The sequence below is a fragment of the Triticum urartu genome, chromosome 2 (genome assembly GCF_003073215.2).
Source record: "Triticum urartu cultivar G1812 chromosome 2, Tu2.1, whole genome shotgun sequence".
In the NCBI taxonomy this organism is placed as follows: domain Eukaryota; kingdom Viridiplantae; phylum Streptophyta; class Magnoliopsida; order Poales; family Poaceae; genus Triticum; species Triticum urartu.
The window spans coordinates 44,157,803-44,229,891 of NC_053023.1; the positions used below are offsets into that span (position 1 = coordinate 44,157,803).

Here is a 72,089-nt window from a genome sequence, read left to right on the forward strand (position 1 = left end):
AGGCTTCGCTGCTAGCCACCGCCGCACTGACTACAGAGGTGGATACCCTAAAACAGGGACTAGAGCGGTCCGAGCAAGAGCTCGGCCGTGCCAAGCAGCAGCTCGAGGAGAAAGAAGGTAAGAAATACCTTATAAAAAGGTGCCTATAGAGAGGCGTGATTGCAAAAAATAATAGGATTGTACTGCTTATAGTAGGGGCCAAGACTGAGGTGGCGACCCTCAAGCAGGCGCTGTCCGAGGCCGAAAAGAAAACGGCCGCGGAGCGCACCGAGCGAGAGAAACTTGGGTCTCAGGTCGGCGAGGTGCAGCAAGAGCTTCAGGCTCTCATGAAGAAACATGAGAGTTTGGAGCTTGAGTCAAAGACCCAAGCGTCCGAGCTCGCTATGGCCCTTGAGACTGCCAAGTCTGCCAAGGCCGAAGCCCAAAAGGCTCTCCAAGAGTTGGAGGATATGAAGAAGATAGCAGCGGGTAAGGCATTCTTTATGCAAAGTAGAAACATAAAAGTAAACTACTTGTTACTTACCCGAATCCGGAGTTCTCCAGGGGCCTTCGCAGATCTTCCCCGCAGCGTGTCCGATGCCGCCGCATTCTACCGAGCTGAAGAGGGCAGCTCGACGGAGAAGGTATTCTGGTCTCAGTATGCTGAGGCCGGACACCCTGTGCCCTTGAGCGCCCAGCTGAAACAGCTGGTCGAACTCCACAAGGCGGCCGAACAGGCCATGAAGGGCTTCATAGTTCGGCTGTGGCCCGGAGAGGCCTTGCCTGGGAGCTACTTCAGGCTGGTGCGTCGGCTGGTGGAGGCCTGTCCAAGGCTCAAGGTCATCAAGCGCTCCGCCTGCATCGAAGGTGCCCGTAGGGCCCTTGCCCGTGTAAAGGTGCATTGGGGTAAGCTGGACGGTGAGAAGCTTGTGACGGACGGGCCGCCGCCGGGGAAGGAGCATCGCAAGCCGGAGAACTACTATAAGGATGTTCTTGCAGGTGCCCGCCTTGTGGCAGATGAGTGCACCAAGGATGTAATTTTTGAATGAATTCGCTCGTATTTATCCTGTGCGCTGAAAACTTGTTCATATGCACTAAGCAATGCTTACTGAATTTAAAATATTATTTTCTGTGCGGCCCTTTATCAAAAATTGAGAGATGGCCAGTCGTCGGCTTCTGCCCCCATGCCACTAGTGCTGGGGTGTTCGGTGATAAACCTGGGCGCTCTTTTTCCCATGGTTGGGTCCTTCGAGGGAGGCACTCAGCACGACGAACCAGGCAATCGGACTATAATGCTTGAACACTCTCACTTAGCCATAGAACTTTATAATTTTAAATTTCGGCGAAGCCCCTAGTTCGGAAGACCGAGTTCAGGGCACTATCCACGCCTTGGCTGGGGTTATCCAGCTCCTCGCTCGAAGCGGCATAAGCCTTTAGGGACTCGAAAAACCTCTCGAACAGCGACCGGTCTCTCGCCTCATCATGACAGTCAGTTTTAGCTTTCTCCAGTGAGGTGCTTAACCCAGCTCAACTGGGGCACAATCGCAGTGGTTCTCCTAGTGCTACCTTAGCCGATATAGCGGAACGTAAGGCACCAAAACATAGGAGCTGGGCAAACCCAACTATTGACCCAAATCATGATTCGAAGCCGATGCATATAGTGCTATAAGTTTGGGGTGCCGCACTTGTGAAAGTGTACGGACTTCTCACACCATATTAAAGGGTACTGAAGCCCCTGGCGTACTTGCCGTACCATAATGTACGGGTGCAACATGTCATTAATGAACAAATATATGAAAAGAGTAATGCAAAAAATAGACAAAAAGCTAGGCATTGTTTATGGAGAGGCTATTTATCAAAGCCGAACGATACAGATGGTGCGGTAAGCAAAAGATATTGGACTATTCAGTATGTCCTGACCAGGGGCAGGCCGCGGAATTATATATAAAGTAGGTATATCGCTCGTAACAGAGACCACCTGGGAGTTCCATAATGCGGCATGGCTTGTCTGCCTTCTTGGATCTTGCATCGTTTGTGCGGCAATCTAATTGCCGAACAGGTCATCCGAAGTATGGAGTCCTGAAAGTAAGAAAAAATTAAAAAATAGAATCCGGCAGCCCTTGATACGTTTTAAGCCGTATTTTTGGCGTGCCGTTATTTTGCCCCTTCCCCTGTGCCCATGGTATTTCAAGGGCGTAGTTATGTACGCGAGGTACTAGTTTCGCTAGGTCGCGAAAGCTGGGGTTGGGGCCGCATTGCTATGCTTGCTCGGAGTGTGCCAGGCGGTCCTGCTGTAGGTTACTCCGGGCGCGCTTGGCAGTGTCTGGCTTTTTAATGGCCAGACTGGAGAATTGCCGAAGAAGGCTACTTTGTACCTCTGCTGCGAGAGCTGCCGTATGCTCCTCCGTACGGAGGGAGTGTTTGGTGTTTCCGTTGACCGTGATTACTCCTCGAGGGCCTGGCATTTTGAGTTTGAGATATGCGTAGTGCGGCACCGCATTGAATTTTGCGAATGCGGTTCGTCCAAGCAGGGCGTGATAGCCACTGCGAAACGGGATTATATCGAAGATTAACTCTTCGCTCCGGAAATTATCCGGGGATCCGAAGACCACGTCAAGTGTTACTGAGCCTGTACAGTTGGCTTCTACACCTGGTATGACGCCTTTAAAGGTCGTTCTTGTGGGTTTGATCCTTGAGGGGTCTATGCCCATTTTCCGCACTGTGTCCTGATAAAGCAGGTTCAGGCTACTGCCGCCGTCCATGAGGACTCTTCTGAGGTGAAATCCGTCGATGATTGGGTCAAGAACCAATGCGGCGAAGCCGCCATGACGGATGCTAGTGGGATGGTCCCTCCGATCAAAAGTGATCGGGAAGGAGGACCATGGGTTGAACTTTGGGGCGACTGGCTCCATCGCGTATACGTCCCGTAGCGCACGCTTCCGCTCCCGCTTGGGAATGTGGGTTGCGTATATCATGTTCACCGTCCGCACTTGTGGGGGAAAGCCCTTCTGTCCATTGTTGTTCGGCGGCTTGGGCTCCTCGTCGTCGCTGTGCAGCCCCTTGTCTTTGTTTTCGGCTCTTAACTTGCCTGCCTGCTTGAACACCCAACAATCCCTGTTAGTGTGATTGGCTAGCTTTTCGGGGGTGCCATGTATCTGGCACAAGCGATCCAGTATTCGGTCCAAACTGGACGGGCCCTGAGTATTCTTTTTAAATGGCTTTTTCCGTTGACCGGATTTATAGCCTCTGAATCCGGCATTGACTGTCGTGTCTTCATTGCTGTCGCTGTTAACGCGGCGTTTTTGTTTGTTCCGACGTGTCCTGCCACTTTTGTCCTTGGTATCCGAATTACCAGGGTTCTTTGATAAGTTGTTACTGCGAGCTAGCCAGTTGTCTTCACCCGCGCAAAAGCGGGTCATGAGTGTCGTGAGGGCTGCCATGGATTTCGGCTTTTCCTATCCCAGGTGCCGGGCAAGCCACTCATCGCGGATGTTATGCTTGAAGGCTGCTAGGGCCTCTGCGTCCGGACAGTCAACTATCTGGTTTTTCTTTGTTAGGAACCGTGTCCAGAATTGTCTGGCTGATTCTTCTGGCTGCTGAATTATGTGGCTTAAGTCGTCGGCATCCGGCGGTCGTACATAAGTGCCCTGGAAGTTGTCGAGGAATGCAGCTTCTAGTTCCTCCCAAGAACTGATTGAGTCTGCTGGCAAGCTGTTAAGCCAATGCCGGTCCTTTAAGTTTGAGCGGGAGGTACTTGATGGCATGTAGATCATCGCCGCGCGCCATGTGGATGTGAAGGAGATAATCCTCAATCCATACCGCCGGGTCTGTGGTGCCATCGTATGATTCGATGTTTATGGGTTTGAAACCCTCTGGGATTTTATGCTCCATTACTTCATTCGTGAAGCATAGCGGGTGTGCGGCGCCTCTGTACTGGGCTATATCACGACGTAGCTCGGAAGAGCTATGTCTGTTGTGTTCGGCCCGGCCGGATTTGTTGTATCCGGAGTGAAGATCATCGTCATGTGCCGTAGGGCGCCTGCGCGATCCGTAGATCGATCTTGTTTGTCTTGCCTTGTCCTCCAGTACGTCTCGCAGGTCTGGCACATTTTCCCGTGCCTTAGTTGAGTGGCGTCGGGGCATGGCTTGGGTGGAGGGTCGAGAGACCTCTCTGTCGCGGCCGCGAGGTGGCCGGTCTGCCATGTCATGTGCTGGTGATGTAGGTGCTTCCTCCTCTGATCGGGGTAGCGGCCTGCACTTTGGGTAACTCTTGGAGGGGCGTTCGAGTTCATACTCTTCGGCCGCAAGGACTTCAGTCCATCTTTAAGCTAGCAAATCTTGGGCAGCTGAAAGTGCAACTATCCCTAGGTGGTTTTGGTAATTCATAACAACATATAGCTCATTGAGCTAATGCTATTCCAAGATGACTATTTCAGGAAAGCGCAATGATTGGCATGGCATGGATGTGAAAGTGGAACCCTCAAAATGCTAAGGACAAAGGATTGGCTCAAGCTCAAAAGCTCAAGACTCTTCATTTTATATTTTAGTGATCCAAGATCACATCGAGTCTTTAGGAAAAGCCAATACTATCAAGGAGGGATGAGGTGTTGCTTAATGAGCCTCTTGCTTCATGTGCTTAGTGATATGCTCCAAAAACCCTCAACTACTTTCCCATATCCACATATGACCTAAACCCTAAGCCAAACTCGGTCCTACCGATTCTTTCTATCCGGCGCCACCGAGTTTCACTTGTCATAAGCCACTGCCAAACCCTAGCAATTCGGTTCTACCGATAGGGATCTCGGTCTCACCGAGATGGGATTGCAAACTCTCTGTTTCCCTTTCGTAACTTTTCGGTCTCACCGGAAGAGCGAATCGGTCCCACCGAGATTGCAATGTAAACTCTTTGTTTCCCTTTTGTAACTTTTCGGTCTCACCGAAAGAGCAAATCGGTCCCACCGAGTTTGCCTGACCAACTCTCTGGTTAGCTTATTACCAAACTCGGTCTCACCGAGTTTGTGTAATCGGTCTCACCGAGATTACGTTATGCCCAAACCCTAACCATATCGGTCCTACCGAGTTGCATGTCAGTCCCACCGAAAATCTCTAACGGTCACTAGGTTTACCTTTTCAGTCCGACCGAGTTTGTTGATTCGGTCCCACCGAGATTGGAAAACTGTGTGTAACGGTTGGATTTTGTGTGGAGGCTATATATACCCCTCCACCTCCTCTTCATTCATGGAGAGAGCCATCAGAACACATACACAATTCCAACTCATATGTTCTGAGAGAGAACCACCTACTCATGTGTTGAGACCAAGATATTCCATTCCTACCATATGAATCTTGATCTCTAGCCTTCCCCAAGTTGCTTTCCACTCAAACCTTCTTTCCACCAGATCCAAATCCTATGAGAGAGAGAGTTGAGTGTTGGGGAGACTATCATTTGAAGCACAAGAGCAAGGAGTTCATTACCTACACACCATTTGTTACTTCTTGGAGAGTGGTGTCTCCTAGATTGGCTAGGTGTTACTTGGGAGCCTCCGACAAGATTGTGGAGTTGAACCAAGGAGTTTGTAAGGGCAAGGAGATCGCCTACTTCATGAATATCTACCGCTAGTGAGGCAAGTCCTTCGTGGGCGATGGCCATGGTGGGATAGACAAGGTTGCTTCTTCGTGGACCCTTCGTGGGTGGAGCCCTTCGTGGACTCGCGCGACCGTTACCCTTTGTGGGTTGAAGTCTCCATCAACGTGGATGTAGGATAGCACCACCTATCCAAACCACGGGAAAAACATCCGTGTCTCCAATTGCGTTTGAATTCTCCAAACCCTTCCCTTTACATTCTTGCAAGTTGCATGCTTTACTTTCCGCTGCCAATATACTCTTTGCATGCTTGCTTGAATTGTGTGATGATTGCTTGACTTGTCCTACAATAGCTAAAATCTGGCAAGAACTAAAATTGGGAAAAGGTTAAGTTTTTATTTGGTCAAGTAGTCTAATCACCCCCCCTCTAGACATACTTTCGATCCTACAAGTGGTATCAGAGCTTTGGTCTCCATTTGCTTTGATCTCCATAGCTTTTGGTGGTCATAGCCTTGGTTTCACAACCTAGGAGAGTATGGCGTCTAGCGAGGGAAATTATTACCGTAGAGGTCCTTACTTTGATGGTACTAATTTTGCTAGTTGGAAGCATAAAATGAAAATGCATATTCTTGGACATAACCCCGCCGTTTGGGCTATTGTGTGTGTTGGTTTGCAAGGTGACTTCTTTGATGGGAAAGAACCATACCGTGAAGCTACCGCGGATGAGTTGAAGATGTTGCAATACAATGCTCAAGCTTGTGATATTCTCTTCAACGGATTGTGCCCCGAAGAATTCAACAAAATCAACCGTCTTGAGAATGCAAAGGAAATTTGGGACACTTTGATTGATATGCACGAAGGTACCGACTCCGTCAAGGAATCCAAGTTGGATGTGCTTAAAAGTCAACTTGACAAGTTCAAAATGAAGGATGGTGAAGGTGTTGCTGAAATGTACTCTAGGCTTGCTCTCATCACAAATGAGATTGCCGGCTTAGGAAGTGAAGAGATGACCGCTAGATTCATCATCAAGAAGATCCTAAGAGCCTTGGATGGAAAATATGATACCGTGTGCACATTGATCCAAATGATGCCCAATTACAAAGATCTCAAGCCAACGAAGGTTATTGGAAGAATTGTTGCTCATGAGATGTCACTTAAGGATAAAGAGGAACTTCACAACAAATCAAGTGGTGCCTACAAAGCCTCATGTGAAGCCCCTACATCATCAAGTGAGAAACAAAACTTCAATGAAGAATTGAGCTTAATGGTGAAGAACTTCAACAAGTTCTACAAGAGTAGAAGCAAAGATAGAAGCTTCAAGTCAAGGTCCTACAATGACAAAAGATCTTCTAGTCGAGAGCGAAACTGCTACAGTTGTGGAAGACCCGGACACTATTCCAATGAGTGTATGGCTCTCTACAAGAGAAGAGAAGATTCTCCAAAAAGAAGAAGCAAAGAATCACCACCAAGAGAGAGAAGGAGTAGAGATGATCGTTATGAACGAAGATACTCACGGAGAAGCAAGGATTCAGAAAGGAAGGAAAAATCATCAAGGAGCTACACAAAACGAAGACATCAAGCTCATGTTGGTGAATGGGTATCCGGCTCCGACTCCGACAGCCACTCCGAGAGAAGTTATCACTCCGACTCCGAAGATACTCAAGATGAAGGTGTTGCCGGTCTAGCACTTGTGTCAACCAACTCCTACGACATATTTGACTCACCAAATGAAGGAATTGGAAGATGCTTCATGGCCAAAGGTCCTAAGGTAACACACCCCGAGTATGTTGATCTCAATAGTGATGAAGATGACTTGTTAGGTGATGATTTGCTTGTTGACAACTCTAGTGATGAATACTATGATGAAACGTCAATTAATCATGCTAATCAAGATAAAACGAATGACAATTATAAGGAGAAGATTGAGGTTCTAACTAAAGAACTAAACACTCTTAAGTTAGCTCATGAAACTATCTTCGAAGATCATCAAGAACTTTTAAGAGCTCATGAGAAATTACGCTTTGAAAAGCTCAATCTTGAGCAAGAGCATGAGTTCTTAAAAGCAATCAATGATGATCTCCACAAGAAAAGTTCTTCTTACATTGCCAAGCGTTTACTCTTATCCACTTACATGCCTCAAGTAACGTCTAGTAACAAGAACAAGAAAGATTCTTCCTCTAGCAGTAACAATGATCATGCTAAATCCAATATTGTTGCTTCTAGTAGTTCTCTTGATTCCACTAATGATTCTCTTAGCCAAGTTACACTTGAGCTAGAAAATAGCTTATTGAAGGGAATTATAGAGAAAGGAGTGTACAAAAGCCTTGCCGGGAGTAAGCAATTCGAGGAAATTGTGCGCAAGCAAGGAATGCACAGGAAGAATCAAGGTGTTGGTTTTGAACGAAAGTTCAATGCCAATGGAGTTGAGTGGGAAGAAGATCAATACCCCAAGACAAAGTTTGTTCCTCAACAAGAGAAGTATGATACTTCTTTCAAGGGGACACAAGCTCAAGATGATCTTCCACCACAAGACTACAAGCAAAAAGGCAAGGACAAGCTTCAAGAGGAAATTGATGCATTTGAAGAAGCTCCTAAGACCTTAGTCAAGTGGATTCCCAAGACTACTTCAAGTTCCACTTCATCAAGTACGACTACAACTCCAAGGATTCCCATCAAGATGGTGTGGATCCAAAAGAAGAAGAACTAGAGAGTTCTTGAGGGTGACTCTGCCAACATACTTCACTCTTATCATTTTGGCAAGAACAAGTGCAATCAACTTCCACATCTTGCACTAGTTCAAGGATTCACAAACCCTCTTGTTGGTAAGACAAGGGACAAGGTAACCTAAAAGTTTTCATGGACATCATCTTGTGTGTGCATCACTCTATGTCTATGGATATCCTTGTTTGTTCCTTGTGGGACTAACCCATGTAGGTAGAAAGTGCAATTCACTCAAATGGATAGCTCCAAGTGATCTACATCAACATTGAGCATCCACATATTCAACATCTACATGAAGTCATCATCGACAAAACCCGAGGTTAGTTCATCCCTCTAAGGGGGGATATCACATCTAGGGGGAGCTTTACTCTAAGACTTGAGCTAAAGAAACTCTAAAGATGTGAACACAACAATGCTTTATGTAAAAGTGGTAACCCCACTTGAGCTTAAACGATGAGTATGACCTATGATCAAGTGTTCTCACTTGACTCCTAAGTCAATATACTCATATATAGATGACCTTGTCATCGCAAATTGCTTGATAGATGCTAGAATTGGTTGTGCATGCCTTGTCACATATTTCATTTGCCATCTTATTGTGTGAGCATGCTGGTTGCATATTTTACTCATTCGAGGACATCCACTTGTTGTTTTGATTGTTTGGTTTTATTTCCTTTTGCCAAGTGGATGGACAAGAATGCCTAAGAACCTCCTCTAGCTATCTATGCTTTTCTCGTCTCAAACTCTATTCATGCTACATCACAAAATTTGATCAAGTCAGATTCGAACCACTCTGTGTGAGGAGCGCTCGGAGTCCCCGATTCGTCATAGACTTAAACTTCCAAAACCTCTTTATGATTCTCGGTCTGACCGATACCCTACTTTCGGTCCTACCGAGATCATTAAGTTGATCTAGGTTTTCGATCTCAGTGCAACCGATTTGAACCATTCGGTCACACCGAGTTGCAACAACTGTATACAGTTTTGCATCTCGGTGCCACCGAGTTGTTGCACTCGGTCACACCGACAGGGTCGGGCTATATATAGTCACGGGCAAAAATTTGGAAATTTCTCTGAACCCCTTCGCCCGCGCGATAGCCTGCTCTGCCAACTTGGTCTCCGGATCGTCTCCTCGCCGCCAGCCGCCTCCAGTCACTGGTCTCCGTCACCGTCAACAGAAATTCAACCCCGCCGTTGCCGCCGTAGCGAGTCTCCGCCGAACTAGGGTATGGACTCGATCTTTGTGCTATTCCCCAATCCGATTCTTAGCACATTGTGATCATCATGATTCTTGCCACGTTTGTTAAACTTCTATCCAGTCAATGAACTCGTAGATTAGGTTTAGTTCGAAAATTTTAGGGTTAGGTTTCCGCCGAAACCATCTCGGACCCACCGATTTGAACAACTCGGTCCCACCGATTTGGCTTATGCCATTGCACAAGTGAGACTCGGTCTGACCGAGAATTACTTATCGGTGTGACCGATTTTGGAACTCTGTGAAACCCTAGCAGTCTCGGTGCCACCGAACTGTGACTCGGTCTGACCGAGTTCACTAGTTTAGGTGCCAAAACTGCTTCGGTGTCACCGAGTTTAGAAATCGGTAGATCCGAGATGCTTTCAGTGGGAAACTAAAACTAAGTTTTTGAATTATTCTTTTGTAAAAATCTCTGCATTTTGTGATGCTCATCCACTCTATCTCATCTATAACCTATTCACAGGGTCAGCAGTCAGAGTTTGCATCATGTCAGACCAAAGTGATAGCCAGAACTTGTCAGAGCAGCAAGTGCAGATGAGTGAGGGCACTAGTCCCTCAAGTTCCTAAGATGATGGCAGCAGGAGCACCCCTAGCAATCTGCCTAAAGCTGCCACAAGACAGAGAAAGAGGAGAACCTCAGACTCAGAAGATGAGGATTATGTGGCAGAAGAGAAAGCAACTTCCAAGAGAGTTGAGCTAGCATAGGGCATAAAACCAGGGATGAAGATCAAAAGGCCAGAAGGCAGGCAGCCTATGTCAAAGGCCAGGGCTTCAACTGAGAAGCCCACTCCCATTGAGCCAGTTGCTGCTGAAGGCAAGAAGAGGAAAGAAAGGGTGAAGAAAACTGTAGCCAGAGTGCTTGGCAAGGCTTCCATCATGAAAGATGAGGAGGAAGAAGAAGAGGTAGCTGCACCAGCACCTAAGGCACCCAAGCTGATGGGTGATGCCATAAGAACAGGGGCAGCTGCTTCCAAGGCCAAGCCAGCTCCAAAGCCAAAGCCAAAGAGGAACACAAGAAGCATCCCAGCTACTGAGAAGAACAAGGCCCCAGTGCCTGAAGCTGCAGAAGAAGAAGAAGAGAATGTTCTTAGAAAGATCAAGCCTGAGTGTCGACTTAGCACTATGCATTTTCTAGGAACTTTTTGGTAACTTGTTGCCAAAGGGGGAGAAAATGTATAGATCATAGGCTTCGAGAGAGAGTGTTGCTTTTATTCTCTCTTGTTTTATTTGGTGGTTTTTCGAACTTTGTTTGCTTTTGTGTGAGATACTATGTCATTCTTATTGTTTGCTTAATATTATCATCTTATCTATCTTATGTGATCATTCACTATTCTTGGTGATGAGTGCATGTATTTCATTCTTATCATTTTAAGCACTCCACCAAGATGTATGTGACATGGAAGAGTAACCCATGACTCTAACTCTTTGTGCATTTGCAGTCCAAAGCAAATTTTAAATATGCACAAATTTAGGGGGAGCTCTTACTTGTCACATACTTCTCAAAGCGACGATATATTTCATGCTTATTATCATTTGTCGAAGCTTTGATCTATATGTTGTCATCAATTACCAAAAAGGGGGAGATTGAAAGTGCAACTATCCCTAGGTGGTTTTGGTAATTCATAACAACATATAGCTCATTGAGCTAATGCTATTCCAAGATGACTATTTCAGGAAAGCTCAATGATTGGCATGACATGGATGTGAAAGTGGAACCCTAAAAATGCTAAGGACAAAGGATTGGCTCAAGCTCAAAAGCTCAAGACTCTTCATTTTATATTTTAGTGATCCAAGATCACATCGAGTCTTTAGGAAAAGCCAATACTATCAAGGAGGGATGAGGTGTTGCTTAATGAGCCTCTTGCTTCATGTGCTTAGTGATATGCTCCAAAACCCTCAACTACTTTCCCATATCCACATATGACCTAAACCCTAAGCCAAACTCGGTCCTACCGATTCTTTCTATCCGGCGCCACCGAGTTTCACTTGTCATAAGCCACTGCCAAACCCTAGCAATTCGGTTCTACCGATAGGGATCTTGGTCTCACCGAGATGGGATTGCAAACTCTCTGTTTCCCTTTCGTAACTTTTCGGTCTCACCGGAAGAGCGAATCGGTCCCACCGAGATTGCAATGTAAACTCTTTGTTTCCCTTTTGTAACTTTTTGGTCTCACCGAAAGAGCAAATCGGTCCCACCGAGTTTGTGTAATCGGTCTCACCGAGATTAAGTTATGCCCAAACCCTAACCATATCGGTCCTACCGATTTGCATGTCAGTCCCACCGAAAATCTCTAACGGTCACTAGGTTTACCTTTTCGGTCCGACCGAGTTTGTTGATTCGGTCCCACCGAGATTGGAAAACTGTGTGTAACGGTTGGATTTTGTGTGGAGGCTATATATACCCCTCCACCTCCTCTTCATTCGTGGAGAGAGCCATCAGAACACATACACAATTCCAACTCATATGTTCTGAGAGAGAACCACCTACTCATGTGTTGAGACCAAGATATTCCATTCCTACCATATGAATCTTGATCTCTAGCCTTCCCCAAGTTTCTTTCCACTCAAACCTTCTTTCCACCAGATCCAAATCCTATGAGAGAGAGTTGAGTGTTGGGGAGACTATCATTTGAAGCACAAGAGCAAGGAGTTCATTACCTACACACCATTTGTTACTTCTTGGAGAGTGGTGTCTCCTACATTGGCTAGGTGTTACTTGGGAGCCTCCGACAAGATTGTGGAGTTGAACCAAGGAGTTTGTAAGGGCAAGGAGATCGCCTACTTCGTGAAGATCTACCGCTAGTGAGGCAAGTCCTTCGTGGGCGATGGCCATGGTGGGATAGACAAGGTTGCTTCTTCGTGGACCCTTCGTGGGTGGAGCCCTCCATGGACTCGCACAACCATTACCCTTCGTGGGTGGAGCCCTCCGTGGACTCGCACGACCGTTACCCTTCGTGGGTTGAAGTCTCCATCAACGTGGATGTAGGATAGCACCACCTATCCGAACCACGGGAAAAACATCCGTGTCTCCAATTGCGTTTGAATTCTCCAAACCCTTCCCTTTACATTCTTGCAAGTTGCATGCTTTACTTTCCGCTGCCAATATACTCTTTGCATGCTTGCTTGAATTGTGTGATGATTGCTTGACTTGTCCTACAATAGCTAAAATCTGCCAAGAACTAAAATTGAGAAAAGGTTAAGTTTTTATTTGGTCAAGTAGTCTAATCACCCCCCCTCTAGACATACTTTCGATCCTACAGCAGCTCTAAGCTGCTGCTGCTTTTTCTTGAGGCTGCTTGTCGTGGCTAAAAGCCTGCGTCTAAAACGCTCTTGTTCGGCGGGGTCTGATGGTATGACGAATTCGTCGTCATCGAGGCTTGCCTCGTCTTCGGAGGGAGGCATATAGTTATCATCCTCAACCTCTTGGTCTGCCGCTCTCTCATGAGGGCTGGCTTCTCCATCTTCCTGTGCCGAATCTTGCTGAGGTGGGTGTTCTTCGGTGCTGTCCGGGGTAGTATTATCTCCCGTGCCGGAATCACCGTTTTTGCTTTGGCAGGATTTAGAGCGGCGCCGCTGACGCCGACGCTTTGGCTGTTTCTTGGGGGTGTCCTCCCCCACTATTCCATCGCCATCTCCATCTTTTGGAGTATCCACCATATATATGTCATATGACGAGGTGGCCTTCCAGCGCCCTACAGGCGCTGGTTCCTGTTCGTCTCCTACATCGTCGTCCACACTGTCGATGTCTTCGGAGCCGAAGTCAAGCATGTCGGTTAAATCGTCGACAGTGGCTACAAAGTGGGTGGTGGGTGGGTTTTGAATTTCTTCATCGTCCGCATCCCATCCTCGCTGACCGTAATCCGGCCAGGGCTCTCCTGATAAAGAGAGAGACTTAAGAGAATTCAGGATGACGCCAAAAGGCGAGTGCTGAAAGATGTCTGCGGCGGTGAACTCCATTATCGGTGCCCAATCGGATTCGATTGGCAGGGGCGCGGGGGGTTCGGAGTCCGGGGAGGAGTCCGGATCCTCGGAGTCACGGATCATGCAGAGTGCGGGGCTAGCGTTCGGCTCGATCACCTTTAAGATCGCAGCCCCCGAGGTGGTGTCCAACCGCTCGTCCTCAATTGGCGCAATAGGTTCCGAGTTAGAGGTCGAAACCGATGCGTGTGCGGCCTCCAGGACACTACCCGGAGGCAGAGCTAGATCACGCCCCTCGAGATAGTGCGACGCGCTTGGCCGTGGCTCGAACCCGTTGAAGATCAAGTCTCCACGGATGTCAGCCGTGTAGTTTAAGCTTCCAAACCTGACTTGATGGCCAGCGGCGTAGCTTTCGATCTGCTCCAAGTGGCCAAGAGAATTGGCCCGCAGAGCGAAGCCGCCGAAGACGAAGATCTGTCCGGGGAGAAAAGTCTCACCCTGGACCGCATCGTTGTTGATGATCAAAGGAGCCATCGGACCTAACGGCGACGACACAGAGGAACTCTCAATGAAAGCACCAATGTCGGTGTCAAAACCGGCGGATCTCGGGTAGGGGGTCCCGAACTGTGCGTCTAGGCCGGATGGTAATAGGAGGCAGGGAACACAATGTTTTACCCAGGTTCGGGCCCTCTTGATGGAGGTAAAACCCTACATCCTGCTTGATTAATATTGATGATATGGGTAGTACAAGAGTGGATCTACCACGAGATCGAGGAGGCTAAACCCTAGAAGCTAGCCTATGGTATGATTGTTGTCTATGGAGTTGATGAAGTTGTCCTACGGACTAAAACCCTCCGGTTTATATAGACACCGGATAGGGTTAGGGTTACATAGAGTCGGTTACAATGGTAGGAGATCTTGAATATCCGCATCGCCAAGCTTGCCTTCCATGCCAAGGAAAGTCCCATACGGACACGGGACGAAGTCTTCAATCTTGTATCTTCATAGTCCAGGAGTCCGGCTGAAGGTATAGTCCGGCTACCCGAACACCCCCTAATCCAGGACTCCCTCACTCCCACTCACTTCTTTCGAGAGAAACTCCTTCTCTAGAAAGTTTCAGAATTTAGCAACAAAAGTCTTGCCTTCGGATCTGTGATAGAAGGTGTATCCAATAGTTTCCTTTGGATATCCTATGAAGACACATTTTTCCGATTTGGGTTCGAGCTTATCAGGTTGAAGCTTTTTCACATAAGCATCGCGGCCCCAAACTTTCAGAAACGACAACTTTGGTTTCTTGCCAAACCACAGTTCATAAGGCATCGTCTCAACGGATTTTGATGGTGCCCTATTTAACGTGAATGTGGCTGTCTCTAGAGCATAACCCCAAAACGATAGCGGTAAATCAGTAAGATACATCATAGATCGCACCATATCAAGTAAAGTATGATTACAACGTTCGTACACACCATTACGCTGTGGTGTTCCGGGTGGCGTGAGTTGCAAAACTATTCCGCATTGTTTCAAATGTACACCAAACTCGTAACTCAAATATTCTCCTCCACGATCAGATCGTAGGAATTTTATTTTCTTGTTACGATGATTTTCAACTTCACTCTGAAATTCTTTGAAGTTTTCAAATGTTTTAGACTTATGTTTCATTAAGTAGATATACCCATATCTGCTTAAGTCATCTGTGAAAGTGAGAAAATAACGATATCCGCCACGAGCCTCAACATTCATCGGACCACATACATCTGTATGTATGATTTCCAACAAATCTGTTGCTCTCTCCATAGTACCGGAGAATGGTGTTTTTGTCATCTTACCCATAAGGCACGGTTCGCAAGTACCAAGTGATTCATAATCAAGTGGTTCCAAAAGTCCATCAGTATGGAGTTTCTTCATGCGCTTTATACCGATATGACCTAAACGGCAGTGCCACAAATAAGTTGCACTATCATTATCAACTCTACATCTTTTGGCTTCAACATTATGAATATGTGTGTCACTACTATCGAGATTTAATAAGAATAGACCATTCTTCATGGGTGCATGACCATAAAAGATATTACTCATATAAATAGAACAACCATTATTCTCCGATTTAAATGAATAACATTCTCGCATCAAACAAGATCCAGATATAATGTTCATGCTCAACGCTGGCACCAAATAACAATTATTTAGGTCTAATACTAATCCTGAAGGTAGATGTAGAGGTAGCGTGCCGACCGCGATCACATCGACTTCGGAACCATTCCCACGCGCATCATCACCTCGTCCTTAGCCAATCTTCACTTAATCCGTAGTCCCTGTTTCGAGTTGCAAATGTTAGCAATAGAACCAGTATCAAATACCCAGGTGCTACTACGAGCATTAGTAAGGTACACATCAATAACATGTATATTGCATATACCTTTGTTCACGTTGCCATCCTTCTTATCCGCCAAATACTTGGGGCAGTTCCGCTTCCAGTGACCAGTCTGCTTGCAGTAGAAGCACTCAGTTTCAGGCTTAGGTCCAGATTTTGGTTTCTTCTCTTGAGCAACAACTTGCTTGCTGTTCTTTTTGAAGTTCCCCTTCTTCTTCCCTTTGCCCTTTTTCTTGAAACTAGTGGTCTTGTTGACCATCAACACTTGATGTTCCTTCTTGATTTCTACCTCCGCAGCTTTTAGCATTACGAAGAGCTCGGGAATAGTCTTATTCATCCCTTGCATATTATAGTTCATCACAAAGCTCTTGTAGCTAGGTGGCAGTGATTGGAGAATTCTGTCAATGACGCAATCATCTGGAAGATTAACTCCCAATTGAATCAAGTGATTATTATACCCAGACATTTTGAGTATATGCTCACTGACAGAACTGTTCTCCTCCATCTTGCAGCTATAGAACTTATTGGAGACTTCATATCTCTCAATCCGGGCATTTGCTTGAAATATTAACTTCAACTCCTGGAACATCTCATATGCTCCATGACGTTCAAAACGTCGTTGAAGTCCCGATTCTAAGCTGTAAAGCATGGCACACTCAACTATCGAGTAGTCATCAGCTTTGCTCTGCCAGACATTCATAACATCTGGTGTTGCTCCAGCAGCAGGTCTGGCACCCAGCGGTGCTTCCAGGACATAATTCTTCTGTGCAGCAATGAGGATAATCCTCAAGTTACCGACCCAGTCCGTGTAATTGCTACCATCATCTTTCAACTTTGCTTTCTCAAGGAACACATTAAAATTCAATGGAACAACAGCACGGGCCATCTATCTACAATCAAACATAAACAAGCAAGATACTATCAGGTACTAAGTTCATGATAAATTTAAGTTCAATTAATCATATTACTAAAGAACTCCCACTTAGATAGACATCCCTCTAATCCTCTAAGTGATTACGTGATCCAAATCTACTAAACCATGTCCAATCATCACGTGAGAAGGAGTAGTTTCATTGGTGAACATCACTATGTTGATCATATCTACTATATGATTCACGCTCGACCTTTTGGTCTCCGTGTTCCGAGGCCATATCTGTATATGCTTGGCTCGTCAAGTATAACCTGAGTATTCTGCGTGTGCAACTGTTTTGCACCCGTTGTGTTTGAACGTAGAGCCTATCACACCCGATCATCATGTGGTGTCTCAGCACGAAGAACTTTCACAATGGTGCATACTCAGGGAGAACACTTCTTGATAATTAGTGAGAGATCATCTTAAGCTACCGTCAAACAAAGCAAGATAAGATGCATAAAAAATAAACATCACATGCAATCAATATAATGATATGATATGGCCATCATCATCTTGTGCTTGTGATCTCCATCTTCAAAGCACCGTCATGATCACCATTGTCACCGGCGCGACACCTTGATCATCATCGTAGCATCGTTGTCGTCTTGCCAATCTTATGCTTCCACGACTATCGCTACCGCTTAGTGATAAAGTAAAGCATTACAGCGCAATTGCATTGCATACAATAAAGCGACAACCATATGGCTCCTGCCAGTTGCCGATAACTCGGTTACAAAACATGATCATCTCATACAATAAATTTAGCATCATGTCTTGACCATATCACATCACAACATGCCCTGCAAAAACAAGTTAGACGTCTTCTACTTTGTTGTTGCAAGTTTTACGTGGCTTCTATGGGCTTAAGCAAGAACCAATCTTACCTACGCATCAAAACCACAACGATAGTTTGTCAAGTTGGTGATGTTTTAACCTTCGCAAGGACCGGGCGTAGCCACACTCGGTTCAACTAAAGTTGGAGAAACTGACACCCGCCATCCACCTGTGTGCAAAGCACGTCTGTAGAACCAGTCTCGCGTAAGCGTACGCGTAATGTCGGTCCGGGCCGCTTCATCCAACAATACCACCGAACCAAAGTATGACATGCTGGTAAGCAGTATGACTTATATCGCCCACAACTCACTTTTGTTCTACTCGTGCATATAACATCAACACATGAAACCTAGGCTCGGATGCCACTGTTGGGGAATGTAGTAATTTAAAAAAAATTCCTACGCACACGCAAGATCATGGTGATGCATAGCAATGAGAGGGGAGAGTGTGATCTACGTACCCTCGTAGACCGACAGCGGAAGCGTTATGACAATGCGGTTGATGTAGTCGTACGTCTTCACGGCCCGACCGATCAAGCACCGAAACTATGGCACCTCCAAGTTTTAGCACACGTTCAGCTCGATGACGATCCCCGGACTCCGAACTAGCAAAGTGTCGGGGAAGAGTTCCGTCAGCACGACGGCGTGGTGACGATCTTGATGTTCTACCATCGCAGGGCTTCGCCTAAGTACCGCTACAATATTATCGAGGAGTATGGTGGAAGGGGGCACCGCACACGGCTAAGAAAACGATCACGTGGATCGACTTGTGTGTCTAGGGGTGCCCCCTGCCCCTGTATATAAAGGAGCAAGGGGAGGAGGCCGGCCGGCCCTAGGGCGCGCCAAGGAGGAGGAGTCCTCCTCCTAGTAGGAGTAGGACTCCCCTCTTTCCTACTCCTACTAGGAGGGGGAAAGGAAGGGGGAGAGGGAGAAGGAAAGGGGGGCGCCGCCCCCCCTCTCCTAGTCCAATTCAGACCAGAGGGGGAGGGGGCACGCGGCCCACCCTGGCCGCCCCTCTCTCTCTCCACTAGGGCCCATAAGGCCCATTACTTCTCCGGGGGGTTCCGGTAACCCTCCGGCACTCCGGTTTTCTTCGAAATCATCCGGAACACTTCCGGTGTCCGAATATAGCCGTCCAATATATCAATGTTTATGTCTCGACCATTTCGAGACTCCTCGTCATGTCCGTGATCACATCCGGGACCCCTAACTAACTTCGGTACATCAAAACTCATAAACTCATAATATAACTGTCATCGAAACCTTAAGCGTGCGGACCCTACGGGTTCGAGAACAATGTAGACATGACCGAGACATGTCTCCGGTCAATAACCAATAGCGGAACCTGGATGCTCATATTGGCTCCCACATATTCTACGAAGATCTTTATCGGTCAGACCGCATAACAAGATACGTTGTTCCCTTTGTCATCGGTATGTTACTTGCCCAAGATTCGATCGTCGGTATCTCAATACCCAGTTCAATCTCGTTACCGGCAAGTCTCTTTACTCGTTTCGTAATACATCATCTCGCAGCTAACTCATTAGTTGCAATGCTTGCAAGGCTTATGTGATGTGCATTACCGAGAGGGCCCAAAGATACCTCTCTGACAATCGGAGTGACAAATCCTAATCTCGAAATACGCCAACCCAACATTTACCTTTGGAGACACCTGTAGAGCTCCTTTATAATCACCCAGTTACGTTGTGACGTTTGGTAGCACACAAAGTGTTCCTCCGGCAAACGGGAGTTGCATAATCTCATAGTCATAGGAACATATATAAGTCATGAAGAAAGCAATGCAACATACTAAACGATCGGGTGCTAAGCTAATGGAATGGGTCATGTCAATCACATCATTATCCTAATAATGTGATCCCGTTAATCAAATGACAACACATGTCTATGGTTAGGAAACATAACCATCTTTGATTAACGAGCTAGTCAAGTAGAGGCATACTAGTGACGTTTTAGTTTGTCTATCTATTCAGACAAGTATTATGTTTCTGGATAATACAATTCTAGCATGAATAATAAACATTTATCATGACATAAGGAAATAAAATAATAACATTATTATTGCCTCTAGGGCATATTTCCTTCAGTAGAAGCACTCAGTTTCAGGCTTAGGTCCAGACTTTGGTTTTTCACTTGAGCAACAACTTGCTTGCCGTTCTTCTTGAAGTTCCCCTTTCTTCCCTTTGTCCCTTTACTTGAAACTAGTGGTTTTGTTTACCATCAACACTTGATGCTTTTCTTGATTTCTACCTTCGTTGATTTCAGCATCACGAAGAGCTTGGAACCGTTTCCGTTATCCCTTGCATATTATAGTTCATCACGAAGTTCTACTAACTTGGTGATGGTGACTAGAGAATTATGTCAATCACTATTTTATCTGGAATATTAACTCCCACTTGATTCAAGCGATTGTAGTACCCTGACAATCTGAGCACATGCTCACTGCTTGAGCTATTATCCTCCATCTTTTAGCTATAGAACTTGTTGGAGACTTCATATCTCTCAACTCGGGTATTTGCTTGAAATATTAACTTCAACTCCTAGAACATCTCATATGGTCCATGACGTTCAAAACGTCTTTGAAGTCCCGATTCTAAGACGTTTAAGCATGGTGCACTAAATTATCAAGTAGTCGTCATATTGAGCTAGCCAAATGTTCATAACATCTGCTTCTGCTCTTGCGATAGGTTTGTCACCTAGCGGTGCATCAAAGACATAATTCTTCTGTGCAGCAATGAGGATAAACCTCAGATCACGGATCCAATCCGCATCATTGCTACTAACATCTTTCAACTTAGTTTTCTCTAGGAACATATCAAAAATAAAAACAGGGGAGCTAAATGCGAGCTATTGATCTACAACATAGATATGCTAATACTACCAGGACTAAGTTCATGATAAATTAAAGTTCAATTAATCATATTACTTAAGAACTCCCACTTAGATAGACATCCCTCTAATCCTCTAAGTGATCACGTGATCCAAATCAACTAAACCATGTCTGATCATCACGTGAGATGGAGTAGTTTCAATGGTGAACATCACTATGTTGATCATATCTACTATATGATTAACGCTCGACCTTTCGGTCTCTGTGTTCCGAGGCCATATCTGTTATATGCTAGGCTCGTCAAGTTTAACCTGAGTATTCCGCGTGTGCAACTGTTTTGCACCCATTGTATTTGAACGTAGAGCCTATCACACCTGATCATCACGTGGTGTCTCAGCACGAAGAACTTTCGCAACGGTGCATACTCAGGGAGAACACTTATACTTTGATAATTTTAGTGAGGGATAATATTATAATGCTATCGTCAATCAAATCAAGATAAGATGCATAAAAGATAAACATCACATGCAATCAATATAAGTGATATGATATGGCCATCATCATCTTGTACTTGTGATCTCCATCTCTGAAGTACCATCATGATCACCATCGTCACCGGCGTGACACCTTGATCTCCATCGTAGCATCGTTGTCGTCTCGCCAATCTTATGCTTCCATGACTATCGCTGCCGCTTAGTGATAAAGTAAAGCATTACAGCGCGATTGCATTGCATACAATAAAGCAACAACCATATGGCTCCTGCCAGTTGCCGATAACTCGGTTACAAAACATGATCATCTCATACAATAAAATTTAGCATCATGTCTTGACCATATCACATCACAACATGCCCTGCAAAAACAAGTTAGACGTCCTCTACTTTGTTGTTGCAAGTTTTACGTGGCTGCTACGGGGTTAGCAAGAACCGTTCTTACCTACGCATCAAAACCACAACGATAGTTTGTCAAGTTGGTGCTGTTTTAACCTTCGCAAGGACCGGGCGTAGCCACACTCGGTTCAACTAAAGTTGGAGAAACTGACACCCGCCAGCCACCTGTGTGCAAAGCACGTTGGTAGAACCAGTCTCGCGTAAGCGTACGCGTAATGTCGGTCCGGGCCGCTTCATCCAACAATACTGCCGAACCAAAGTATGACATGCTGGTAAGCAGTATGACTTATATCGCCCACAACTCACTTGTTTTCTACTCGTGCATAACATCAACGCATAAAACCTAGGCTCAGATGCCACTGTTGGGGAACGTAGTAATTTCAAAATTTTCCTACGCACACGCAAGATCATGGTGATGCATAGTAACGAGAGAGTAGAGTGTTGTCTACGTACCCTCGTAGACCGAAAGCGGAAGCGTTAGCACAACGCGGTTGATGTAGTCGTACGTCTTCATGGCCCGACGGATCAAGCACCGAAACTACGGCACCTCCGAGTTCTAGCACACGTTCAGCTCGATGACAATCCCCGGACTCCGATCCAGCAGAATGTCGGGGAAGAGTTCCGTCAGCACGACGGAGTGGTGACGATCTTGATGTTCTACTGTCGCAGGGCTTCGCCTAAGCACCGCTACAATATTATCAAGGATTATGGTGGAAGGGGGCACCGCACACGGCTAAGAGATCAATGATCAATTGTTGTGTATTTGGGGTGCCCCCCTGCACCCGTATATAAAGGAGCAAGAGAGGAGGAGGCCGGCCCTAGGAGGGGGCGTGCCAAGTGTGGAGTCCTACTAGGACTCCCTAGTCCTAGTAGGATTCCACCTCCCATATGGAATAGGAAAAGAGGAAGGGAAAAGGAGAAGGAAGGAAGGGGGCGCCTGTTGGAAATATGCCCTAGAGGCAATAATAAAAGCATTATTATTATATTTCCTTGTTCATGATAATTGTCTTTATTCATTCTATAATTGTGTTATCCGGAAATCGTAATACATGTGTGAATAATAGACACCAACATGTCCCTAGTAAGCCTCTAGTTGACTAGCTCGTTGATCAACAGATAGTCATGGTTTCCTGACTATGGACATTGGATGTCATTGATAACGAGATCACATCATTAGGAGAATGATGTGATGGACAAGACCCAATCCTAAACATAGCACAAGATCGTATAGTTCGTTTGCTAGAGTTTTCCAATGTCAAGTATCCTTTCCTTAGACCATGAGATCGTGTAACTCCCGGATACCGTAGGAGTGCTTTGGGTGTACCAAACGTCACAACGTAACTGTGTGACTATAAAGGTATACTACGGGTATCTCCGAAAGTGTTTGTTGGGTTGACACGGATCAAGACTGGGATTTGTCACTCCGTATGACGGAGAGGTATCACTGGGCCCACTCGGTAATGCATCATCATTATGAGCTCAAAGTGACCAAGTGTCTGGTCACGGGATCATGCATTACGGTACGAGTAAAGTGACTTGCCGGTAACGAGATTGAACAAGGTATTGGGATACCGACGATCGAATCTTGGGCAAGTAACATACCGATTGACAAGGGGAATTGTATACGGGGTTGCTTGAATCCTCGACATCGTGGTTCATCCGATGAGATCATCGAGGAGCATGTGGGAGCCAACATGGGTATCCAGATCCCGCTGTTGGTTATTGACCGGAGAGCAATCTCGGTCATGTCTACATGTCTCCCGAACCCGTAGGGTCTACACACTTAAGGTTCGGTGACGCTAGGGTTGTAGGGATATGTATATGTAGTAACCCGAATGTTTTTCGGAGTCCCGGATGAGATCCCGGACGTCACGAGGAGTTCCGGAATGGTCCGGAGGTAAAGAATTATATATAGGAAGTGCTATTTGGGCTATCGGGACACGTTTCGGGGTCACCGATATTGTACCGGGACCACCGGAAGGGTCCCGGGGGTCCACCGGGTGGGGCCACCTATCCCGGGGGGCCCCATGGGCTGAAGTGGGAAGGGACCCAGCCCAAAGTGGGCTGGGGCGCCACTTCCCCTAGGGCCCATGCGCCTAGGGTGGGGGAAACCCTAAAGGGGGGCGCCCCCTTGCTTGGGGGGCAAGCCCCCACCCCTTGGCCGCCGCCCCCCCTAGGAGATTGCATCTCCTAGGACCGGCGCCCCCCCTAGGCCCCCTATATATAGTGGGGGGGATGGAGGACCTCAGACCTACGCCTTTGGTGCCTCCCTCTCCCTCTCCAACACCTCCTCCTCCTCCATAGAGCTTGGCGAAGCCCTGCCGGAGTACTGCAGCTCCATCACCACTACGCCGTCGTGCTGCTGCTGGAGCCATCTTCCTCAACCTCTCCTTCCCCCTTGCTGGATCAAGAAGAAGGAGACGTCATGCTGACTGTACCGTGTGTTGAACGCGGAGGTGCCGTCCGTTCGGCGCTAGGATCTCCGGTGATTTGGATCACGTCGAGTACGACTCCCTCATCCCCGTTCTTTGAACGCTTCCGCGCGCGATCTACAAAGGTATGTAGATGCATCCGATCACTCGTTGCTAGATGAACTCATAGATGGATCTTGGTGAAACCATAGGAAATTTTTTGTTTTCTGCAACGTTCCCCAACAGTGGTATCAGAGCTAGGTCTATGCGTAGTTCTCTTTGCACGAGTAGAACACAATTTGTTGTGGGCGTAGATGTTGTCAACTTTCTTTCCGCTACTAGTCTTATTTTTCTTCAGCGGTATTGTGGGATGAAGCGGCCCGGACCAACCTTACACGTACGCTTACGTGAGACCGGTTCCACCGACTAACATGCACTAGTTGCATAAGGTGGCTGGCGGGTGTCTGTCTCTCCCACTTTAGTTGGAGCGGATTCGATGAAAAGGGTCCTTATGAAGGGTAAATAGAAGTTGACAAATCACGTTGTGGCTTTCACATAGGTAAGAAAACGTTCTTGCTAGAACCCTATTCCAGCCACGTAAAACTTGCAACAACAATTAGAGGACGTCTAACTTGTTTTTGCAGCAAGTGTTCTGTGATGTGATATGGCCAAAGTTGTGATGAATGATGAATGATATATATGTGATGTATGAGATCATGTTCTTGTAATAGGAATCACGACTTGCATGTCGATGAGTATGACAACCGGCAGGAGTCATAGGAGTTGTCTTTATTTTTTGTATGACCTGCGTGTCATTGAGAAACGCCATGTAAATTACTTTACTTTATTGCTAAACGTGTTAGCCATAGTAGTAGAAGTAATAGTTGGCGAGCAACTTCATGGAGACACGATGATAGAGATCATGATGATGGAGATCATGGTGTCATGCCGGTGACAAGATGATCATGGAGCCCCAAGATGGAGATCAAAGGAGCTATGTGATATTGGCCATATCATGTCACTATTATTATTTGATTGCATGTGATGTTTATCATGTTTTGTACATCTTGTTTACTTAGAATGACGGTAGTAAATAAGATGATCCCTCATAATAATTTCAAGAAAGTGTTCCCCCTAACTGTGCACCGTTGCGACAGTTCGTTGTTTCGAAGCACCACGTGATGATCGGGTGTGATAGATTCCAACGTTCACATACAACGGGTGTAAGACAGATTTACACATGCAAACACTTAGGTTGACTTGACGAGCCTAGCATGTACAGACATGGCCTCGGAACACAGAAGACCGAAAGGTCGAGCATGAGTCATATAGAAGATACGATCAACATGAAGATGTTCACCGACGTTGACTAGTTCGTCTCACGTGATGATCGGACACGGCTTAGTTAACTCGGATCATGTTATACTTAGATGACTGGAGGGATGTCTATCTGAGTGGGAGTTCATTGAATAATTTGATTAGATGAACTTAATTATCATGAACTTAGTCTAAAATCTTTACAATATGTCTTGTAGATCAAATGGCCAACGTTGTTCTCAACTTCAACGCGTTCCTAGAGAAAACCAAGCTGAAAGACGATGGCAGCAACTATACGGACGGGGTCCGGAACCTGAGGATCATCCTCATAGCTGCCAAGAAAGATTATGTCCTACAAGCACCGCTAGGTGACGCACCCGTCCCATAGAACCAAGACGTTATGAACGCTTGGCAGACACGTGCTGATGATTACTCCCTCGTTCAGTGCGGCATGCTTTACAGCTTAGAGCCGGGGCTCCAAAAGCGTTTTGAGCGACACGGAGCATATGAGATGTTTGAAGAGCTGAAAATGGTTTTCCAAGCTCATGCCCGGGTTGAGAGATATGAAGTCTCCGACAAGTTTTTCAGCTGTAAGATGGAGGAAAATAGTTCTGTCAGTGAGCACATACTCACAATGTCTAGGTTACATAACCGCTTGACTCAGCTGGGAGTTAATCTCCCGGATGACGCAGTCATTGACAGAATCCTTCAGTCGCTTCCACCAAGCTACAAGAGCTTTGTGATGAACTTCAATATGCAGGGGATGGAAAAGACCATTCCTGAATTATTTGCAATGCTGAAATCAGCAGAGGTAGAAGTCAAAAAGGAACATCAAGTGTTGATGGTGAATAAAACCACTAAGTTCAAGAAAGGCAAGGGTAAGAAGAACTTCAAGAAGGACGGCAAGGGAGTTGCCGCGCCCGGTAAGCAAGCTACCGGGAAGAAGCCAAAGAATGGACCCAAGCCCGAGACTGGGTGTTTTTATTGCAAGGGAAGTGGTCACTGGAAGCGGAACTGCCCCAAATACTTAGCGGACAAGAAGGCCGGCATCACGAAAGGTATATGTGATATACATGTAATTGATGTGTACCTTACCAGTACTCGTAGTAGCTCCTGGGTATTTGATACCGGTGCGGTTGCTCACATTTGTAACTCAAAGCAGGAGCTGCGGAATAAGCGGAGACTGGCGAAGGACGAGGTGACGATGCGCGTCGGGAATGGTTCCAAGGTCGATGTGATCGCCGTTGGCACGTTACCTCTACATTTACCTACGGGATTAGTTTTAAACCATAATAATTGTCATTTAGTGCCAGCTTTGAGCATGAACATTGTATCAGGATCTCGTTTAATTCGAGATGGCTACTCATTTAAATCCGAGAATAATGGTTGTTCTATTTATATGAGAGATATGTTTTATGGTCATGCTCCGATGGTGAATGGTTTATTCTTAATGAATCTCGAGCGTAATGCTACACATATTCATAGTGTGAGTACCAAAAGATGTAAGGTTGATAATGATAGTCCCACATACTTGTGGCACTGCCGCCTTGGTCACATAGGTGTCAAACGCATGAAGAAGCTCCATGCAGATGGACTTTTAGAGTCTCTTGATTATGAATCATTTGACACGTGCGAACCATGCCTCATGGGTAAAATGACCAAGACTCCGTTCTCAGGAACAATGGAGCGAGCAACCAACTTATTGGAAATCATACATACTGATGTGTGCGGTCCAATGAGCGTTGAGGCTCGCGGTGGCTATCGTTATGTCCTCACCCTCACTGATGACTTGAGTAGATATGGGTATGTGTACTTAATGAAACACAAGTCTGAAACCTTTGAAAAGTTCAAGGAATTTCAGAGTGAGGTTGAGAATCAACGTGACAGAAAAATCAAGTTTTTGCGATCAGATCGTGGAGGAGAATACTTGAGTCACGAATTTGGCACACACTTAAGAAAATGTGGAATAGTTTCACAACTCACGCCGCCTGGAACACCTCAGCGTAATGGTGTGTCCGAACGTCGTAATCGCACTCTATTAGATATGGTGCGATCTATGATGTCTCTTACCGATTTACCGCTATCTTTTTGGGGCTATGCTTTAGAGACTGCCGCATTCACTTTAAATAGGGCTCCGTCGAAATCCGTTGAGACGACACCGTATGAATTATGGTTTGGGAAGAAACCTAAGCTGTCGTTTCTAAAAGTTTGGGGATGCGATGCTTATGTCAAGAAACTTCAACCTGAAAAGCTCGAACCCAAGTCGGAAAAATGCGTCTTCATAGGATACCCTAAAGAAACTATTGGGTATACCTTCTACCTCAGATCCGAAGGCAAGATCTTTGTTGCCAAGAATGTTCCTTTCTAGAGAAAGAGTTTCTCTCGAAAGAAGTAAGTGGGAGGAAAGTAGAACTTGATGAAGTATTACCTCTTGAACCGGAAAATGGCGCAACTCAAGAAAATGTTCCTGAGGTGCCTGCACCGACTAGAGAGGAAGTTAATGATGATGATCATGAAACTTCAGATCAAGTTGCTACTGAACTTCGAAGGTCCACAAGGACACGTTCCGCACCAGAGTGGTACGGCAACCCTGTCTTGGAAATCATGTTGTTAGACAACGGTGAACCTTCGAACTATGAAGAAGCGATGGCGGGCCCGGATTCCGACAAATGGCTAGAAGCCATGAAATCCGAGATAGGATCCATGTATGAAAACGAAGTATGGACTTTGACTGACTTGCCCGATGATCGGCGAGCCATAGAAAATAAATGGATCTTTAAGAAGAAGACAGACGCGGATGGTAATGTGACCATCTATAAAGCTCGGCTTGTCGCTAAGGGTTATCGACAAGTTCAAGGGGTTGACTACGATGAGACCTTCTCACCGGTAGCGAAGCTAAAGTCCGTCCGAATCATGTTAGCAATTGCCGCATTCTATGATTATGAGATATGGCAAATGGACGTCAAAACGGCATTCCTTAATGGTTTCCTTAAGGAAGAATTGTATATGATGCATCCAGAAGGTTTTGTCGATCCTAAGAATGCTGACAAGGTGTGCAAGCTCCAACGCTCGATTTATGGGCTGGTACAAGCATCTCGGAGTTGGAACATTCGCTTTGATGAGATGATCATAGCGTTTGGGTTTACGCAGACTTATGGAGAAGCCTGCGTTTACAAGAAAGTGAGTGGGAGCTCTGTAGCATTTCTCATATTATATGTAGATGACATACTTTTGATGGGAAATGATATAGAACTCTTGGACAGCATTAAGGCCTACTTGAATAAGAGTTTTTCAATGAAGGACCTTGGAGAAGCTGCATATATATTAGGCATCAAGATCTATAGAGATAGATCAAGACGCCTCATAGGTCTTTCACAAAGCACATACCTTGATAAGATATTGAAGAAGTTCAATATGGATCAGTCTAAGAAGGGGTTCTTGCCTGTGTTACAAGGTGTGAAATTGAGCTCAGCTCAATGTCCGACCACGACAGAAGATATAGAAGAGATGAGTGTCATCCCCTATGCCTCAGCCATAGGTTCTATTATGTATGCCATGCTGTGTACCAGACCTGATGTAAACCTTGCCGTAAGTTTGGTAGGAAGGTACCAAAGTAATCCCGGCAAGGAACACTGGACAGCGGTCAAGAATATCCTGAAGTACCTAAAAAGGACTAAGGAAATGTTTCTCGTTTATGGAGGTGACGAAGAGCTCATCGTAAAGGGTTACGTCGACGCTAGCTTTGACACAGATCTGGATGACTCTAAGTCACAAACCGGATACGTGTATATTTTGAATGGTGGGGCAGTAAGCTGGTGCAGTTGCAAGCAGAGCGTCGTGGCGGGATCTACATGTGAAGCGGAGTACATGGCAGCCTCGGAGGCAGCGCATGAAGCAATTTGGGTGAAGGAGTTCATCACCGACCTAGGAGTCATACCCAATGCGTCGGGGCCAATCAAACTCTTCTGTGACAACACTGGAGCTATTGCACTTGCCAAGGAGCCCAGGTTTCACAAGAAGACCAGGCACATCAAGCGTCGCTTCAACTCCATTCATGAAAATGTTCAAGATGGAGACAGAGATATTTGTAAAGTACATATAGACCTGAATGTAGCAGATCCGTTGACTAAACCTCTCCCTAGAGCAAAACATGATCAACACCAGAATTCCATGGGTGTTCGATTCATCACAATGTAACTAGATTATTGACTCTAGTGCAAGTGGGAGACTGTTGGAAATATGCCCTAGAGGCAATAATAAAAGCATTATTATTATATTTCCTTGTTCATGATAATTGTCTTTATTCATGCTATAATTGTGTTATCCGAAAATCGTAATACATGTGTGAATAATAGACACCAACATGTCCCTAGTAAGCCTCTAGTTGACTAGCTCGTTGATCAACAGATAGTCATGGTTTCCTGACTATGGACATTGGATGTCATTGATAACGAGATCACATCATTAGGAGAATGATGTGATGGACAAGACCCAATCCTAAACATAGCACAAGATCGTATAGTTCGTTTGCTAGAGTTTTCCAATGTCAAGTATCCTTTCCTTAGACCATGAGATCGTGTAACTCCCGGATACCGTAGGAGTGCTTTGGGTGTACCAAACGTCACAACGTAACTGGGTGACTATAAAGGTATACTACGGGTATCTCCGAAAGTGTTTGTTGGGTTGACACGGATCAAGACTGGGATTTGTCACTCCGTATGACGGAGAGGTATCACTGGGCCCACTCGGTAATGTATCATCATTATGAGCTCAAAGTGAGCAAGTGTCTGGTCATGGGATCATGCATTACGGTACGAGTAAAGTGACTTGCCGGTAACGAGATTGAACAAGGTATTGGGATACCGACGACCGAATCTCGGGCAAGTAACATACCGATTGACAAAGGGAATTGTATACGGGGTTGCTTGAATCCTCGACATCGTGGTTCATCCGATGAGATCATCGAGGAGCATGTGGGAGCCAACATGGGTATCCAGATCCCGCTGTTGGTTATTGACCGGAGAGCAATCTCGGTCATGTCTACATGTCTCCCGAACCCGTAGGGTCTACACACTTAAGGTTCGGTGACGCTAGGGTTGTAGGGATATGTATATGCAGTAACCCGAATGTTGTTCGGAGTCCCGGATGAGATCCCGGACGTCACGAGGAGTTCCGGAATGGTCCGAGGTAAAGAATTATATATAGGAAGTGCTATTTCGGCTATCGGGACAAGTTTCGGGGTCACCGGTATTGTACCGGGACCACCGGAAGGGTCCCGGGGGTCCACCGGGTGGGGCCACCTATCCCGGGGGCCCCATGAGCTGAAGTGGGAAGGGATCCAGCCCAAAGTGGGTTGGGGCGCCACTTCCCCTAGGGCCCATGCGCCTAGGGTGGGGGAAACCCTAAAGGGGGGCGCCCCCTTGCTTGGGGGGCAAGCCCCCACCCCTTGGCCGCCGCCCCCCTAGGAGATTGCATCTCCTAGGGCCGGCGCCCCCCCTAGGCCCCCTATATATAGTGGGGGGGATGGAGGACCTCAGACCTACGCCTTTGGTGCCTCCCTCTCCCTCTCCAACACCTCCTCCTCCTCCATAGAGCTTGGCGAAGCCCTGCCGGAGTACTGCAGCTCCATCACCACTACGCCATCGTGCTGCTGCTGGAGCCATCTTCCTCAACCTCTCCTTCCCCCTTGCTGGATCAAGAAGAAGGAGACGTCACGCTGACTGTACGTGTGTTGAACGCGGAGGTGTCGTCCGTTCGGCGCTAGGATCTCCGGTGATTTGGATCAAGTCGAGTACGACTCCCTCATCCCCGTTCTTTGAACGCTTCCGCGCGCGATCTACAAAGGTATGTAGATGCATCCGATCACTCATTGCTAGATGAACTCATAGATGGATCTTGGTGAAACCGTAGGAAATTTTTTGTTTTCTGCAACGTTCCCCAACAACGCCCCCCTTCCCTAGTCCAATTCGGATCAGACCAAGGGGAGGGGTGCGGCCACCCTTGAGGCCCTTTTCCTTCTTTCCTGTATGGCCCAATAAGGCCCAATACGTATTCTCGTAACTCTCCGGTACTCCGAAAAATACCCGAATCACTCGGAACCTTTCCGATGTCCGAATATAGTCGTCCAATATATCGATCTTTACGTCTCGACCATTTCGAGACTCCTCGTCATGTCCCCGATCTCATCTAGGACTCCGAACTCCGTCGGTACATCAAAAACTCATAAACTCATAATATAACTGTCATCGAAACCTTAAGCGTGCGGACCCTACGGGTTCGAGAACAATGTAGACACGATCGAGACACGTCTCCGGTCAATAACCAGCAGCGGAACCTAGATATTCATATTGGCTCCCACATATTCTACGAAGATCTTTATCGGTCAGACCGCATAACAACATACGTTGTTCCCTTTGTCATCGGTATGTTACTTGCCCGAGATTCGATCGTCGGTATCTCAATACCTAGTTCAATCTCGTTACCGGCAAGTCTCTTTACTCGTTCCGTAATACATCATCCTGCAACTAACTCATTTGTTGCAATGCTTGCAAGGCTTAAGTGATGTGCATTACCGAGAGGGCCCAGAGATACCTCTCCGACAATCGGAGTGACAAATCCTAATCTCGAAATACGCCGACCCAACAAGTACCTTCGGAGACACCTGTAGAGCACCTTTATAATCACCCAGTTACGTTGTGACGTTTGGTGGCACACAAAGTGTTCCTCCGGTAAACGGGAGTTACATAATCTCATAGTCATAGGAACATGTATAAGTCATGAAGAAAGCAGTAGCAACAAACTAAACGATCAAGTGCTATGCTAACGGAATGGGTCAAGTCAATCACATCATTCTCCTAATGATGTGATCCCGTTAATCAAATCACAACTCATGTCTATGGTTAGGAAACATAACCATCTTTGATCAACGAGCTAGTCAAGTAGAGGCATACTAGTGACACTCTGTTTGTCTATGTATTCACACATGTATTATGTTTCCGGTTAATACAATTCTAGCATGAATAATAAACATTTATCATGATATAAGGAAATAAATAATAACTTTATTATTGCCTCTAGGGCATATTTCCTTCAAGATCTCCATACATGACTGCATCCCCATCGGCAGAACCAACTTGAATCTCAGGCAGCTGGGACACAACGGGCACAACCTGAAGCTTGGCGAGAGCGGCCTTTGTCAAATTTGAAATGAGGTCCTTGGAGCAATTATAAAGCCTAAGAAACTATATATCATCAAATAAACCCTAATAAAGTATATATCATCAAATAAGGGAGCAATAATAGATTATTGTGTTTTCAAACAATTCAAATTTAGGAGCATTAATTTTCTGAAGTTCCTGGATTAACCTTTTTTTAGTGGAGTTCCCACCCCGATGTCATTGTCCCCACCTCGCACCCACACCACCGACCTCCACCCGTAGACGTCGTTGTCCCTTCCCTTCATGGATAGGGCACCTCCCTCCTAACTGCCTATCAGCCTATCCACTCGACTGAGAGTTGGAACCAGCGTCCCAAACGTATCGCCGGTTTCGGGATTCCGCTGGCGAGATATGTTTGTCCATTGTGGTAGAATCAACTACCCTTGAAGTGTAGGCGAGATACATGGTTGCAGCATCCCATGCGGCCGTCATGAGGGGAGCCCCAGATTGTAGCAGTTAGCGGCCCTGTCTCCAGCAAGCTCCCCTGTGCTGTGTTGCAGTAGTGCGACTAGTGTGTTACAGTAATACGGCTAGCGGCCCCAACCCCCTTGCATTATGCGTTGCAACACTGCGATGAACGGCACCCACCTCCGGTCTCCCATTGAGTGTTGCATTGCAGCACTGTGGTGAGGGGCGCCTGCCTTCAGCCTCTCCCTTCGTGCCGTGTTGCAGCACTGTGGCAAGCGACGTTCACCATCCCCCCCCCCCCCCCCCCCCCCCCCGCGCGCGCATGTTGCATTGCAACATGTCGGTGACCTCACAGCATCACTACCTCAGTGCCCAACCTTGTGGCGGCGTTGGCACGCCCGTCGAATACAGCAACACACTCTCCCCGCGCACACTCACCCCAACCCTTTGCGTCGCCTACTCCACCCCTTAAGGTTGCAACACTAGCTAGCCACCGCTTGTTGCAGCACACGGCCGGCTCGCGACATTGCGTGTCATCCCGCTCGCAGCAATGGGAGATGTTGGCGTCCTTCCCGCATCATCGACGCATCTCGGGTGCCCGCCCCCCTCCCAATATTAATGTTGTAGCAATTGTGAAGAGCCTGGAGCCCACGCGAGGATGAATGCAGGGAGTAACACACATGGGCACACTGTTGTGAAATAGACGGGTGACGTGATGAGGTTATGCATTCATGAAGGTGTGTTGGTTGTATGACACACGCGACAAGAAGTACTCCGTCCTTTCCAAAATATAAGGTGTGCGTTGACCTTTTTGATCTTCATCACACAACTTGGACTATGATTTTCACTTACTGTATGCCTACAAAATTATTATAAAGACATACTCCCTCCATCCGAAAATACTTGTCCTAGAAATGGTTATGTTTCGGACGGAGGGAGTATGAAACACAATTGTTTTGCAAGACAAATACGATGACAATACATGTTCAATTCATGTACTTTGGTATATATTATGGTCAAAGTCATGCATCAAAGACTGTGCAAAGTCAAGCGTACCTTATATTTTGAAAAGAAGAAAGTATCTCGTAAAAGGATAAGATCGAAATAAAATAAATAAAGTTCTGGGAACGGGGAAAGGTATGTGTGCAGGACACTTGCGGTGGAGGGTGGCGGCGTGCTATAATCAATCTGGTTATTAAGAATGTTTTCTAAGAAATTTTGTGTAAGGACTGTTCTACAATCTATACCGATATAGAACGTACTTCCTTTGTGATCAAATTTGAACTAAAATCACGACACTTATTTTTGGATGTAGGGAGTATAATTTTAACTGAAGTGACACGTAGCATTATTAAGCTAACCCAACCAAGCGTTTGAGCGATGAGAGATGGCATATTTTTAGTGATGAGAGAGGAGCTTAGCAAAATGAACAAATGGGTGGCTGACTCGCGGGTCCATACTCACTATGGGCCCGTGAGCAACCGTGTGTTCAAATTCGTCCCAAGCAGACATCGAGACCACCGCAGAACCAACATGTCGCCTCCACAGTCCGCTCAGAAACCCCGAAATCCACAAACCCTCGCCGGCGCCGCCATTGGCCATGGCCGAGCAGGTGGCACCCTTCACGACGGCGGGCAATGCACGGTGCCATGGCGCTGACTTGCACAAGATGGAGGAAACTGCAGAGTTCAATAGATTGTGTTTACTTTGCCCAATAGGAGGTGAAAGAATGTACAAGGATGCTCTCATCTTCCACCTTGGAGATTGAGCATCTACAAACTTGCTAAGCTCATCTGCAATCTATTATACAACATTCATCCTTTGTTTTCCATTTCTGCTACTCCTTAGGTTGCTTGCCACCTAGTGGACGTTCATATTGAGCTCATCTAGAGTGAAATGCTACCCCACTTCATCATCAAACACTATACTTCCTTTTGTCCGCTTCTAGATCTTCTATGTGTTTCAAATAGGCATCCCATTTTTGTTCGTCTTTTAGAAACTCCCAACAATGCTCAAACATAAATGGACCGTCTTGTTTGTGATCTGCCTTATAAGTTTGCATTGCCCTCTTCTTTAAATCTGCATCATTTTCACCACTACAGCATCAGCCTCCTTATAGCTCTCACAAAACCACAACCCTTTTCTTAATTCTTCCAAAGCGACCCTTCACATTTTTGGGGATGATATTGTTGTAGACAACATCAACATCATTCCAATATTGGTCGTTCTTCTTGTAATTCGATTAGATCGGGTCTGTTTGAATTATTCAACCAGACACTGACCTGCAATATTATCAAAAGGGGTTTATCGTCGTGCTAGTAATGCAACACATGGAGCCAGCATGCATACTAAAAAAACTTACCAGTCGAAGCTCCTGTTATGTCGATATCAGGAGTTTTTCAGTCCTTGCACAATGGTCACCATTAGCGTCATCGTCAACGTTGATTGGTTGCGGCAAACTCCCATTGTTCACCAGGTTGTGTGGCTTGGTGTGTTCCCAAAGAAACTAAGGAAACCACCAGGTGGGTGAGAATCCACTCCCCAGCTCAACCAATATTACATGATCAAACAAATTGACTTCGTACTACATCATGATTTTAAACAAATGGCATACAATTTCCCTTTCCCCAGCAGCCAGTCCCTTTGCTTCCAAAAAACTCTGTTCCTTTGCTTCCAGATACTCCAGCAAATCAGAATGTAAAATGCCGTGAGATTGGGTTTGAGCAGAGCCATCCCAGGAACCCCAACCATACCATCCCTGAATACACACACATTGTGGTCAAGGGGCGGCTGCACATGGATGGATGTACAACACCTATGCAAAGACGCCATGAGGACGGAGCTGAAGCTCCTCTATTTGGTTATGTTGCTTCCCCTGCCTCAAGTGTAATGCTTTGCTACTGTTACCCTAGTTTTTCTACACCTTTCATGATTGAAAAGAACCTCAACTATCTATCATGTTCCATTCAAGAGATGGAACGGAACAGGGGGAGCCATTTTCGGCTACCCATTTATCTAAAAAACACACACCAGGAATGGAACATTTAGCCACAATGAAATGGTCCGAGGAGCATAGATAGGTAGGTAGGTAGGTAGGTAGGTAGGTAGGTAGGTAGGTAGGGAAATTGGTAGCATGGGCTACAGGGCAAGTAAAATATCAGTTGATAGCATCAGACACCAAGCCGCAAATTCAATAGACCAACATAAGGCCGCGGGTAGCAATAGATATACCACGTCCACTCCATGGCTTGCAACGAAAACACGACACCGCACTACTCTACAGAGGCTAAGCTTGGAAGACCCCCGCGGCGAACGAAAATGGGTCAGGGAAAGAGAAATCCGCCCCGGTTTTGAAGTTCCAGGGAGCACCCCCTGGTTGTCCTTGGTTCACAACCACAAACTGGTAGCTGGACTCAGATGCCATGTTTCTGCAGCTGTGTCTCACCTTGGCGTCCGCCTCCTTGGTCGAGTACGGTGTGAAAAGTGGATTGGCCATCAAAATGAACGCGGACCGCAGCGAGCGCGCGCTACCGAAGAAGAACTCCAGGAAGCCAACCTCACCAGTGTCCCCTCTGAACTCGCGGAGGCACATCGTGTGGATGCGCGAGACGACATTTTCGATGGGACCAGACTCCTCCCAGAACTTGCGGGTGAGGTGGTTACCAATGGGTTGATCGCATCTTTTGCTCTGCAAAAAACAGATTAGATCGGTCAACAGTTGGACGTACCAGAAGTCAAGAGGCAAAGCAATATAAATCAAAATATCAGTAACAAATATCATAACATAAACAGATGAACAAGGTACAGACGACCTGATTGTTGAGAACAAATGGTAATGCTTGGCTTATTTTAGCTATATTGGTCAAGAATAAGAATGTACTGTATATGATAATTTGTCAGGTATGCCTAGTCATAATAACGCCGTTATCATCATCTTATTCTGTTATTCATGGGCAAATTACTCAGCTTAGCATGCATAACACAATACATGGCTCACACTTCACAGTAGAAGAAAATAAAAAGGCCATAAAGGACTTTAATGATAATTGACTTGACAGATATATGCAAATAAGTGAGAACACTGCAAGCAACTAAATATGCTGCAAGATGGAACAAGTTTTTCAATTGACGTGTGGAGGAAATTGTTAAGAATAATAAGCTGAGATAAATAAGTTTGTAGTTTCCATTAGCTGTCAGGAAGAAAAAGGTTAGAAAAGAAAATGGTATTATAATTCCCTTTTTGTGAGGAAATGGAGCATTTTTTTAGGCTAAGATTCAGAATCTACACTGCATGCAGTGCTAACTGCTCAACACTAAATACTGGAATCTATACTGGTCCATAACTAAATGCTGGATCTGATTTTTACTAGTAGAAACGACAACTCTATATTTCAATGGGTGGAAGTACCAGACTGTACACATTACGAAATAGCCTAGTAGTGCAGGCTGCAGAGAAAAAAAAAACAGGTAATAACAATGACAGATAATAACAGACTTGGAAGTAAATAACAGGTAAGAAATCCCTAGAAATGTAAGCAGAACATGAATTGGTGACAAATACCATAATGTGCAGTCTCTCAACGTTGGGAAAGCATCTGAGGAAGGTGGGCACCATCTCGACGTCACTGCGAACCCCGAAACGCACATTCAAGCTCAGAATTTTCACGGTTGTGAGCATGGTACTTGTGCTTGCCTTTATCCCGGGCTGAAATTTTCACAATTCAATAAGAACATCACACAACTAATTGAGTCATCAGCTGAACATATTTGCTAACTGAACTAACAGAGACATGGGAGACCAGGGGATGTACCATGATGGCCGTTTTCCCAACCTCTAGGACCTGTCCTGGCTCTAAGAATCCAAACGTGTGCAGCTTGGGGGCATCGACAATCCTGACTCTGAAGGCACCACGACCAACTCTGCCAGAGAGGATAAGCCGCTCGAGGCATGGAGCCTTTACCATGGTGATGTTCTCCACAACCGAGCTGCAGATTTGCACGCAGCGTAGGCTCTGGCTGACGAGGCGTAGACGCAGCTCCCTTCGGCATCCCTCGATGTTGAGGATCTCCAGGACAGGGCTCCTGGCGACGAGGGACTCGACGGCGCCGTGCTCCATTTCAACGCTGCATATGCCGAGCTCGACAAGGTGGGGAAAGGAGGCACCGCGCAGGACGTCCATGCTCGGCAATTTCCAGAAGCCGATGTAGAGGCTGGTGAGGGTGCTGACGCTGAAGAGAGTGGCGGGGAGGGGCACGTCTTGCGGCCACGGTCGGTTGACGAGGACGAGATCTTGGACGCCCTTGGCGGCGAGGAGCTGGATCCAGCGCGCGAGCCGGGCAAGGTAGCCATTATGTGGCTGCAGACGAGATCGACGCAGTGGAAGGGCCCCGGGTGCGCTTCGAGGATGCGGGACATGGCCGCGGTGACGGCCGGCGAGTTGGCGCGCGTAGGAGGCCAGACGTGGCCGTCGGGGAGGAGGTGGGCGTCGCTGAGGACGAGGGGCGTGGAGCGCCAGAGCGTGCGCCAGCAGGTGGAGAGCACGGCGGTGCGCGCGGCGTCCTTGACGGGGAGGCGAGCGACGATGTTGCGCAGGAGCTCGTCGGGGAGGCTGCTGAAGCGGTCGACGCCGTCGGTGGAGGCGGCGAGGGCCGTGAGCCGGCCGCTGTGGGTGAACGGCGGGCGGGGGACGAGGGGGTAGATGTACGCTAGCACGTGCTCCACGAATTGGTCCACCTCGTGCGGGTCACAGCCATTGCGCCGCAATGCGGCCGCCGTCGCAGGATCGACGTTGGTGAACGGTCTCGGGTCGGCCATGGTCAGACGGCGGCGCCGGCGGACGAGCCGGCGAGGGTTTGGGGATTCGACTGGGTGTGGGTGGTGGACTGTGTGGCGATGGTGGGCCGTTCGTCTTATAAAAGAGACCGAAGCAGTCTCTCTGTGGTGGCCCTGGAATGTTGTTACTTGGTTGGGCCAAAGCCCGACACAAGTTGCTCACGGACCCACGATTCAGTCACTTATTTGGGTTTTTTTTACCCCTCAAAAAAATGTTTCTTTATTTTCTTTTATGTCTAAAGAAAAAAAAACTTATTTGCTTCTTTTGCTGAGCCATCTTGATCGCCACACTAAAAGTGGTTTAGTATGGACGTCGTTCACTTATCCCGTCAAAAAAACATATTTCACTTAGTACTTGCATGTGGAGGATGGTCCTGTTTTTCACGGTAGGCGGCTAGGGTTTGCTTACTCCGTCGACGTCCCACCAACGTTGAGGTCTTGTTTGCCACCTATCCCAATCCCTGCCCTATCCCAGGCTTGCGCAGACGCTTGGGCTGACCCGAGGGATGACCCGCTCATCTTCTCGCCCTTGGTGTTCCGTGGTAAGATCAGACGAGAGAGGCCATATTGGATTGTCGAAGCGGCGATAATGGTGTCGACGGGATCGAACTTTAGGGAGGTGGAGGAGGGTAAGAAGGCATCAGGTGATGATGGAGGACTGGAAGACTGAAAGTGGCAATGAGGAACATAAATCTAAAAGAGGGAGAGCTGGATGACATCTTTGTCGAGGAGGGGAGATTGGAGAGCCAACAAAGGTGTGCAGTGCCGAAGGTCAAAACGAACAAGTCGCTCAAATGTGTCGTGCTGAACGACACTCTGAAATTTGCATGGAGTCTTGCGCATGAACCGGAGATTCGTGGGGTTGATGACAACCTCTTCGTCATTCAGATGTCTTGTCTCGGCAACTAAAAAAGATGATGTCATAAGGGTTAAGGATTTTCCAGGATTTGATGATTTTGATCGAAGAATTTGATGATAGGGTTGCACTAGAGTCACTGAAGTTGGAAAGGTTGTGGTTTGGACTGAAATACACAGTATCCCGTATCTCTAGCGCAAGGAGACGTGTTGTGGACCGGTTGGCTTGGAGGGTTGACATTGCTGGGAGGGTTGAGATGAATCCTACAAGACGGTTTGAAGGGAACTTTCCATACTTGGGAAAGCATTGAAGTGAGCAAACCTTTAATTCACTTTTCACTTCTAAACTTGGATGGAAAAGATGAATCCTACAAGCACTGGAACGAACCGAAGGCACCCTGTCATCAGCGCCCCTCCCTCGCCGGAGCCAAACAAACCCTATTATAATAGACGACTGGAAAGTCATTTGCAACAACCGTCGCCGATGAAGTGAAAGTGTAAATCGTAAGGATCAAACATGTAGACACAAGAATGGTGACATGGAGCTTGGCCATGAACCTCGAGCTCAGTCATTGTATGTCCACACGAATGGCGACGTGGAGCTTGGCCATGGTGCGGGGCACCTCGAGCTCAGTCACCGTGCGTGCCACCTCGAGCTCAGACGAGGTACGGGCGTGCACTGGGTGACAACGGTGAACTGTGAACCACCAGCATGCACGTACTTGCCTGCTCGCCAGCACGCATGCGTACGTGCTTTCCCCGGGTGGGCGACGCGTTCCCCGTCCTCGCAGTCGCACCTGAGCACCGCGGAAGCTCGACGTCACCTCCGACGGCAGCGTCGCCGCCGTCGTGTGACGCATGCTGCGCGACCTTAACAACATCGACGTGCTTGTCAACAACGTAGGGATCGGGTGTATTCGCAAAAAAAAACGTAGGGATCGGGTGGAGCCTCCTACCAGCAGGGTAGACACGTCGGGCTCTCGCTTCCGCGACGAGGACGAAGCCGACGAACCCAAACGCCTCACCGGTGTCTACAATGGGGCCCATCATTGATGTGTCGAGAGGCCGAGCCCTGGGACCCGGCGGTCGTCGTTTAAGACCAGCCCGCGGCGTGTAGGTCCGGTCAGTGGTGTGCTCCAAGATAGTGCCCCAGCTGCGGCAGTGCAACATGCACCCGAGTTGCTCGATCAAATGCCCACCAGTGCTGAAAGGTCACACGCAAGATGGGGTCTGGGGAAGGGAATTTCTAAACAGCCTTACCTTTGCATAAATTCTGCAAGGAGGCAGGTTCGAAGAGAGAACTTTTTTGCCGCGTCAGCGAAGGCCGTCCAAAACCGGGATGAGTCGGCAGCGATACCGGGTCAGCTGAGACGAGGGGACTAAACTGTCCGGTTTGAAAAGCTAAGAGGCCAAGATTTGTTGGTTTTGAAGTTGAGGGGCCAAATCTAGACTTTCAGAGTAGTTGAATATATTTCTCCCTTCTTTTTATGTTACAATCTTTACTTTGCCATGAAGATTGAGCGTAAGAAAGCCGCATCTTATTCGCGTGAAGATTTATTGATAGAATTCGAGTTCACAAATTTAAATTCAAGAATAAGCATATAGGTAAGTATACATATATCGCTGGTAACAAGTACGAGCAGCCTGTTGTTATTTCTTCCAAATGTCAACTTCCGGGCGATTGAACGGTCCAACCAGAAGAAGAAGGTGGCCATCAGAACAATCCTCCCCCCTTAATTTTCTGCACCTGCAAAATCAACCGAGCAATTACACGTGTTATCTCATTCTTACCCTGATCGAACAACTACCTGATTTGTGGCAAAGCGGGTTCGGGTTACATACTCCCTCCGTTTCGAATTACTTGTCGCAGGTATGGATGTATCTAGATGTATTTTAGTTCTAGATACATCCATTTCTGTGACGAGTAATTTGAAACGGAGGGAGTATAATTCTACTGGATCAAAGAATTTTTCAGTACCTTAGGCAGATGTGCTGCATGCTTTTGATCTTCAATTATTCTCTACCGCTGCGCCTGTGCCTGGTCCATCATCTTGGCCAGCCTTCCCAGGTTCCTTGGCGTCCACGGCAGCCGGAGCAGCGGTGGTAGTTGCAAGCGGTAATGCTGGGGGAGAAGCGGTTGTTTCAGTAGCTGGGGTTACTGTGGCAGGGGTCTCCTCTTTAGGCTTCGACGCCTGCGAGCTCGACGCATCACCGGTGGTTGTATCGCCGCCGCCGCCGCCGCCTCCGTCTTCGTCGGCGGGCTGCTCATCGTCTTTGCCTTTGTCTTCACCTTCTGCGGAAGCAAGCGCGCGCTATCGTTAGAATTAGACAGCCTTTATATAAGTGGGAAGCAAGCGCACACTTATCGGTGCTGTTGGAAATCAAGAGGGCGGGACCTGTTTGTGGTTCATCGGTGTTTTCTGTGTCTTGCTTGCTAGGTGGCTCATCTTGTCCTTTGGCATCTCTCGGTTCGTCTTGCCTTTCTTCTTTGGTTTCTGCAAAGCAAGTATTATTGATAGATCGCTTTCCATAGCTTTTGCAAAGCAAGTATTATTGATAGATCGCTTTCCATAGCTTTTGCAAAGCAAGTATTATTGATTGATTGATACAGTAGAAATAATGCAGTAAAACACAAACACATGATTGAGTTGAAACATGAAAATGCAGGAGAAAAAAACCATTTATTTAGACCTTAGCCAGTAAGGGTTTACTGGTTAGCAAAATCCCAGTTGGGGGTCAAGAAGCAAAATTATTATGCTTCATGTGTGGGGTTTTAATTAACCTCCTTTAAAAAAAATTAAAGTATGGGAAGATGTGGCAAAGTTAGGCAATGTACCACTTATTTTGTCTTTGTGGGTCTTATCGGTGACGGCACCTTTCTTGATATCTCCCTCGCTCGTTGGAACCGCTGTCTGATCGACAGCGAGAGTAGGTGACACTTGCTTCTCCACGACCTCTTTGAGTTCCTCGTTCTCATTGCTCGCCTGCACCTTATTCCCATCTACGTTAGGCTCATGTACTTGCGGACCCTTCTTCATGGGATCGTGCTCTTCATCTTTTGCCTCTCTCTTGATGTCGTTATCTTTATTAACAATCTCATGGTTCTTATCTCCGCCGTCAACTTTTTTTATCTCATCAGTAGCTCCATTGTCTTCCTTGGCTGGTGCTGGTTGCTCATTTTCTCCTTGGGTGCCTTTGAGGTTGCTTGGCTTCTCTTCCTTTTTCACTTCTACAAACAAGTAAGAATGTTCAGATGAAAATTGGAAGCATCTCGGTTTCGGATGCAATATATATATCTTACTAACAAGGCATGGTTTTCACTTGAATTTGGACCCTGTTTTGTTTTTATCACTAGAGTAGGCATGGTTTTCAAACTCGTTTTCAGTTTAATTTCGTTGAAAATTTTAAAATTCATTAATTGCGGCAGATATTGAAGTAATCACCTTTTAGTCAAAATATTTTAGCAATTACGGCAGTACACATAAATATAATTTTTTTTCGAAATGTCGGTCATCTGACTAAAATGAAAACCAAAATCACTGAATTATTTCAGCTATGGCCAAAATATTTCCGACACTTAAATTCAAAAATGGAGTAGGGCCGAACCTTTTTGCGCTTTGCCAGCATCGTCGACACCATTTTCAGCTTTGGCAACGCCGGTAGCACCTTCTGCTTTACCTGGAGTTTGGCCGCCGGCGTCTTCTTCCTTGAGATCCCTCACCCACACCCCATGTTCGTCCACGGTACACACCGGTATTTTCATCCGCTTCTTAATGGGAATCAGCTTCTCTTTCTCTGTCCCCTCCTTCTCATTCAGCTCACCCTTACCTTTGGTTTGAGCCTTCACCACTTTAGAATCCTTATCGACAACCTCCACACACTTAATGGTGTTCCCATTCAACTTAGGGAGCAGGTCAGTCGTCCATTTCAGCTCGAACTCTTTGAGGTACCTGAGGCGCAGGGTCTCGATGACGTTGTCTCCGGGGATGTCGAGCTCCTTCACCTCCCCGCCTCTCACGTAGAGCTTCTTGAGTTTCTTGTTGCCGTTGAGCCACGTCGCCAATGGCAGCTTGCCCTCGGGGTAGCACCGGACGTCCAGCTTATCGAGCTGCGGCGGTAGCCGGAGGCAGGTCCAGGTATCAAGGAGATCTTGCAGCTGCTTCTGAATTTTCGGGCTACTATCCAGCAATATGCTCGGCCTCTCGCCCCACGTAACCGTGAGCGACAGGAGCCCGGCGAGCTTCGCGAGCTGCTTCATCTCGTCCTGCTCCACGTTGGCGTCGGTGGTGACGTTGACGCTGAGCTTCCAGAGCTTCTTCAGCTTGGCGAGGTGCTGTAGCCTGCACGCGTCGCGCCGCCGCTTGCCGACGCCGAACACGAAGCCCTTGAACACGCGCAGCTCCGGCAGGGCGGCGACCCCCCGCCCGATGTGCTCCAGCATGTAGCACTCGGTGAGGTCCAGGTGGGTCAGCCCCACAAGCTTCTTCACGGTGGACGACGGCAGCTTGACCAGGTTCTGGCACCCGCGCACGTCCAAGATGGCCAGCTTCCGGAGCCTCCGGACCTCACTTGGGAGCTCCGTCAGCCGCGACAACCCGCGCACGCTCAGGTACCGGAGGTTCTTCAGCTTGCCGATGGCGCTCAGCGACTCAAGAGCTTCCACCTCCATGTATGTCTCGTCGTCGGTGTTCCCCCACCGGCCGAGCTGCAGCACCTCCAGGCCGTCGGCGAGCTTTGTGAGCAAGGGCTCCGGGAGTCGGTACACGTGTGCATCAATGTTGAGGATGACTTTCTTCCTTTCAAACTCGATGAGTAGTATCGCAGTCTCCAACATTTCATCATCCCGTTTGGTCTCATCTTGTTGATCCTATTTAAAATCATGTAAGAATTAGATTGGACAAATGCTACATCTATGAAAAAAAATAGAGAGAGAGAGGGGGGGGGGTGATAATCATACATGCGAATTTGTCTTGAAAAGTATGTTCACAATGATTTTTATTTACGAATAATATTGTAACAGAAATAATTATCGCAGTCAAAACAAGAGCCAAGACTTCTATAATGTAGCTTATGATTATAATTCAAGGCAAGAAAAAAAAACAAATCTGGTATATTTCAATGTTTTCCCCCTCTTCAAATCATGGCATGAAGATTGAGTAATGATTTTTAACTTGGGTGTCATTGCCTTTTTCATCTATAGTCGCCATTATCCTAGTGTGTACACCTATCGGGAAAACATTTAACTGATGTAAGACAACGATAATAACAAATGACAATGTATAGATTTTAAATGGCATGTTAAGTCACTAAACCTATTGTTTCTTGAGTGAGCATATGTTTAGAAGTAAGGACTCTTATGTTGTGTGTAAATATATACCGAAGTTTAAACAAGAGTCAGTGAAGTTGTGCCCACGCAACCCACCAAGTTGTTGATGTTGACCAAGAACTTAGCTATATCCTAAGTTGTTAATTTTTAGATGGAGACTTATTGATTAATGCAAGACTCTTTCTTTTGACAATTTGCCAAGGAATATTTTCTATCATTTGATATTAACGAATAACTAGAGTTTATTGTTTAAAATCATGATGTAACAATATTTAATAGTACAACAAAAGATTAATACAGCTAAACATATTTTCACGGTTGGGTAGCTAACCTTACTTATATAAAGGGGATAATGTTTCATTTAAAGAAAGATTGCTAATGCATGTACGATTGTTTGAAAAAAAAAATCTTAAGTCTTGGCCAATCATCTTGAACTTCACATTTCTTTATAGGCTAGAGAACTGTCATATTGTGGGTGCAAAATGATTGGGCGAAACCATGCAGGGAGAGTAGTGATCATTTTGTGTGTTTGGACGCTTGGGCGTCGGCCTATAACCATAACACTCTTTAAGGATGAGGCAAAGTTTATGCCTCCTTTTCCAAAAAAAAAGATGGCTTGTATCTTGCTTAAGAAAAATGAGAACTAATATGAACTATACATTAATACATAAAAAACTTAAGTAATGGGAACTCAATGTACAAAAATAAAACTAACAAGAATTAAATTGCAATGTAGAGTTGCACTCAAGATGATTTTTATCAAATAGAACCTGGCCCCATTATATTATTAGAAAATAACCAGATATTATATATCTAAGTGGAAGGATACATGAATTTTTTTACTAGAAATTGTGCTCGCATAAAATAAAAGTTTTAATTTGCGTTTTCCCGCAACTAAAGAAAAAGAAAATTGGAAGAGTTCTTCTTATTGGCTTATTGCATAATAAAATAAAGAATCCTTAGAATTCCGTTTGCATAAGATACGCTACACCATACCATCGAAATCAAAAATAGGGTATGAGACAATTAATAACTTTGAAAACACGAAATAGTTGATGACATAAGTTGTTGTTCAGAAATAGGAAAGTGGAATGAAATCCAGTCTTAGTCAAATATTTCATATCTCTCCTAGACATTGTACTAATATGGTTATTCATTTATCTGTGAGTCTTAAATCTGCCCACTAATCCTTGGAACTAATCTTTAAAAAAGTCCTTGGAACTAACAATTGTCTTGTAGTTAAAATAGACTTTTCTGTTTGTCCCCAGTGAAGTTGCAGCCATGTATAGTCTCCCTCCTCCCTCCTCTCTTGCAACATTGCAAACACATTTTTATGGGGTGCTCAAAATTAATTAAGTGGGAAACTCAAATCAAATTTATGTTTTGTCCACACGAAATTTATTTTTCATAACATGCAACCTTACGTGGGAAATGTCCACCCCACCATGCAACGCATAGTACTATGTTACTTATATTAAGTATGTATTACAACTATATAACAATAATGTACAGAAAATAATATGTCTTCTTTGTTTCAGTTCTCATATTATTAATCCAAAATTTTACATTTCATACAATCAAAATTCATTGGATTACATTGTAATCAATTCCCGCAAAAAGCTTGGGGTGTCGTCAATTTGTTTGAGTTCATGACTATATTCCTGATGTCGAATCCATAAGTTGGATTTTCCTATTTGAGAAAAGCTCTAGTCTCTTGAGTTATAAGAAACGTATGCATATTAGGCACCCCAATTTTATTTAAGTAACTAGACAATTATTTTATTAATTAGTAAAAGGTAAATCTTTTGTCTTAGTTAAAATGTGCATTATATGTCTTAAAAGTCAAAGGGTGCATGCATTGAAATTTTATATATAATTTTAGGAATATATGTACAAAAAGAAAATACTAGACACCCCCCTTCCCCACCCCCTTCCCAGGATCGTCAACTTCTTGTAGCCCATAATGTATAGTTCGCTACTGCATTACGCAATGTATATCATTCATTTTTTAGAATTTGAAATTGTGTTCTAGTTATATGAAGTGATTTTAGCTGATGTACTGACCAAGTATACACAAGAATTTTCTCTAAGGACATACCAAGTGTTCTTTAAACATCTTAAGGGCATACCAAGTTACCCATGATAATTTTGGTAATTTCTAGTTCTGAGAGCATTTTTTAGCGACACTCTTTTAGATCATGTAATTTTCTAGTTAGTTTTTTTTTTTGAGACAAATTTTCTAGTTAGGTGGGCAAGACTGAAATTACGGGTACACAAGGGAGCTAACCTGGGATGGGAGCCCACCTGGAGGCACCTTTGATGGACTGGGTTTCAACTGGGTCTGCGAATCATTGTCCTCCTGGAGCTTCTGCAGTCGGGAGATTGGTAGTATTTATTATTTAGGGGAAGTTTCTCAAACAATAATCAAGGGAATACTTTATTTTGCATTTAGGAAATATATTGCAAGGAAATGTTTTCTGAAGGGGATCCTAAAGGGTTGTACCCTGCAATAATTATGGTCCCATTTCCTAGTCAAGTTGGACTAGCTATTGATACTGAGAATACGTATAATAAAAGGTCTATAACATGTTTACATGTCACTTTGGTCCATGTGGAGGAGAGAAATGCAAAAAAGCGGACTCTCATGCAAAAGACCACCACAACAAGTGCTTCAAAACAAGTAGAATGATATATAAAGGAAAGAAAAGGAGAAAATTGTAAAAAGATGACCAATGTAGTAACAGCCGATTTTATAGCTAACTAATTATAAGAGTGATTGCCGAAGGGAAATGGTCTAGTGCTACTTTTCTTTGAGAGATGTGGCTAGCTAGGTCTTAGTCGACTAAGACTTAACCAAGACTAAGTCAAGTGACATAATATGTAAAAAGAAAAAAGAAAAGTTTGCATGAATCTTCATGTAAGATCCTACGAATATAGCATCAAAAATGCTAGACTTACGGGTGGCATCTGCGGATTTTACTTACGGACTTGTTTCCCCACAAATTATCTCCCCCCGATTCCTAGTGGTGGCCCCCTCTTCTTCTGATTTTCTAATCACATATTGACAGCTCATCTCGTAACCTCACTCCCGTGCAAAACTTCCGTAGGTGTAGCGTTGTCCAATATAGCATCCACTGAGATGTAACGATTCCAATACACTAGTACTCCTTCTGTTCTAAAATAGATGACTTGGAACGGAGAGAGTATTAGCCATGTCCGGAGAAAGGAGGTGGAGTACCTGTGATGGGCCCCCGACTGCTTGCGTGGCCGGAGGAGGCTCCTTTGTTTGGCTGGGCTTGGGCCGGGTCCGGGGCCGCAAGCCGTCCTCCTCGCGCAGTTTCTGCATCCGGGCACGGTTGGCCGCCGTGAGGCAGAGGACCTCCGACTTGGGCTGGCTGAAAGCCGGGCCACCGGGGTCGTCAAGGTCGGCGCACTCCTTCTCCCTCGCCAGCCGCTTCGCCATCCAGTGCACCAGCGGGTTCACCCGGCAGCCGTAGATGACCCTGGTGCTGCCGTTGTTGATCGGCTCCAGGAAGCCGCCGCCGGAGAGCTTCGAGAAGATCCCGTCCGCGCCTCCCGCCCTCTCCGACGGAAGGTTGAACCGCGTGGACCACCAGTACGTCACGGCCTGCTTCTTCACCTGCTCGCCGAGCGGGAACACCGAGAAGGTGAGGAGGCACTGCTGGTGCGGCTGCTGCTTGTGGTTCGGGAGCTTCCTGAACTCGGCGAGCGTCAGCCTCGTGCACGCGTCCTCCAGGATCTTCTCCAGACGCACCTCCGCCCGTTCCCACCGCCGGCGCGCCTTCTCCTTATCCTCCTCTTGCGCTGCCGTCGACGGCTCTTTGGTTTTGGTGGTCTCTTCAGTTTTGTCGTCCTGCTTCGACTTCGTCCCCGCCTCCTCCTCCGGCGGTGACGACGTCGACGCCTTGGTTTCCCCACCTTTCTCCTTCTCCGCAGCCGACTGGTCCTCCTCCGGCTTCTCCGCATTCTTCGGGGAGCGATGCCGGCCGTACCAGGCCAAGGTGTCCTTCACGAGCACGAACGCATTATGAAGTTTCTTTTTCATGGGAGTTCGGTTGGCGTCAGCTTCGCCTGCAGAGGCGACGACACCTTCGGGAGGCCGGACGCTCTCGGTGCGCTGCAGGCTCTTGCGGCGCTTGGTTTGGTGCGGTTCCCCGGGCGGCGCCTCCTTCCGCCCCGCCGGCGACAATGAGGCCTCGGCTTCATGGCGACGGCGCTTGCTCCCTTCACTTTCCTCCTTCTGTGCGGCCAGCTCGTCCTCCACCTTAGGCTGCTCGATCGCCTGGCTCGGCTTCCCGAGGCGGAGGCGGAAGAGGGAGAGAAGCAACAGCACCGGCGACCGAACGCGGGTCCAGCGACTTGTGCCCGGCTTCCTCTCCTCTGCTCGGGGCGAGTTTGCCGTGGCAGAGTCCTTCCCGTCTTTGGCAGTACCGCCTTGCTTCTGCTCCTCAGGAGGCGGCGGCGGCGGTGGTGGTGCAGGAAGGTGGTCCTCGGCACTGGTGGTGGCCGCCGTCTCCTGCGACGGAGCCTGTGTTTTCTCAGACATGCCGGCGATGTCGCCGGTCCCGGTTTGCCTCTGCGTGTCAGCCTGTGGCGGGCTGACCGTTTCTCCCGCTGGTGTTTTGTTTTGCGGCGGCGGGGGTGGTGTTTGGCCGGCCGTGTCTGTCTCTGGTGGTGGAGGGGGTGTCACTGACGCGTCGCCGACGGCCTGGTCAGGTTTCGGTGGCGGTGGCGGTGGTGGTGCTGGGGCGACCATTTCTGTCTCTGCTGGTGGGGGTGGAGGGGGTGACGCCGACGCATCGCCGACGGCCTGGTCAGGTTTCGGTGGAGGTGGGGGTGGAGGTGGAGGGGATGCGGCCGGGCCGCCGGGCGCAGCCATGGCTGACGGGGCAATGCTGCGACGATGTAGTGCGTGGAGATGGAGAAGTACATCATGTATATAGCCGATGGCGCCGAGTTCATCTTTGGCTGGAATGGAATTTCATTGCTTGCGCCTGACGTGCATGCATATGGTCGACCTCAAAAGCTTGCCGCCAGCGAGCTTATTCCAGAGCCGCCGTTTCAGCTAAGAATGATCCCTGGCCCGAAGCTTCCGCCCTCTGAATAAATCTGCAAGCAAAGCACCAGATCCATGCATGCAGGTTGCATTAGCTGTGGAACCCATCAAAATCTCTAAAAAGTCCAGTTCAAAAAAGAATTCTCTAAAAAGTCTAATTCCTTCGGAACCAATATACATTGGCTGGCCCTAGCTGCATGAATTCTCTGACCCATGCACACGCCTCGGATAATTAGGTTTGCAAGCCGTGCGCGCGTGGTAGCTAGTACTTTGCTTCACTGACCCATGCACTTGACGAACCGTAAAATAATCGATCTCTGCAAGCAAAGCATCCCTGCTGCTTTACGCTGGTCCTGAAGAATCTGATGGAGATGGCGGGAAGACAGGAGATTTTAAGCAAGGAAACGAATAAGATGTTGGGCTGGTTTGTATTGGCTTCGGGCCGTTCTTTGGGGGTCTGCCGGCCTGTGTGCTGTCGACGTCAGTAATTTAAATCGCCCATACTGATTCCTGGGGCCGGTTCTTTTGAGTGGCTTAACAAAATAAGCTGCCCCTCCTCAATTTAAAAAATAAGACCCCCCCCCCCCAAATTTTTTTTTGTAGGCTACTAGTATTTATTCCCTCTGTCCTAGAATATAAGAACATTTTTCAAAGTTTGTTAGTTTGAAAAACGTTCTTATATTATGGGACGGAGGGAGTAGTTTATAATCCCCAAATAATGAGAGAGACGTCTTATGGGAGAACCTGGGACCGCAAATGGGCCAGCATAGTGAAGGCAACTATTAACATCAAACTGATGCCACCCCTACTTTTCCTTTTTTTTCTTCACATTTTTATTTTCTTTGGAAATTCAAAAAATATTTAGATTTTTAAAAAAGCCCATGCATCGGAGAAAAGTTTGCAAATTTTGCAAAATGTTTCTGAATTTCAAAAGGTTCAGAAAATATGAAGAAAAAAATCACAAATAAAACAAAGTTCGCGGTTATGAATTTGAGAGTTCGCGGTTAAAAAGTTACATGAATTTACAAAAAGAAAAGGAAAATGAAAAGGAAAGATATAAATTGCCTACGCATTTAGAATAAAAGAAAAATAAAAAAGAAGCCAAACAAACCGGCCAAACAAACCGAAAAAAGGAAACCATAAAGGGGAAGCGTTGTGTTTTTTAGCATTATATTTGAGGAAAAACAAGAAATAAAAAAAGAATAAGTAGGCACATTGGGTAAGCTTCCTAGTGGATTACTGTGTGTGGTACTAAACCGTGAGGTCGGGAGTTTGAAACTCATGCCGTGCATCAATTTTTTTAAAAAGGTTTTAAAAAGTTAATAGGCCAAGTCCAGTACAAAATGGGGGTGTGCCGGTTTATGTACTAGCCAATAACTGGCGTTGAGCGCACCAAATAGGTTAGATGAACCTTGTGTTACATAACTGCAGACTATAGCGAGCAGGCAACGCGTCGCACTTCAGCGAGATGCCTCGCTGAGTCCGAAGCGGACGACGCTCCCTGGGATAATCTCAACGTCGGAAAGTGAAGAAGAAACCACCTGCGCTATGGATCGCAAGATATGCAGCCCTAAGCTGGGCGTCAACTGTGGTGGTGTGAAATCTGGCAGTAAAAGAGGGAAGGAAACGAGGCTTGATCTAGTGAGGCGCAGGAGGGTGACACAAGATGTATATAGGTTCAATCATCTACGGTGGAGATAAAAGCCTTAGTCCTGTTCTCTGGAGATACGTTCTTGTGTATATACACTAGTAGAAAATAGACCTTTCGTCCGGAGCATTATTCCTGGCCTAGTTTGGGCCCTGCACTAATGTTTTTTTTGAAAGCTTGCCCTGTACTAATGTGATCATTAGTCTCGGTCCCAACGACTAGGAGCGGACGGGGGCACGGCCATCATGAGTCCCGGTTCATTTTTGACATACAGTCCTGGTTGGTGATACCAACCATAACTAAATGGGTGGTGGCAGGCTGGCGTCAGGCTGGGGCCCCCACGAGCCTCTTTAGTCCCGGCCGGTATCACAAACCGAGACTATATGTGGACCTTTAGTCCCGGTTTGTATCACCAACCTGGACTAAATATGTTCCTATATAAACCCCTGCTTCGTCCAGCCCGAGCTCGAGCTCATCCTCTCTGTTTTCTCCTTTCTCCTCTCTATTCTTCCCCTTAGCTCAAGCTCATCCTTCATTTTTGCCAAGATATGAGGCACCCCATCTATCCAAGTGTCCTAAAAGGTTAGCAAATTTGTCCTTTCATCTCTCATTGCTAGTTTAGCTCGTGTAATGCTCTATAAGAATGGTCATTTGTGGGTTTTAGTTTGGAGTAATTATGTGAGAGTTTATTTATTTATATGCAATTTGAGCTCAAATTAACTTCTTAGTTCATATGTGTACGTGTGGTTTACTTAGTGCCTTCCCGTCCCCGTCCTCAGCGTCGTCGATCGCCCGTGCCGTCCCGTCGCCGGCACCACCTTGGTGAGGCTCTTGTTCTTATCCTTTTTGTGAAAAAAAATCTTATTTGTATGATTTATATAGTTGCTTGTATAATTTTCTTACTTGTATGATTGTTTGTTATACGTAGTGCCATGGTTTTGATATCCATCCCCGTCGGCCCTCAACCAGTTTATGATTCAGATGCAGTATAATATCTTTTATAATTATTTGTTGCATTTCGTGTTTATGACAATTATGCCCATCAAGTTGACATAGATATTTTTATCTAGGAGGTATGTGAATCGAAAATTGCAACCGACCCTCTTGTTGAGAAGTTAAATTTAGTTGAAAAATAAAACGAGTATTTGAAAGAAAAATTAAAAAGAATTGAAGAAGAGAAGATGAAATTGGAGTTGTATGTTGTCGATGTCGTCGATGATCACAAGATCAAGATGGATGTAATACGCTTGAAGATTAGAAAGATTAGAAAACATGTCGTTAATAAAGAGGTTTGGTATCATTATGTTGTTGGATCAATTATGACCTTAGTTGCAATTTTGATCGTATTTGTTGTTGTATTTAAATGCTTTATCTAGATAGTTGTATGTTATTTTATGAGAATAAGTGTGTATGAACTTTATGTATGAACTTGTATTAATTTGATCTTTTCGGTGTTGCGTAATGAAGATGAGCCGACAATGGATGTAGGATGACCGACGCTCACCCCAATTCATTAATGGCGTGCATAGTTTTCTGTGTGCGGCTGAGGCAAACAAGCGGGATGGTTTTATGTGTTGTCCATGTGGTGTCTGTAAGAATGATAGGAATTACTCTAGCTCAAAAGTCCTTCACGTCCATCTGTTTACGTCCGGTTTCATGTCCGACTATAACTGTTGGACCAAGCACGGAGAAAGAGGGGTCCAATGGAAGAGAATGAAGAAGAAGAGGATGATGACAACTATCCTGGGTTCCCTGAATACGATCGTACTACAATGGGGAAGAAGCTGAAGAAGAGGCATCAGATGAGCCCGCTGATGATCTTGGTCGGGCCATTGCTGATGCAAAAAAAAAAACTGCGCAAGTGAAAAATGAGAAGTTGAATTTGCAGCGCATGTTATAGGATCATAAAAAATTGTTGTACCCAAATTGCGAAGATGACAAGAAAAAGCTGGGTACCACACTGGAATTGCTGCAATGGAAGGCAAAGAATGGTGCATCTGACAAGGGATTTGAAAAGTTGCTGAAAATGTTAAAGAAGATACTTCCAAAGGACAATGAATTTTCCGACAGTACGTACGAAGCAAAGAAGGTTGTCTGCCCTCTAGAATTAGAGGTGCAGAAGATACATGCATGCCCGAATGACTGCATCCTCTACCGCAGTGAGGAGTACGAGAATTTGAATGCATGTCCAGTATGCGGTGCATTGCGCTATAAGATCAGCCGCGATGACCCTGATGATGTTGAGGGCGAGTGCCTCAGGAAGAGGATTCCTGCCAAGGTGATGTGGTATGCTCCTATAATACCACGGTTGAAAATGTTTGTTTCAAAACAAAAGAGCATGCCAACTTGCTGCGATGGCACAAAGAAGACCGTAAGAAAGACGGGAGGTTGAGAGTACCCGCTTGAAGGAAATATGCCCTTGAGGCAATAATAAAGTTGTTATTTATATTTCCTTATATCATGATAAATGTTTATTATTCATGCTAGAATTGTATTAACTGGAAACTTAGTACATGTGTGAATACATAGACAAACTGAGTGTCACTAGTATGCCTCTACTTGACTAGCTCGTTAATCAAAGATGGTTAAGTTTCCTAGCCATGGACAAGAGTTGTCATTTGATGAACAGGATCACATCATTAGAGAATGATGTGATTGACTTGACACATCCGTTAGCTTAGCACGATGATCGTTTAGTTTACTGCTATTGCTTTCTCCATAACTTATACATGTTCCTATGACTATGAGATTATGCAACTCCCGAATACCGGAGGAACACTTAGTGTGCTATCAAACGTCACAACATAACTGGGTGACTATAAAGATGCTCTACAGGTGTCTCCGATGGTGTTTGTTGAGTTGGCATAGATCGAGATTAGGATTTGTCACTCTGTGTATCGGAGAGGTGTCTCTGGGCCCTCTCAGTAATGCACATCACTATAAGCCTTGCAAGCAATGTGACTAATGAGTTAGTTACGGGATGTTGCATTACGGAACGAGTAAAGAGACTTGCCGGTAACGAGATTGAACTAGGTATTGAGATACCGACGATCGAATCTCGGCCAAGTAACATACCGATGACAAAGGGAACAACATATGTTGTTATGCGGTTTGACTGATAAAGATCTTCATAGAATATGTAGGAACCAATATGAGCATCCAGGTTCCGCTATTGGTTATTGACCGAAGATGATTCTCTGTCATGTCTACATAGTTCTCGAACCCGTAGGGTCCGCACGCTTAACGTTCGGTGACGATCGGTATTATGAGTTTATGTGTTTTGATGTACCGAAGGTAGTTCGGAGTCCCGGATATGATCACAGACATGAAGAGGAGTCTCGAAATGGTCGATACATAAAGATCAATATATTGAAAGGCTATGTTTGGACATCGGAATGGTTCCGGGTGAGTTTGGACAATTACCGGAGTACCGGGGGGTTACCGGAACCCCCTGGGGAGTGTATGGGCATTAATGGGCCTTAGTGGGAGAGAGGAGGAGGTGGCCAAGGTGGAGGGCGCGCCCCCCTAGCCCAATCCGAATTGGGTGGGGCCCCCCTTCCTTCCCTCTATCTCCCCCTTCCTTTCTCTCCTACTCCAACAAGGGAAGGGGAATCCTAGTCCCACCGGGAGTAGGACTCCCCCCTTGAGGCGCGCCATAGAGGGCCGGCCCCCCCTCCTCCACTCCTTTATATACGGGGAGGGGGCACCCCATAGACACACAAGTTGATTGTTTAGCCGTATGCGGTGCCCCCTCCATAGATTTCCACCTCGGTCATATCATTGTAGTGCTTAGGCGAAGCCCTGCGTCGGTAACTTCATCATCACCGTCATGACGCCGTCGTGCTGACGAAGCTCTCCCTCGACACTCAACTGGATCTAGAGTTCGTGGGACGTCACCGAGCTGAACGTGTGCAGATCGCAGAGGTGCCGTACTTTCGGTGCTATGATCGGTCGGATCGTGAAGACGTATGACTACATTAACCGCCTTGTCATAACGCTTACAGTCTACGAGGGTACGCAGACAACTCTATCCCCTCTCGTTGCTATGCATTACCTAGATGGATCTTACCTGTGCGAGTGGCATCCCCAACAATGGCATCTGAGCCAGGTCTATGCGTAGATGCTATATGCATGAGTAGAACACAAAGGAGTTGTGTGCGTGGGTATATACATATTACTTGCCGTCACTAGTTGATTCTTGATTCAGTAGTATTGTTGGATGAAGTGGCTGAAGGGGAACACGGTAATTTAAAAAAATTCCTACGCACACGCAAGATCATGGTGATGCATAACAACGAGAGGGGAGAGTATCGTCTATGTACCCTTGTAGACCATAAGCGGAGGCGTTATGACAACACGGTTGATGTAGTTGTACGTCTTCACGATCGACCGATCTTGCACCGAAGGTACGACACCTCCACGATCTGCACACGTTCGGCTCGGTGACGTCCCGCGAACTCACGATCTAGTGGAGCTTCGAGGGAGAGCTTCGTCAGCACGACGGCGTGATGATGATGATGATGTTGCTACCGGAACAAGGCTTCGCCTAAGCACCGCTACGATATTACCGAGGTGGATTATGGTGGACGATATTACCGAGGTGGATTATGGTGGAGGGGAGCACCGCACACAGCTAAAAGATCAATGATCAACTTGTGTGTCTATGGGGTGCCCCTCTCCCCCGTATATAAAGGAGTGGAGGAGGGGGAGGGGCTGGCCTCCTAGGCGCGCCCTGCTACCTCTTGAGCACTGCGTTGGTTTTCCCTTGAAGAGGAAAGGGTGATGTAGTAAAGTAGCGTAAGTATTTCCCTCAGTTTTTGAGAACCAAGGTATCAATCCAATAGGAGACCACGCGCGAGTCACGTCATACCTAGACAAACAAATAAGAACCTCGCAACCAACGCGATAAAGGGCTTGTCAATCCCTTCACGGCCACTTGCAAGAGTGAGATCTGATAGAGATAATAATAATAAGATAAATATTTTTGGTATTTTTATGATATAGATTGAAAGTAAAGATTGCAAAATAAATTATATTGGAAACTTGTATGATGGAAAATAGACCCGGGGGCCATAGGTTTCACTAGTGGCTTCTCTCAAGATAGCATAAGTATTACGGTGGGTAAAAAAATTACTGTCGAGCAATCGATAGAAAAGCAAATAATTATGAGAATATCTAGGCATGATCTAAAGGAAATATGCCCTAGAGGCAATAATAAAGTTATTATTTATTTCCTTATGTCATGATAAAAGTTTATTATTCATGCTAGAATTGTATTAACCGGAAACATGATACATGTGTGAATACATAGACAAACAGAGTGTCACTAGTATGCCTCCACTTGACTAGCTCGTTGATCAAAGATGGTTATGTTTCCTAGCCATAGACATGAGTTGTCATTTGATTAACGGGATCACATCATTAGGAGAATGATGTGATTGACTTGACCCATTCCGTTAGCTTAGCACTTGATCGTTTAGTATGTTGCTATTGCTTTCTTCATGACTTATACATGTTCCTATGACTATGAGATTATGCAACTCCCGTTTACTGGAGGAACACTTTGTGTTCTACCAAACGTCACAACGTAACTGGGTGATTATAAAGGTGCTCTACAGGTGTCTCCGAAGGTACTTGTTGAGTTGGCATATTTCGAGATTAGGATTTGTCACTCTGATTGTCAAAGAGGTATCTCTAGGCCCACTCGGTAATGCAGATCACTATAAGCCTTGCAAGCATTGTAACTAATGAGTTAGTTGCGGGATGATGTATTACAGGATGAGTAAAGAGACTTGTCGGTAATGAGATTGAACTAGGTATTGAGATACCGACGATCAAATATCGGGCAAGTAAAATACCAATGACAAAGGGAACAACGTATGTTGTTATGCGGTTTGACCGCTAAAGATCTTTGTAGTATATGTGGGAGCCAATATAAGCATCCAGGTTCCGCTATTGGTTATTGACCGGAGACGTGTCTCGGTCATGTCTACATAGTTCTCGAACCCGTAGGGTCCGCACGCTTAAAGTTCAGTGACGATCGGTATGATGAGTTTTTGTGTTTTGATGTACCGAAGGTAGTTCGGAGTCCCGGATATGATCACGGACATGATGAGGAGTCTCAAAATGGTCGAGACGTAAATATCGATATATTGGACGACTATGTTCGGACACCAGAAAGGTTTCGGAAGGTTTCAGACATATACCGGAGTACCGGGGGGTTACCGGAACCCCCCGGGGGACTTAATGGGCCTACATGGGCCTTAGTGGAAATAGAGGGCAGCAAGGGGAGTGTGGGGCGCCCCCCCAAGGCCCAAACCGAATTGGTTTAGGGCAAGGGGGCCGACCCCCTCTTTCCTTCTCCTCCTCTCCTTTTCCTTCCCCCTCTCCTACTCCTACTAGGAAAAGGAGGAGTCCTACTCCTAGTGGGAGTAGGACTCCCCATCTTGGCGCGCCTCTCCCTGGCCGGCCGCCTCCTCCCCTTGCCCCTTTATATACGGGGGCAGGGGGCACCCCATAGACAAAACAATTGATCATTGATCTCTTAACCGTGTGCGGTGCCCCCCTCCACCATAATCCACCTCGATCATATCGTAGCGGTGCTTAGGCGAAGCCCTGCGTCGGTAGCATCATCATCACCTTCACCACGCCGTTGTGCTGACGAAACTCTCCTGTGAAGCTTTGCTGGATCGGAGCTCGCGGGGCGTCATCGAGTTGAACGTTTGCATAACTCGGAGGTGCCGTGCGTTCGGTACTTGGATCGGTCGGATCGTGAAGACGTACGACTACATCAACCGCGTTGTGCTAACGCTTCCGCATTCGGTCTACGAGGGTACGTGGACAACCTCTCCCCTCTCGTTGCTATGCATCACCATGATCTTGTGTGTGCGTAGGGAATTTTTTGAAATTACTACGTTCCCCAACAGTGGCATCCGAGCCAGGTTTATGCGTAGATGTTATATGCACGAGTAGAACACAAGTGAGTTGTGGGCGATACAAGTCATACTGCTTACCAGCATGTCATACTTTTGGTTCGACGGTATTGTTGGATGAAGCGGCCCGGACTGACATTACGCGTACGCTTACGCGAGACTGGTTCTACCGACGTGCTTTGCACACAGGTGGCTGGCGGGTGTCAGTTTCTCCAACTTTAGTTGAACCGAGTGTGGCTACGCCCGATCCTTGAGAAGGTTAAAACATCACTAACTTGACGAACTATCGTTGTGGTTTTGATGCGTAGGTAAGAACGGTTCTTGCTCAGCCCGTAGCAGCCACGTAAAACTTGAAACAACAAAGTAGAGGACTTCTAACTTGTTTTTGCAGTGCATGTTGTGATGTGATATAGTCAAGACAAGATGCTATATTTATTGTATGAGATGATCATGTTTTGTAACGGAGTTATCGACAACTGGCAGAAGCCTTATGGTTGTCTCTTTATTGCATAAGATGCAAATACCATGTAATTGCTTAAGCGATTTATCGCTATGCGATAGCAATAGTTGGCGAGACGACCATGTGACGACGCATTGATAGAGATCAAGATGATGGAGATCATGGTGTCATGCCGGTGACGATAGAGATCATGACAGTACTTTGGAGATGGAGATCAAAGGCGCAAGACGATCATGGCCATATCATGTCACATATTTTGATTGCATATGATGTTTATCCTTTATGCATCTTATTTTGCTTAGTTCAGCGATAGCATTATAAGATGATCTCTCAATATATTTCAAGGTAAAAGTGTTCTCCCTGAGTATGCACCGTTGCCAAAGTTCATCGTGACGAGACACCACGTGATGATCGGGTGTGATAAGCTCAACGTTCATCTACAACAGGTGTAAGATAGTTTTGCACACGCAGAAATACTCGGGTTAAACTTGACGAGCCTAGCATATGCAGATATGGCCTCGGAACACTGGAGACCAAAAGGTCGAGCATGAATCATATAGTAGATATGATCAACATAATGATGTTCACCATTGAAAACTACTCCATCTCACGTGATGATCGGACATGGTTTAGTTGATTTGGATCACCTGATCATTTAGATGACTAGAGGGATGTCTATCTAAGTGGGAGTTCTTAAGTAATATGATTAATTGAACTTAAATTTATCATGAACTTAGTCCTGATATTATTTGCATATCTATGTTGTAGATCAATAGCTCGCACATAGCTTCCCCGTTTATTTTTTATATGTTCCTAGAGAAAAATAAATTGAAAGATGTTAGTAGCAATGATGCGGATTGGATCCGTGATCTGAGGATTATCCTCATTGCTGCACAGAAGAATTATGTCCTTGATGCACCGCTAGGTGACGGACCTATTGCAGGAGCATATGCAGACGTTATGAACGTTTGGCAAAGCTCGGTATTATGACTACTTGATAGTTTAGTGCACCATGCTTTACGGCTTAGAACCGGGACTTCAAAAATGTTTTGAACGCCACGGAGCATATAAGATGTTCCAAGAGTTGAAATTAGTATTTCATACTCATGCCCGTGTCGAGAGGTAGGAGACCTCTGACAGTACTTTGCCTACAAAGATGGAGGAGAATAGCTCAACTAGTGAGCATAAGCTCATATTGTCTCGGTACTACAATTGCTTGAATCAAGTGGAGTTAATCTTCCAGATAAGATAGTAATTGACAAAGTTCTCTAGTCACTATCACCAAGTTAATAGAACTTAGTGATGAATGATGACCCACAAGTATAGGTGATCTATCGTAGTCCTTTCGATAAGTAAGAGTGTCGAACCCAACGAGGAGCAGAAGGAAATGATAAGCAGTTTTCAGCAAGGTATTCTCTGCAAGCACTGAAATTATAGGTAACGGATAGTTTTGTGATAAGATAATTGGTAACGAGCAACAAGTAACAAAAGTAAATAAAGTGCAGCAAGGTGGCCCAATCCTTTTTGTAGTAAAGGACAAGCCCGGACAAATTCTTATATAAAGAAAAGCGTTCCCGAGGACACATGGGAATTATCGTCAAGCTAGGTTTCATCACGATCGTATGATTCACGTTCGGTACTTTGATAATTTGGTATGTGGGTGGACCGGTGCTTGGGTACTGCCCTTACTTGGACAAGCATCCCACTTATTATTAACCTCTATTGCAAGCATCCGCAACTACAACAAAAGTATTAAGGTAAACCTAACCATAGCATGAAACATATGGATCCAAATCAGCCCCTTATGAAGCAACGCATAAACTAGGGTTTAAGCTTCTGTCACTCTAGCAACCCATCATCTACTTATTACTTCCCAATGCCTTCCTCTAGGCCCAAATAATGGTGAAGTGTCATGTAGTCGACGTTCACATAACACCACTAGAGGAGAGACAACATACATCTCATCAAAATATCGAACGAATACCAAATTCACATGACTACTAATAGCAAGACTTCTCCCATGTCCTCAGGAACAAACGTAACTACTCACAAAGCATATTAATGTTCATAATTAGAGGGGTATTAATATGCATATAGGATCTGAACATATGATCTTCCACCAAATAAACCAACTAGCATCAACTACAAGGAGTAAACAACACTACTAGCAACCCACAGGTACCAATCCCAGACTTGGAGACAATAATTGGATACAAGAGATGAACTAGGGATTGAGAGGAGATGGTGCTGGTGAAGATGTTGATGGAGATTGACCCCCTCCCGATGAGAGGATCATTGGTGATGACTATGGCGATGATTTCCCCCTCCCGGAGGGAAGTTTCCCCGGCAGAACAGCTCCGCCAGAGCCCTAGATTGGTTCCGCCAAGGTTCCGCCTCGTGGCGGCGGAGTCTCGTCCCGAAAGCTGGCTTATGATTTTTTCCTCAAGAAAGACTCCATATAGTAGAAGATGGGCATCGGAGGGCCACCAGGGGGGCCACGAGGTAGGGGGGCGCGCCCAGGGGGGTAGGGCGCGCCCCCACCCTCGTGGGCAGGGTGTGGCTCCCCTCAGGAACTTCTTGCGCTCAGTATTTATTATATATTCTGAAAATGACTTCTGTGAAGTTTCAGGACTTTTGGAACTGTGCAGAATAGGTCTCTAATATTTGCTCCTTTTCCAGCCCAGAATCCCAGCTGCCGGCATTCTCCCTCTTTATGTAAACCTTGTAAAATAAGAGAGAATAGGCATAAGTATTGTGACATAATGTGTAATAACAGACCATAATGCAATAAATATCGATATAAAAGGATGATGCAAAATGGACGTATCAACTCCCCCAAGCTTAGACCTCGCTTGTCCTCAAGCGAAAGCTGAAATCGAAAAATATGTCCACATGTTTAGAGATAGAGGTGTCGATAAAAAATAAATACGGACATGAGGGCATCATGATCAATCTTAGAACAACAACTTATATAATTCTTGTCATATGATCTCTTATGCTAGAGTAACAATTAAATCACAATTTCAAGTATGAATCATAAGCTTTATTGAAAACTAAAAAACTATAATCTCAGTCATTGGAGCAATTGCAATTTATCATAACATAGGAAAGAGTCAATATAAGAGCTTTTCAGCAGGTCCACATACTCAACTATCATATAGTATTTCACAATTGCTAACACTCACGCAATACTTATGGGTATGGAGTTTTAATCGGACACAGAGAAAGATAGGGGCTTATAGTTTTGCCTCCCAATGTTTTACCTCAAGGGTAATGTCAACAATAATAGTTCATGAAAACTCACATCCAATTAGCCATATATACCAGGATCTTTCCAACATTGTGCTTGCCAAAAGATAAAATGTAAAAAGGAAGGGTGAGGACACCAAGACTCTTATGTAAGGTAGGAGATAAAAGTAAAAGATAGGCCCTTCGCAAAGGGAAGCAGAGGTTGTCATGCGCTTTTATGGTTGGATGCACAAAATCATAATGCGATAGAACGTCACTTTATATAGCCACTTGTGATATGGACCTTTATTATGCAGTATGTCGCTTTTATTTCTTCCATATCACACGATCATATAAAGCTTATTTTCTCCCACACTAATAAGTCATACATATTTAGAGAGCAATATTTTATTGCTTGCACCGATGACAACTTACTTGGAGGATCTTACTCAATCCATAGGTAGGTATGGTGGACTCTCATGGCAAAACTGGTTTAAGGGTGTTTGGAAGCACAAGTAGTATCTCTACTTGGTGCCAAAGAATTTGGCTAGCATGAGGGGGAAAGGCAAGCTCAATCATGTTGGATGATCCATGACAATATAATTTATCTTCAGATGTAAGAAAACATAACCCATTACGTTGTCTTCCTTGTCCAACGTCAACTCTTTAGCATGTCATATTTTAATGAGTGCTCACAATCATAAAAGATGTCCAAGATAGTATATTTATATGTGAAGACCTCTCTTTCTTTATTACTTCCTATTAATTGCAACGATGACCAAAACTATGTTTGTCAACTCTCAACAACTTTTATTTATCATACTCTTTATATGCGAAGTCATTACTCTCCATAAGATCACTATGATCTCTTTTATTCTTTTTATTCTTTCTCTTTTCTTTTATTCAAGATCATGGCAAAATAATCAAGCCCTTTACTCAACACTAATCTTTATTATATATAGCTCACGGACTCGATTCCATAGAAGGATCATAAAGCAAAACTCACAACTAGATCATACAAAAACTTTATTCTACTAGATCAATATATTATCAAAAGGATCGAACTAAGAAAAACGGTAAAGATAAAAGTGATGGTGATACGATACAGGGCACTCCCCCAAGCTTGGCAGTTGCCAAGGGGAGTGCCCATACCAGATACTCAATTATTCTTTGTTGGTGGAGAGGGTGGAGTTGTTGATGATGTAGGCTTCTTCCTTTTGTGCTTGAGGATAGAATTTTGGTCCCTCAGGTCATAGATCTCCTGCTCCAGGCTCAGTATCTTTTTGCATAGTTCCTGCTTGTTTTCCTGCAAGAGGCGAAAAGGGGTAAACTTGATATTAGGTTTCTTTACTCTATCCGGGAGGCTTGATTTTTGAACTCCACATGCATATCCCCAGTTGAGGTAATGGGACTTCATCTTCTTCTGAGCTCGTCTCTTCCCTTCCCTTGGGTTCATAGTCCTCTTCTTCTTTCGTAGTCCAACCACAATGCTCCACATCCCCATAGACCTTAGGATCTGCAAGGTAATCAGCCACATAGCTCTCTCCTTCTGAATCCTGGGATGACATGGTTGCTCTAATTGCAGCAGGACAGCTCGAAACAAAGAGAGATATTTGTGTGATACGGTGGTCAAAACCTTCAGGAGGTTATATAATGATTTTTACGACCAAAATACGTAACGTGCAAGAAAACGGAGTCTGTAGAGCACACGAGGTGCCCACGAGGTAGGGGCGCGCCCAGGGGGTAGGGCGTGCCCTCCACCCTCGTGGAGCCTCTCGTGTCCTTCCCAGACTGCTTCTTATTTTTCTATTTTTCTAAATATTCCAAAACAGAGAAAATTGCCATTAGAACTGTTTTGGAAGTCGGTTACTACCGTACCACATACCTATTCCTTTTCGAGTCTAAACGTTCCGGAAAGTGTCCCTTATGTATTCCTCCGGGGTTACGGTTTCAATAACATTGTTTCACATTTATAGGATTAATGAGATATAATGTTTAATTCTTTGGACCGTTTACACCTTCGGATTTGTGCCTTCGAAGTTGTTGATTTTTATGGCACCGAATGATAGACCTCCTCGATAATGTAAGGACCTTCCCATTAGAGAGAAGTTTTTCCTGAAAAAATCTTAAACGAGAGTTGTATAGCAATACATAATCACCTACATTAAACTCATGTTTTTGTATTCTTTTGTCATGCCATCTTTTAACTTTTTCTTTAAATAATTTGGCATTCTCGTAGGCTTGGGTTCTCCATTCATCAAGTGAGCTTATGTCAAATAACCTCTTCTCACCGGCAATTTTGAAATCATAATTGAGCTCATTAATAGCCCAATAAGCCTTATGTTCTAGTTCGAGAGGTAAGTGGCATGCTTTTCCATAGACCATTTTATACGGAGACATACCCATAGGATTTTTATATGCAGTTCTATAGGCCCATAATGCATCATCAAGTTTCTTGGACCAATTCTTTCTAGATCTATTAACAGTCTTTTACAAAATTAATTTGAGTTCTCTATTACTCAATTCTACTTGACCACTAGACTGTGGGTGATAAGGAGATGCAATTCTATGATTAACATCATATTTAGCAAGAATTTTTCGGAAAGCACCATGAATAAAATGTGAACCACCATCAGTCATTAAATATCAAGGGACTCCAAACCTTGGAAAAATAACTTCTTTAAGCATCTTAATAGATGTGTTATGATCAACACTACTAGTTGGAATAGCTTCTACCCACTTAGTAACATAATCAACAGCAACTAAAATATGTGTGTATCCATTGGAGGCAAGAAAAGGTCCCATATAATCAAAGCCCCAAACATCAAATGGTTCAATAACAAGTGAATAATTCATAGGCATTTCTTGACGTCTACTAATATTACCAATTCTTTGACATTCATCACAAGATACAACAAACTTATGGGCATCCTTGAAGAGAGTAGGCCAATAAAAACCGGATTGCAATACCTTGTGTGCAGTTCTATCTCCAGCGTGGTGTCCTCCATAAGCTTCGGAGTGACACTTGTGTAGGATCTGTTCTTGTTAATGCTCAGGTACACAACGTCTAATAACACCATCAACTCCTTCTTTATAAAGATGTGGGTCATCCCAAAATTAATGTCTCAAATCATAGAAAAACTTTTTCTTTTGCTGGTATGTGAAACTAGGTGGTATAAATTTAGCAACAATATAATTAGCATAATCAGCATACCATGGAGCAGTACGAGAAGCATTTATGACATTTAATTGTTCATCAGGAAAGCTATCATCAATAGGTAGTGGGTCATCAAGAACATTCTCTAGCCTAGCCAAGTTGTCTGCAACGGGGTTCTCAGCTCCCTTTCTATCAATAATATGCAAACCAAATTCTTGTAGCAAGAGAACCCATCTAATAAGTCTAGGTTTAGCATCTTTATTTTCCATAAGATATTTAATAGCAGCATGATCCGTGTGAATAGTTACTTTAGAATCAACAATATAAGGTCTGAACTTATCACAAGCAAATACAACTGCTAAGAATTCTTTTTCAGTAGTAGCACAATTTCTCTAAGCATTGTCCAGAGTTTTACTAGCATATTGAATAACATTTAATTTCTTATCAACACTTTGCCCTAGAACAGCATCTACAACATAATCACTAGCATCACACATAATTTCAAAAGGTAAATTCCAATCAGGCGGCTGAACAATAGTGCAGAGATCAATGCTTTCTTAAGTATTTCAAATGCTTCTACGCAATCATCATCAAAAACAAATGGTATATCTTTTTGTAATAAATTAGTCAGAGGTCGAGAAATTTTTGAGAAGTCCTTAATGAACCTCCTATAAAAACCGGCGTGACCAAGGAAACTTCTTATACCTTTGATGTCCTCGGGACATGGCATCTTTTCAATAGCATCAACCTTAGATTTATCAACTTCAATACCTCTTTCAGAAACTTTATGCCCCAAGACAATACCTTCATTAACCATAAAGTGGCACTTCTCTGATAACCCACAAGTATAGGGGATCGCAACAGCTTTCGAGGGTAGAGTATTCAACCCAAATTTATTGATTCGACACAAGGGGAGCCAAAGAATATTCTCAAGTATTAGCAGCTGAGTTGTCAATTCAACCACACCTGGAAACTTAGTATCTGTAGCAAAGTGTTTAGTAGCAAATAATATGATAGTGTGGTAATGGCAACAAAAGTAAAGACAATCAAAAGTAATGTTTTTGGTATTTTGTAGTGATTGTAATAGTAGCAGCAGGAAAGTAAATAAGCGAGAACCAGTATATGGAAAACTCGTAAGCACCGGATCAGTGATGGATATTTATGCCGGATTCGGTTCATCATGTAACAGTCATAACATAGGGTGACACAGAACTAGCTCCAATTCATCAATGTAATGTAGGCATGTATTCGTATATAGTCATACGTGCTTATGGAAAAGAACTTGCATGAAATCTTTTGTCCTACCCTCTCGTGGCAGCGGGGTCCTATTGGAAACTAAGGGATATTAAGGCCTCCTTTTAATAGAGAACCGGAAGAAAGCATTAGCACATAGTGAATACATGAACTCCTCAAACTATGGTCATCACCGGGAGTGGTCCTGATTATTGTCACTTCGGGGTTGCCGGATCATAACACATAGTAGGTGACTATAGACTTGCAAGATAGGATCTAGAACTCACATATGTTCATGAAAACATAATCATGGCACCCGGGCCCTAGTGACAAGCATTAAGCATAGCAAAGTCATAGCAACATCAATCTCAGAACATAATGGATACTAGGGATCAAACCCTAACAAAACTAACTCGACTACATGATAAATCTCATCCAACCCATCACCGTCCAGCAAGCCTACGATGAATTAACTCACGCACGGCGGTGAGCATCATGAAATTAGTGATGGAGGATGGTTGATGATGACGACAGCGACGAATCCCCATCTCTGGAGCCCCGAACGGACTCCAGATCAGCCCTCCCGAGACGTTTTAGGGCTTGGCGGTGGCTCCGTATCGTAAAACGTGATGATTTCTTCTCCTTGATTTTTTTCTCTCCGAAACAAATATATGAGGTGGAGTTGGAGTCGGAGGATGCAACAGGGGGCCATGAGGTAGGGGGCGCGCCCAGAGGGGGGGCCACCCTCGTGAGAAGGGTGTGGGCCCCCCGGTCTTCATCTTTGGCGAGGATTTTTTATTGTTTTTTCTAAGATGTTCCGTGGAGTTTCAGGTCATTCTTAGAATATTTGTTTTCTGCACATAAAACAACACCATGGCAATTCTGCTGAAAACTGCGTCAGTCCGGGTTAGTTCCATTCAAATCATACAAGTTAGAGTCCAAAACAAGGGCAAACATGTTTGGAAAAGTAGATACGACGGAGACATATCAACTCCCCCAAGCTTAAACCCTTGCTTGTCCTCAAGCAATTCAGTTGACAAACTAAAAGAAAGAAAAACTTTTACAAACTCTATTTGCTCTTGTTGTTGTAACTATGTCAAGCCAGCATTCATGTTTTCAGCATAGATCATAATTAACCACATTGCAATAATTCTCAGGTCTCATGATTACTCATATCAATACATAATCAACTAGCAAGTCATAATAATAAATTTCGGATGATAACACTTCTCAAAACAATCATAATATGATATAACAAGATGGTATCTCGCTAGCCCTTTCTGAGACCGCAAAACATAAATGCAGAGCACCTTTAAAGATCAAGGACTGACTAGACATGTAATTCATGGTAAAAGAGATCCAATCATAGTCATACCCCCAATATAAATTAACAGTGATGAATGCAAATTGACGGCTTGTGCTCTCCCAGCTAGTGCTTTTTAATAAGAGGGTGATGACTCAACATAAACGTAAATGGGTAGGCCCTTCGTAGAGGGAAGCAGGGATTTGTAGAGGTGCCAGAGCTCGGTTTTGAAATAGAGATAAATTGTATTTTGAGCGGTATACTTTCATTGTCAACGTAACAACTAAGAGATGGTGATATCTTCCATGCTAAACACATTATAGGGGGTTCCCAAACAGAATGGTAAAGTTTATACTCCCCCTCCACCAACAAGCATCAATCCATGGCTTGCTCGAAACAACGAGTGCCTCCAACATACATCGGGTCCTAGGGGGAGTTTTGTTTGCAATTAATTTTGATTTAGTTTGCATAAAGCATGGGACTGGGCATCCCGGTGACCAGGCATTTTCTCGTGAGTGAGGAGCGGAGTCCACTCCTCTTGAGAATAACCTGCCTAACACGGAAGATAAGGACATCCTTTGTTGATACATGAGCTATTCGAGCATACAAAACAGAATGTTTATAGTTTGGCACATACAAATTTACTTGGAATGGCAGGTAGATACCGCATATAGGAAGGTATGGTGGACTCATCTGGAATAACTTTGGGGTTTAAGGGATTGGATGCACAAGCAGTATTCCCGCTTAGTACAAGTGAAGGCTAGCAAAAGACTGGGAAGCGACCAACTAGAGAGCGACAATAGCCATGTACATGCATTAAAATTAATAAACATTGGATGCAAGCATGAGTAGGATATAATCCACCATGAACATAAATATCATGAAGGCTATGTTGATTTTGTTTCAACTACATGCGTGAACATGTGCCAAGTCAAGTCACTTAAATCATTCAAAAGAGGATACCACCCCATCATACCACATCATAATCATCTCAATAGCATGTTGTCACACAAGGTAAATCATTATAACTCATAGCTAAACAAGCATGGCACAAGCAACTATGATCTCTAATTGTCATTGCAAACATGTTTATTCATAATAAGCTGAATCAAGAACGAGGGACTCATCATATTTACAAAAACAAAAGAGGTCGAGTTCATACCGGCTTTTCTCATCTCAATCAGTCCATCATATATCATCATAATTGCCTTTCACTTGCACGACCAAACGGTGTGAATAATAATAAGAGTGTACGTGCATTGGACTAAGCTGGAATCTACGAGCATTCAATAAACAGGAAAAGACAAGGCAATATGGGCTCTTGGTTAAATCAACAATAATGCATATAAGAGCCACTTCAACAATTTACTGACCCCCAAAGAAAAGAAATAAAACTATTTACACGGGAAAGCTCCCAACAAGCAAAAGAAGAACGGGAAATATTTTTGAGTTTTCTTTTTAATTATTACTACTACAGCAGAAAAATAAATTACTAATAATTTTTTTGGTTTTCTTAAGGTTTAACATACACACAAGAAGAAAACAGAAAAAAGAAAATAAACTAGCATGGATATTACTGTGAAAAAGTATGAGCACCGACATCTAGCAATGAGTGTGTGTGAACATAAATGTAATGTCGGTGAGAGATACGTACTCCCCCAAGCTTAGGCTTTTGGCCTAAGTTGGTCTATGGCCATGGCTGGCCTGGCGGATATCCATAATAATAGTTGTTGGGGTCATACTGTGATGAGGAGGAATAGTTGGGATCATACTGATGTGCAGCGGTTATCGCCTGCTGAGCTGCAGCGTGGAGTCGAGCTGCCTCCGCTCTCCTCTCGTACTCTTCTGCCTCCTCTCTGGTAATAACATATCTTCCTTTTGTCTGTGAATCAAAGAAGGCAGGAGCAGGGAGAGTAATACGGAAAACACGTCGTTTATCAAAAATTAAGCGATATAAGAGAGGTGATTCAGGCCTCTCGACAAACTGGTGCGAAGCCATAGAGTTATAATCTAAATATAAAGGAGGCAACTCCATATCACCCTCACGAATGTCTATTTCAAGAAAATGAGCTAAGCGGGTTGCATAAATTCCTCCAAAGAAATCTTCATTATGTCTATTATGATGCAACCTACGAGCTACAATGGCTCCCATATGATAAGATTGGTCTCCTAACACAGCACTCCTGAGAATGCTAAGATCAGGGACACACATGTGGCATGCTTCATCCTTAGCATTTATGCATCTACCAATGAAGAGAGCAAAATAATGTATAGCAGGAAAGTGAATGCTCCCTATGGTAGCCTGCGTTATATATCTAGATTCCCCCACAGTTATACTAGCAAGAAAGTTTCTAAATTCAGATTTAGGGGGATCCCTAAGACTACCCCATGATGGAAGTTCGCAAGCAGAAGTGAAATCCTCTAGGTCCATGGTATAAGATTTGTCATAGAGATCAAACATGACTGAAGGAGAATTACGCGAAGATGAATACTCAAACCTCCTCACAAATGAACTTGTGAGATCATGATACTGGGGGCATTTGTTACCCTCAAAATCCTCAAGACCGGCATTAGCAAATATGCTTTGAATTCTTCTTTAATTCCCACACGGTCCATAAAATTTTCCGACGGCCATTCGCAAGGCCGTACCGGAGCGTCTCTTGGTGGATCCTCGTCAGCATCGCGCATAACAATCCTAGGTCCTTGCTTCTTAGAGGAACCACCTTGGAACATCTTCCTAAACATATTGTTTTTCTCTGAAAAATTCTGAAATTTTTAGTAACTTCAAACAAAATGAACCAACTTCAATAAAAACTGATAGCAACTACTCCTACAAGTGCCTAGAGCCTATATCAAGCATTAGAACTACTTGGAACCATATAAATTTGACATGCAAGCTCAAGAACATGGTCACCTATGCAGCACAAATTTGCAAGAATAAAGCACTAGAACAAAAACTAATTGGACCAATGGAGGAGTCACATACCAAGGAACAATCTCCCCAAGCAGTTTTGCGAGAGGTGCTTTGAGCAAGGAGATCGAAAATCACAGCAAAAGTGGCTGGAACTCGTGCTTGAGTTGGTTTTTCGGGTTTGTGTGAGATGGAGGAAGAAGATGGGTGTTGGGATAAGTGGAGGAGGGCCACCGTGGGCCCACGAGGCAGGGGGCGCGCCCTATAGGGGGGGAGGCGCCCACCACCCTCGTGGCCAGGTGGCAGCTCCTCCCGCGGTTAATTTTTGCACATAGTAAATCCTCAAATATTCCCGAAAAAATCATATTAAATTGGCATGGCATTCTGAGGACTTTTATTTTCGGGATATTTTTATATTGCACGGATAAAGTCAGGAAACAGACAAAATACTATTTTTACTTTATTTAATATAAATAACAGAAAGTATAAAAGAGGGTACAGAAGTTGTGCTTCTAGTTTCATCCATCTCATGCTCATCAAAAAGGAATCCACTAACAAGGTTGATCAAGTCTTGTTAACAAACTCATTCCGATAATCATGAAACCGGAGAAATTTCGAATAACACTAAGTTACCTCAACGGGGATATGCACATCCCCAATAATAAGAATATCATATTTCTTCTTGACAGTAGGAAGAGGAAATTCAAAACCTCCAAATATAATCGATGGAATTTTCCAATAGAATTGATACTATGAACTTGAGGTTGTTTCCTCGGAAAGTGTACCGTATGCTCATTACCATTAACATGAAAAGTGACATTGCCTTTGTTGCAATCAATAACAGCCCCTGCAGTATTAAGAAAAGGTCTTCCAAGAATAATAGACATACTATCATCCTCGGGAATATCAAGTATAACAAAGTCCGTTAAAATAGTAACGTTTGCAACCACAACAGGCACATCCTCACAAATACCGACAGGTATAGCAGTTGATTTATCAGCCATTTGCAAAGATATTTCAGTAGGTGTCAGCTTATTCAAGTCAAGTCTATGATATAAAGAGAGAGGCATAACACTAACACCAGGCTCAAGATCACATAAAGCAGTTTTAATATAATTTCTTTTAATGGAGCAAAGTAGGTACTCCGGGGTCTCCAAGTTTCTTTGGTATTCCACCCTTAAAAGTGTAATTAGCAAGCATGCGTGGAAATTTCAGCTTCCGATATCTTTCTTTCTATTAGTAATGATATCCTTCATATATTTAGCATAAGGATTTGTTTTGAGCACATCAGTTAATCTCATACGCAAAAAGATAGGCCTAATCATTTCAGCAAAGCGCTCAAAATCCTCATCATCCTTTTTCTTGGATGGTTTCGGAGGAAAAGGCATGGGTTTCTGAACCCAAGGTTCCCTTTCTTTACCATGTTTCCTAGCAACAAAGTCTCTTTTATCATAACGTTGA

The 72,089-nt window shown here is 45.1% G+C and overlaps 1 protein-coding gene and 1 pseudogene across 1 annotated transcript; both read right to left on the minus strand.

Moving 5' to 3' along the window:
• Positions 1-35,033: 35,033 nt before the first annotated feature.
• Positions 35,034-38,563, minus strand: LOC125535557 (annotated as a pseudogene).
• A 2,313-nt stretch (positions 38,564-40,876) lies between these two features.
• LOC125535558 lies at positions 40,877-49,606 on the minus strand. Its single transcript, XM_048698622.1, has 7 exons — positions 47,918-49,606; positions 46,967-47,047; positions 42,960-44,220; positions 42,190-42,582; positions 41,750-41,848; positions 41,332-41,646; positions 40,877-41,100 (listed from the first exon to the last, which is right to left on the minus strand). The coding sequence occupies exons 1-6, from the start codon at positions 49,577-49,579 to the stop codon at positions 41,363-41,365; spliced, it is 3,780 nt and encodes a 1,259-aa protein (XP_048554579.1). The 5' UTR covers positions 49,580-49,606; the 3' UTR covers positions 40,877-41,100; positions 41,332-41,362.
• Positions 49,607-72,089: the final 22,483 nt, after the last annotated feature.

Bases quoted from the DNA above. Each gene is read 5' to 3' on its own strand.
- LOC125535558 (XM_048698622.1), bottom strand. From the start codon at position 49,579: ATGGCTGCGCCCGGCGGCCCGGCCGCATCCCCTCCACCTCCACCCCCA. The intron at 47,048-47,917 runs GTACTCCACCTC...TCCCGACTGCAG, and splicing joins CAGTCGGGGGCCCATCACAG to AAGCTCCAGGAGGACAATGA. The intron at 44,221-46,966 runs GTTAGCTCCCTT...GATTTTAAATAG, and splicing joins CAGGTGGGCTCCCATCCCAG to GATCAACAAGATGAGACCAA.